The sequence below is a fragment of the Theropithecus gelada genome, chromosome 11 (genome assembly GCF_003255815.1).
Source record: "Theropithecus gelada isolate Dixy chromosome 11, Tgel_1.0, whole genome shotgun sequence".
Classification (NCBI taxonomy): domain Eukaryota; kingdom Metazoa; phylum Chordata; class Mammalia; order Primates; family Cercopithecidae; genus Theropithecus; species Theropithecus gelada.
In genome coordinates, this window is record NC_037679.1 from 87,076,585 (window position 1) to 87,148,673 (window position 72,089).

The 72,089-nt window shown below is 40.7% G+C and overlaps 1 long non-coding RNA gene across 1 annotated transcript; it reads left to right on the forward strand.

Annotated features, from left to right (window-relative positions):
- Window positions 1-3,841: 3,841 nt before the first annotated feature.
- LOC112635191 lies at window positions 3,842-41,535 on the forward strand. Its single transcript, XR_003121872.1, has 5 exons — window positions 3,842-4,114; window positions 23,508-23,567; window positions 34,438-34,520; window positions 38,804-38,938; window positions 39,952-41,535. It is a non-coding gene; the product is annotated as an uncharacterized LOC112635191 (long non-coding RNA).
- Window positions 41,536-72,089: the final 30,554 nt, after the last annotated feature.

The window sequence follows — 72,089 nt, forward strand, 5'->3', positions numbered from 1 at the left end:
AAGCATCTAATGACTTCAGATTTTTTTCTGAATCAGTTAGTGTTTTCATATTTGGTTGGTTGGTTTCGTCTTTTAAGTCACTAAACTTTCTGGGATTTCTTAAATTGTGGTAAAATATACATAACATAAAAATTTACTTTTTTTTTTTTTGAGACAGAGTCTCGCTTTGTCACCCAGGCTGGAGTGCAGTGGTGCGATCTCGGCTCACTGCATGCTCCACCTCCTGGGTTCACACCATTCTCCTGCCTCAGCCTCCTAAGTAGCTGGGACTACAGACACCTGCCACCATGCCTGGCTAATTTTTTATATTTTTATTAGAGATGGGGTTTCACCATGTTAGCCCGGATGGTCTTGATCTCCTGACCTCGTGATCCGCCTGCCTCAGCCTCCGAAAGTGCTGGGATTACAGAAGTGAGCCACCGTGCTTGGCCAAAAATGTACTCTTTTAATCATTGCTAAGTATACAGTGCATTCACACTGTTGTGTAATTGATCTCCAGAACTATTTTCATCTTGCAAAACCAAACGCTATTCCTATCTCCCCTTCCCCCAGCAAGCACCATTCTCCTTTTTGTCTCTATGGATTTGACCATTATATGTACCTCATATAAGAAGAATTATACAATATTTGTCTTTTGTGATTGGTGTATTTCACTTAGTATGATGTTTGAACCAGTTGTATTTTGTCATATTTAATATATGGAACCTTGGCCTGAGGAATAAAGCAAGTGTTTGATTTTGTTGATATAAAATAGATTCCTTTCCTAGAATTCTAAGTAGTTCTACCCATGCAAAAATATTCAAATGCTTTGTTTCTTACTTCCTCTGCAGTTTTCTACTACCCTGATTTTTAGTGCATCCAAGGGGCTGATGATAGCTAAGGATAATATGCCAGAGAACCTCTGCCCACTGGCAAGCCCCGGGAAACCTCTCCTTGTTGTGTTAAGTCTCCGAAATCAGGCACTCTTACCCATGCTGAGTGTTATCTAGACATAATTTCTCTCTAAATTCTATTACTGGCCTTTGGCTGCAGACAAATAAGTTAATTCACATCCATGTCAATAACTCAGTCACACTAAAATTGAATCAATGAATATAATTAGGACTCCAAGTATGCTGTAATTTGGCAATGATGGTACTCATAGTGAGGTGGTGAGATTAATCACTGGGTGTCGTAAATGAAATGTGCTGGTTCACAAAGAATCCAGCACAATTTCCCTGGCTAGGATGAAGGTTGGCAGTCACAGGTTTTCCTGGACAGTGTCGGGCCCATACACTCTGGGGGAGCCTGAGTGCGCTACCGTGAAAAGATGCAAGCATGAAGAATATTCTCCATCACCTGGAGATTCAGGGTCAAATGAGTCAGTGTTCTCTTTTGGCTGCCCAGGTTTTGGGGGGTGCTAAATGTCTTTACCAGCCCAGGAAACCTGTGGTCCCCCAACTATCCAGTACAATGGAGGAAAATTCGAAATGAAAATACCTCATGCAAACTCGAAAGCTCATCCATGAAAAACTAACAACTTGTTCTGCACATGAATCTTCTGAATTTGGTTTTCTGGTTTACAAACCCACAGCAGATCAGAAATAGCAAGTTACAAAATGAAACAGAGCAAAGTATACATGAAATGACAATGGGCAATGAGGAAACTCTGGAAAATAACACAAACACAGCAGATGTGGGACCTCCAAGAACATCTCTGTTTGGGTCATTAAATGTAGGAGCAAATAGCTCTACAGACTGCAGCAGGTCTTATGTTTATCTACAAATTTCACCACCACACACACCACACACTTACAAACATAAGCAGGTCTTATGTTTATCTACAAATTAAGAAACATGTTCATAATTACGATGTTCAGGTGCCCTGAAGAGACTGATAATCCTTGTAGTTTATGGAGTCAAGGGATGCAATAATATGTTTAAGCACAGTTCTATCTCCCACACATATTAACGGGCTCATACACGGTTCTTAATATGTATCAGGCATTATTATCTAGCATTTGACGGTGCTCATTTCAGACAAAGAAAATGAGGCTCAGAGAAATTAACTAACTTTCTTAAATCATGGGGTCATTAAGTAATGAAGCATGAATTCAAACCCCAGCAGCCAAGCCCCAACCCTGCTTTTAAGTACCACAACACATAGCTCACTTGTGACACTTCCAGATAGCCAGAAGCTTTCTTCTATTGGAAACACATCCTACTACCCTCTAGAATAAAATTATTGGAAATACGTCTTTAAAAGGAAACTGACTAATGTAACTCTTTGGAGCCTGGGGGAGCCTGTGCTATTCTCATTAAGCATGAGTATTAGTGAGTTGACTTCAAAGTTTATTAAATGAGCAAGTGTGGGAAACAAATTAGGAAAGAAACTATTCAGAGGAATAAAAATGACAGAAACAGAAGTTTTAAGGTTATAATGTCCTCATGTTACAAAGCATGTGTCTGTAGGCTGATATAGGTCCAAATATATTGAATTCCTATGGACTGATGGTTTTGCACACACATTAGATCTCTTTTGGAAAGAATAAACGCATACATTTGATAAAGAAGTTTGGTAGTAGTAAAAGAGATTGTGCCGTTGAGTGCAGGTGATTGTCACATTCTGTGGTATAAAGATAACCAGCTATGGAGTAGAGGGCTGGATTTGATTGCTGTCTCTACTATTTCTAAGCTCTTTGACTTTGTGCAAGTTAACTCCTTGTATCTTTCATTTTCTTATCTGCAAGACTGGGAAAATGGTAATATGTGCTTGCCAAGTTATGAGGGAGGATTAAATGAATTGGTCTTCATGTATTTCTTAAGACATGGTACTAGATCGGAGTTGGCAAGCTCTTTTCTGTAAAAGGTCAGACTTTGAAATATTTGCAACATTTCTGGCTACCAGGACAGAACTGCAGCCACTGAATTACAGAAGTCTTTTCTTTTCGTGGGAAAATAGCCATACAGCATACAGAAATTAATGAGCACAGTTGTGTTACAATGAATCTTCATTTACAAAAACAAGCTGTGGGTCAGACTTGACCTCAGGACTGTGGTTTGCTGACTGCTTCACAAGATAAATGAGGGTTAATATCATCAAAGGATTTTGATGAGAAGTCATTGGCATACTATATGAAAAGTATGTGGTACAGTATCTTGCCCGTGAACGGTGTTTAGCAAATGATAGTTATTATTGTAAGGCAGATACTTTATATGTAACCTAGAAAATTACATATGGCTTTCCAATCATCAGACCCTCTGTCCTAGCTTCTTAATTTTCATCAAGGAAGGTTAAGAGACAAGGTTAACTTAGCTAAGAAGTAACTATGTGCAAGAATAAATGTAAGCAAAATGACAGAATTTGGTTACAGTTCCAAGATTCCTAGTTCAAAACAGAATAGGAAGAAAGGCTAATTTTCTCCTGATGTGGCCTTCCCTGACCTCGCAATATGTCCCCAGAAGGCTGTAGACCCTTTCTCCTTTATAAAACATTAAATGTGACTACCTTATATTAGTAACAGGTGTATTAATGGAGGTGCCGATGGCAGTCAGGAACAGGCTGAATGACATGAATTCTTCCCTTCATAAATGGGCATCTTTCCATGAAAGCACAACATCATTTGTTGAATGTCAAGTAGACTAGAATTTCAGACCTGGAAACATTTGCCTTGAAGCATCAAAATAATTGAATACTGTAATGGCTCAGCACCTGGCTTAAAGTTATAATACCAAGATTTACATTATTCTTAGCCACAGGCATATTTTTCACCAGCTTTTAACAACCCACCTCCTTTTCCCCTTCCCTCCCACACAATAACTTGGATGACTTGTCTAGATCTTAGGCAAAAATTCACTTAGCACATCAGCTCCTGGAAACAAATGCACTTAACCAGAAAAATAGGGACATCAACCAGCAAAGATGCATCCTCATTTAATAGAGCTTGAAATTACTATAATCTGTAAAGTACAGTGAGAAGAAGAAGTTTCACCTGCCTGCACATCAGTCATTGATTCTCCATTTGACTTGGAGGGACTCTGAGGGACCGACCTGAGCCTGAGAAGAGGCAAGATTCCCCTTCAAGGACACACTGGGAACTCACGGACCTCTTTCTCCATGGTGCAGAGCACAGAGGTAATTACATAATTGTCTGTTCAATTACTTTATTCAAGAATCACAATCTCAAATTCCATAAGCCACCAGAGAAATGGCATCAATGAATGAAGCAGTTCATTTTAGGGACTTCAATTAACGGAAAGGGGTGTGTCCCAATAAAGACTCATACAGTCAACTGTTTCCATGCTGGCATACCCCACTGTTAATTGATTTCCCACATTTTCAAGGCAGCAGGAAATGTCATTTTTAATACTTTTTTTTTTGGCTTTACAGAATTACTGCAAAGATAGTACAAAGTTCCTGTAAATCCAATGGGGATACCCAGTGCCCCTATCATTGACATCTTACATTAGGATAGTATATTATTATTAATTATTATATATTAGTATAGTATTATACATTAGTATAGTGTTATACATATGCATAGTATGTGTGATATACATTATTCATTACTATTAGTGCTACTAATAATTATTATACATTAGTATGTATAACAATATATATTAATAATATATATTATACATATGTATAGTATTATACATTGGTATTAGTATTAGCAATAATTACTATATGTTAGTATGGTATATTATTAGTATGGTGTAGTTATTATTATTAACTGAAGCCCATATTTTAACCAAAAGTATAAATGGTAAATGTTCTGGTATTTAAATATTGATCACTGTGATAGGCAGAATAATTGATTCCCTCAAAGATGTCCCAAATACATAGGCAGAATAATTGTTCTCCAAACATTTCAAAGGCTTTCTAATCTTTGGAACCTATGAATAGGCTACCTTACATGGCAAAAGAGACTGTGAAGATGTGACTGAGATAAGGGTTAAGCTAATGGAGAGACTGGGAGCTTGTCCTGGACTATTCTGGCGGACCCATGGGAATCACACATGTCCTATTAGAAGGAGGCAGGAGGGTCAGAGTGAAAGGAGCTGTGATGAAGGCAGCAGAGATAGGACTGATGTGGCCATGAGCAAAGGGACACTGGAAGCTTCCGGAAAAGGAAAATGCTCACGAGATGGATTATACCTGAGAGCCTCAGAAGAAATTGAACCTTGAAGATACCTTCAAGGGATAATGATGTTGATGATTCTCTTGCTAGTCCAAAATTATCTTTGTTCAGATTTCAAATCATGAGGCACATGTCCCAGGGGCCCAACCTAGACAAAAGAAAAGCTTTGTAGATAAAGTCTTATTAAGAGAAATCAGAATAGGCCATTGAGGATTTTTCTTTAGACCCTTGAAATTGAACAGACTGACAATACACTCTGAAACGGTGCTCTCTCTGCTTGCATAATTTTCAAAAGCATAGTCACCCCATCTGTAATGACACTTCACCTGCAAACCCAGTAAGACCCATTTTAGATTTCTGAACTGGAGGATAATACATGAGTGCTGTTGTAAGACTATGCTAGTGGTAATTTGTTGCAGCAGCAAAAGGAGCTAATACAGGCATCAATTCAATGAGAAAGAAATACTCTGTTCCATCAAACAGAGACTCATCCACTAGGCCCCCATTGTGCAGAGGGTGCATGTCTGCTGTGTGACGCTAGTCTTAAAGGGGACCGAGACTGTGCCCCCTCTGTATCTCAGACCTTAAAATAGCACTTGACACAGAGAAAAGACTCATTATATATGGATTAAAGTAATGCTTTTTAGCCCTTGAAGAACTGCTATATCAATGGTTGTCTTTGATATGCTATGCATTCTTTATTCTTCTTTGGCAAGAAGTGTGAGAAATATCAACTCTATTTATCTCTGTCCACTTAGGGCTCCTGAAGTACTTATCCTTATTTCCAAGCAACTTTAAGTATGTCTTTGGTTTCTTATTATGGAACAAAATGAGATACATACTTAACGGTTTGCAGATTAAGTATCATTGCAGATGGGGTGACTATGCTTTTGAAAATTATGCAAGCAGAGAGATCACGGTTTCAGAGTGCATTGTCGGTCTTTCACTTTCAAGGGTCTAAAGAAAAAAAAACTCATTGGCCTGTTTTGATTTCTCTTAATAAGACTTTAATTGTGAAGCTTTTCTTTTGTTTGGGTTGGGCCCCTGGGATAAGCGCCTCATGACTTGAAATCTGAACGAAGATAATGTTGGACTAACAAGAGATTCATCAACATCATTATTCTTTAAAACTCTCCAAAGCCCAGTGTGTTTGCACCATTAGACTTCAGTTTTCCTCTGCAAAGAGAAATCAAAGGCGATATGAGAAGACCACACATACACACACACACACACACACACACACACACACACACACAAAGCACAGAAATGGGAATCTCAGGATCAATGCATTATTTTTTTTCCCAGAGAGGTTCTGATGGGAGAAAGGGCTTTTCTGCATCTCTTTCCCTACATCTTGCCCCTCCTGCCCACCCTTGTCCTTTCCCCCTGCACAAACACATTGTAGACCCAGCCATTGGACACCACTGCCTGTGTTTTCCCTGTTTCCTCTTTGACACCTCAACCCTGGCAAGGAAGGCATAGCCTATGCCATCCTGGGTAATTATAGTTTGAACACTTTTCCCCCCAAGTCTCATGTTGAAATGTGATCCCCAATGTTGGAGGTGGGGTCTGGAGGGAGGTGTTTGAATCATGGCGGCAGATCCCTCATGAATGGCTTGGCGCCATTCCTTTGGAGATGAGTGAGTTCACAGAAGAGCTGATTGTTGACAAAAGCCTGGTCTCCTCTCACTCTCTCACTGTCTCGCTCCTTCTCTCTCTTGCTCCCACCCTCCCCATGTGATGCACTGGCTCCCCTTAGCCTTCCACCACGATTGTAAGCTTCCTGAGGCCCTCACCAGAAGCAAATACGGGCACTACGCTTTGTGTACAGCCTGCAAAACTGTGAGGCAAATAAACATCTTTTCGTTATAAATTAGCCAGTCTCAGACATTCCTTTTTAGTAACGTAAAAATGGCTTAACACTCTAAGCCTGTTTTGAGCACATTCCATTGAGGTCTGCTCACAGGTGATTGTCTCCTCCACACACCCCTGTGATCTGTGCTGTTGCTGTTGGTGCATCCCTGTCATGATGTCGCTGCTGTGGACACAGCCTGCGCCCCCTCCCCAGAGTTATATTTCCATAGACCTTGCTCTTCCTATATATTCCAGAAGCAACTCAGTTGGGGTGTGGCCAAGAAGGGTGACAATCACAGAAATGATTTCTCTCTTCTGCCTCCTTCAGGAAAATCTGGGCTCCAAAATCTGCTTCTACTGATACCTGGCTGTGGTCAAGGTCTTTCCACCCCTCCAAGGCCTCCATTTTTTTATCTTCATAAGACAGAACGATCCAACCTGCCTATCAGTATTGTGAGTGTATCACGGCTCCCCTGAAGTCCTGCAAGTTCTTGACTGCAGGTTCCCAGGAAATGGCAGATGTGACTAGCAATGATTCATTCATTGTTTCATTAGTCAAGCCAGCTTCCCTGATGATCTACTGGGTGCAGGACTCTGGCATGGCAGGCTGTGCATTCTGCCCGTGCCCAGTTCACATTTCAGCCCTGTCTTTTGCTGCCTGGGTGAGCTGGGCTGAATTACAGATCCTTTGCACTTCAGTTTTCTCCCTTCTAAAATAAGTGCTACAGTGGCATTGCCCTCAGAATTGTTTTGCAAGGAAATCAAGGAGTGTCTTGCCTAATGTGTGCAAGACACATAATTGGCCCTAGAAAATTTTAGATAATAATAATGCCACTATTACATTTATCGAAGGGCTCAGACAGTGTGAGTCCCGAGCTGTGTGTTAACCACTGCAATTATTGCTAGTAATGATGTTATTTTAAACTTGTTTAATTATTCCTATATGTACACAGTAGTGCACCCTTATTTGGGGTTTAACTTACACTGGTTTTAATTACCAAAGTTCAAAAATAGTAAGGTGTTTTGAGATAGAGAGAAACCACATTCATAAAACTTGTGTTACAGTATATTGTTATAATTGTTCTACTTTACTATTAATTATTATTGTTAGTCTGTTATTGTGCTTAATTTATACTTTTATGATTTTAATTTTTTGTAGAGATAGGGTCCTACTATGTTGCCCAGGCTGGTCTTGAACTCCTGGCCTTAAGCAATCTTCTTGCCTCTGCCTCCCAAAGCACTGGAATCACAGACAAAAACCACCATAAACAACTTCCTAATTTATAAATTAAACTTTATCATAGTTATATATGTATAGGAAAAAACATACTATATGTAAGGTTTACACTATCTGCAGTTTCACACATACACTGAGGGTCTTGGACTGTCTCTTCTGCAGATAAGGGGGAATGACTGCATACACATATATGTGCTTCTATGTGACTATACACATTTAGATGCAGGAGTAGGTGCAGGTGAATACAGGTATGGGGTATACATAGACAGACATAGAGATGTGTTTTTCCTCTTCAAAGAGCAAGGACTTAGGAGAAAACAGAACTAACAAACTGGAACATAGATTTGAGGAACTTGCCCAGAACACAGAGAGACAAAGCCCTGAAAAATATTCTACAGAAGATAAGAGACATGAAGGATAAAATAGGCAGGTGTTCCATAAGACGAGAGAAGAATGAAGAGGAGCAGCATTTGAAGAGCTGAATCTAAGCATCATCTAAAGTTCATTTTTGTGAAATGCAACTTCAGATTCAAGAATTTACATCAAAACCCCAAGCAGAAGTTTTCTAAGCCTGTGTCTAGATAGCACTTGGTGAGTCAATTCAAGCAAACTTTAAAAATACAAAATAGTGGCCAGGCACAGTGGCTCACGCCTTAATCCCAGCACTTTGGGAGGCCGAGGCAGGCAGATCACGAGGTCAAGAGTTCAAGACCAGCCTGGCCAGCATGGTGAAACCCTGTCTCAATAAAAATACAAAAAAGTAGCCAGGCATGGTGGCATGTGCCAGCTACTTGGGAGGATGAGGCAGGAGAATTGCTTCAATCCAAGATGCTGAGGTTGCAGTGAACCGAGATCTCACCACTGCACTCCAGCCTGGGCGACAGAGCGAGACTATGTCATATATATGTGTGTGTGTGTGTGTGTGTGTGTGTGTGTGTGAAAATAATAAAAATTATGATAAATTTAATGATGATTAAATTTAAAAATATTAAAAATCAAATGACGCTAAAATTCCAAGTAATAATAATATATAATTCTAACAATTTGGCATTGGATATTTTGTTTATGGTGGTTAAGTACATATAATTTGAAATTACGTTACAGTGCCCTAATATTTAGATTTAAAAAAAATCAAGCATACTACAAAAGTCACTTAAAGATAAAATTATATATGTCCTTTTCAGGGACATGGATGGAATTGGAAGCCATTATCCTCAGCAAACTAACGCAGAAACAGAAAACCAAACACCGCATGTTCTCACTTAAAAGTGGGAGCTGAAAAGATGAGAACACATAGACACGTGAGGAATAACAACACATACCGGGTCTTGTTGGAGGGGGAGAGTAGCGGGAGGGAGAGCATCAGGAAGAATAGTGAGCGGATGCCGGGCGTAATACCTTGGTGATGGAATGATCTGGGCAGCAAACCACCACAACACACGTTTACCCATGTAACAAACCTGCACATCCTGCACATGTACCCCAGAACTTAAAATAAAAGTTGAAGAAAAAAATACAATGATATAGACAGAATACAAGAAAACTAATGGAAAAAGTATGTACAATACATGCCAACCAGGGAAAACCTGGTAAGGTTTTATTAAATGTCAGAGAAATAGTATTCTAGGCAAAAATGTTCTGGATACAAATAGAATACTAAATAATGACATAAGAAACAACCTACGAGTTTGTGAGAAATCTAAAATTGGAAGTAACTAAGAACACAATTTAAATGTAAGTTGCTGTATGTACTGTCAGAAATATAAGGTGAATTAAACAAATAATTTTAGGAGTAAGAAGGTTTATCATACCTTACTTGGAAGCTGATGTGCCAAACAGATATAAATGAGGAGGAAAAGCAATAGATGAGCAAATTTTAACTAAAGGACTTATTTAAATGAAAGAATATGCATTTCCTCTAAACACAAAATATCATTTCTAATGATATAAAAAATCTTTAAACAATTAATATAAAACAAAACACTTTTTTGAGCAGTTGATTTCATCCATATAGATTCTTTTTATTTATTTATTTATCTAATTTGTATTTTAAGTTCAGGGGTGCATGTGCAGGTTTATTATATAAGTAAACTTGTATCATGGGGGTTTGTTGTATAGACTATTTTATAATCACCCAGGTATTAAGCCTAGCAGCCATTAGCTGTTTTTCCCGACTCCCTCCCTCCTCCCATCCTTCACCCTTTAGTAGGCCAGAGCGTGTTGTTCCCCTCTATGAAGACGTTTTTTGTTGTTTTTTGTTTTTGAGACAGGGTCTCACTCTGTCACCCAGGCTGGAGTGCAGTGGCACAACATTGGCTCATTGCAGCCTCCACCTCCTGGGCTCAGGTGATCCTCCCACCTCAGCCTCCCAAGTGGCTGGGATTACAGGGCCATGTCATCACACCCAGCTAATTCTGTATTTTTTGTAGAGATGGGGTTTTGGTATATTGCCCAAACTGGTCTCGAACTCCTGGGCTCAAGTGACCCCCCTGCCTCAAACCTCCCAAAGTGCTGAAAACACATTTTTAAACCAGAAAAATATTAAAAGCAAACCAAATCTTCATAGATTTGGGATTTATGTAAAACAAGAAACTATAATACAAATGAGAAACATTTAGAGTTGAACCACAATGAAAACAAGGTCTACAGATCCTGGCACAGGCGCGGAAACGATATGTAGAAGACACATCACCATACATGTGTTCTGGAGTGAGAATTTTAGAAAATAGAACAAAAGAGTAACAGTGAGTAGAGTAAAGAAAGCAATTAGAAATAGAGAAATTAGTTCAAAGGAAATCACAGGAGACATTGAAAGAACCAGTAAAACCAACATGGAATCTCCAAAGAAACCAAGGAAACGGCAAACCATTTGAATGATCGATCGAAAGAAACAGTGTGTGTGTATGTGTGTGTGCGTGTGTGCATGTGCTGTGCGTGTGTGTTTAATAAAGGTAAAGACAAGAGAAGAGACAGCCATAGATAAATTATCGTCTTTGGAGAAGATCAGAGAGAGTTTTCCTCCTCATTCTCGAACTTCCTTCTCAGCTTCAGTAAGAATGGTGACTCTCTTGCAGGGCATGTGGGAAGGAATTAAACTTCAGTTTTGTTCAGCCTTTCTAAAAAACAAATAAGTAACCGCTGTATGAGAGACAAAGCTAATAAAATGTGTGGCATTATGAAACAATTGAGATCACATCTGATATGAGGAAAGGAATTAATTGTTAGAAAAATATGCAAACACTGGCCTTTGCAAACTTATCTCTACTGTAAGCACCTATAAAAACAAGGGTAATGGTGTCAGAACTTCTGAGCCAGCATTAATGAGTTTCCTATTTTTTGTTTTTGTTTTTGAGACAGAGTTTCGCTCTTGTTGCCCAGGCTGGAATGCAATGGCGTGATCTCAGCTCACTGCTACCTCTGCCTCACCGGTTCAAGCAATTCTTCTGCCTCAGCCTCCCAAGTAGCTGGGACTTAAGGCACCTGCCACCATGCCCAGCTAATATTTGTATTTTTAGTAGAGATGGGGTTTCACTATGTTGGCCAGGCTGGTTTCGAACTCCTTACCTCAGATGATCCACCCGCCTCAGCCTCCCAAAGTGCTGAGATTACAGGCGTGAGCCACCACACTCAGCCTATTAATGAGTTTCTGACAGAAAATTTGTCTTGCAACCAAATCAGGTTGCGTGTGGACTTCCCCTTCTTGGTGACCTTCCTACGCTCACGTGAACCTGCATGTGCTCTGGTGCCCACACTCTGCCCTTTATGTATTAGTAGGAGCACAGCTTTCATGGTAGAGATAAAGATTGAAGAAGAAGGGATTAGCAAGACTTGAATGAAAAGAATTTGGTAGTAAGAATAATTTGTAAAATATCCTATCTGATCATTTTTACAGTATCAAATTTGGTCCATTTGCTGTTATGTGCAGAGGCTATACAGAAGTTTGTTTTTCTGAACAAGAAGGATTTATAAAAAAGTAATTAACATTTATAATAATATTGTTATTATTTTAAGTGCCCATTAGGCCAGATGTCTAAAAAGTAGTTATAATTTATCTCCAATCTTTACAAAATCACAGCAAGGGAGATACTGTTATACCCATTTCACAGATGTAAAAGCTTGAGGCAGTCACTAGTTATAGCAGAGCCAGGATTCTCAGCCATGTCCCTCCAGAACTAAAGTCTAGCTCTTTAAGATTCATTGTTATCTTTCCAATTAGAGGGAAAAAATGTGTAGACTGACAGGTGACTTCTCAACCAAAATCATTGAAAGTATCTCAGCAAAAATATCCTTTAAGAATGATAGTGAAATAGACTTTTCAGACAAAGAGAAACTGTCTTTGTTACCAGAAGACCCACATTAAAGAAAATATCAAGGGTTGTTATTCAGGAAGAATGAAATAATCCCAAATCTTGGCCAAAACACACACACACGCACACGCACACATACACACACACAAACACACACATACACCCCAAAACAACAATAACAAAAAGCCAAGATGGAATTAAATCATCAAAAAGGATGAATATGCAGAATGAATAATGACCACATAAAACAATAACACAAATACAAATTATCACGTGAGAAATTTAATGCACACATAAACAGAATTAACATGCATGGCAAAATGGCATTTAATTCAAAAAGTGCGTAAATGAAGTTAAACAATTCTAAGATTTGTGCCTTTTCCTGGAAAAGAAGAAAAGCCACAATTAATGCAATCGTTAATATTTCAATTATCCATATTGTAATCTTTATGATAATCACTTAGAGTAATATTATTTATAATTTCCTAATTCATAGGGAAAATATGTAAATAAACATTTTCTAATTTGGAATAAGAAAAGACAAAACAGGCAAGACAAACAGAAAAACAAAAGCAGATTAAGCTGACAGCCCAAATATATTAAGAATTGCATTACGTATAAGGAGACTGAATCTAACAATTAAAACAGAAATAAGCATCTCTTTGGATTAAAATAAAATTATATTTATAGGAGATTCACTTAAAACAGAGACAGAGAAAGACTGAAAAAATTAGACCATGCAAGCCATACCGAAGAAAGATTTTGTGACCAGAAAAATATCTGACAAATTAGTCTTTAAGATAAAATGTACAACTGGAGATAAAGAGACTTCGTAAAAGTTTAAAGTCATTGAGAAAATAGAATGATTCTCAATGTGCTTGCACCTAAATAGTTTAGCCTCAAAAGGTGGTTATTTTGGGTGACATTGATTATATGCTTCTATATGTATTCTGCTTTATGTTTTTAAATCTATGTCTATTAGTCCGTTTTCACACTGCTGTAAAAATACTACCTGAGACTGGGTAATTTATGAAGGAAAGAGGCTTAATTGACTCACAGGTCCACATGGCTGGGGAGACCTCAGGAAACTTACACTCATGGCGGAAGGCGAAGGGGAAGCAAGGACTTTCTTCACATGGTGGCAGGAGAGAAACATGAGTGCAGGAAAACTGCCATTTATAAAACCACCAGATCTCATGAGAATTCACCCACTATCATGAGAACAGCATGGGGGAAACCATCCTCGTGATGCAATCGCTTTCTTCCCTTGACACATGGGGATTACAATTTGAGATGACATTTAGGTAAGAACCCAGAGCCACTGTATTTTTAATTGTTTACAATAAATATATGAGGAACTGCTATAGGATTAAATAAGAAACTACTCATATTTGTTCAACATGCGATTAACCCCTAGCAAGCACTCAGTAAATGGTAACTGGCATCGTCACACATATCACCATCATCATTAACTTTTTTGTAATTGAAACAGAACAATGGTCAAATAGGAAAAAGTAGGAACTGGAGTCGTACAGAGCCAATTGTTTTTACTATAATTTATTCATAAAAGCAAAGCATGAGAGTAATTTGTCTCACCCAGCATTTGTAAGCCATCCTCCCTGAGACATTTAGGGCTCATCAGATGCAAGCCATGGAAGATACAAAAGTATAACCACTATTTAGTGTTTCCATCACTCCTGTAGGCCCTGTCTTTGATCCATTTTGACTTAGTTGTGTTTCCAGAACTCCAAGTACCTGATCATATCTTGGGGTCACGTGAGGGAAACTTGGCCTTGAGGAAAGGGGCTTCACAGGCAGGCTGTTTATTGTTACTCTCCCAGGGAATTCAGTCGGGAGCCCAGAGCCTAGGTTTCCATGAGTAACTCCTGACATCTGCTGGCCAATGTGCTCCTGGCCTGTTCACTGCATGCTGAGAGCCAGAGAATGCTCACTCAGGACAGTATGTCTGTGTTGGATTTTTTTTTTTTTTTATATTTAGAGAACTTTATTATAGTGTTTATCTCAAAGAAAGAATAAACAATTCAACCATTAAAAGGCCAGGCATTCTCTAATTTTCATGAACTCTAAGTAGAAATGATAACGAAAATAAATGTCCAAACACGCAAATAACCATCAGGTTAAAGGAGGAATTAAAATCTCAATTACAAGCCATTTAGGAATTAACAAAAGTGACACTGCATATCAAATTATAGAAAGGCAACAAAACTGCAACCAGAGGCTGACTCTTATGACTAAAACACTGATGGATTTTTTTTTCTTGTGGTTACATTGGTAAATTCTTCGGTGGTAATTTCTGAGATTTTGGTGCACCTGTCACCTGTGCAGTGTACACTGCACCCAGTATGTAGTCTTGTATCCCTCACTCCACCTCCCAACATTCCCCGAGTCCCCAAAGTCCTTATGTCATTCTTATGCCTTTGCATCCTCATAGCTTAACTCCCACTTATAAGTGAGAACATGCAATGTTTGGTTTTCCATTCCTGAGTTACTTCACTTATGCATTTGAGAGAGCTCACAGTTCAATTCACCCTTCAGGCTTATGAGTCCAGAAGCTTTTGCACAGCCAAATTGAAAAAAAAATGACACTTATAAAGTGAGTGGAAGCCCTGATGGAAGATTTGCCTAAAGCGTAGGAGCCTGGATGTTGAAGTCTGTCTCATAAACCTATGCTCACCTCCTAGTGGTACATCTGTATCCCAGCTAAATAACACCTTTGTGCCTCAGTTTCCTTGTCTGTGAAATGGGGCTGAAAATATGACCTACATGATAAGATTATTATGGGATGGAAGTAGTTAAGGCATATATATATATAATATATATATATCTATATGGTAGAACAGTTCCTTGAAAAGAACAATTTCTTAATATGTGAATGTTGTTATTAAACCCTAAAATTGTGACTCATACAATCTAATAAAGCTATTAATCAACCTAATTTACTGCACATTTATTTTAAAAATCCCTAAATTATGGGGGCTATTTCCATTCTGCCAGCACTGCAGGAAGCTGCAGATAGCTCTGGAAAATAGTAAATGTGCTGTATATAACAACTTCTTTTATACCCTGCTTTTATTCTAAAATATGAGAAGGCCTGGGTGTAAGTATGGCTGAGAAGTCTTTTATTGTTACTATTAACGTGAAAATGAGCTTGTGTAATGCACTCTGATTGTGTCTAAATCATCCCAGCTCTTGGTCTGTTTCACATTGTCTCAGACAAAGAACACCGGGCCTTATATAGTAATCACACATTAATAGGCATTAGTTGTGGTACAAAGAGCTTTTTTAGTGGATTAATTGAAACTCGCACTGTGCAAGCTTGAGGACCTCCGCTAGTGACATTGAACATGCACTCTTACAATTAATGATAAAAACTAAATATTGTCATGGATCCCACTGCCAACATTTTGCTTAGGAAAGTCACCAGCCTGAGCCATTCTCACGTTAGAACTTGGAATCCCACAGATGGGCTGTACAGCATGAAGACTGAGGCATGGATCCTATACGCAAGCCAATGAGGTTTAGATGCTTGTTCTGCTAGCTACTAACTGTGTGACCTGGCGGGAGTCAGGGGTGCTCTCTGAGCATCAGTTTCTTCATCTGCAAAATGACAATTACAGAAAGAGTCCCTATCTCATTCAGTCACTGTGAGGACAAAGTGAACCAGCTTGTGTGTGAATGCACCCATCATAGAACCTGGCATGTAAAGAGTGCAAAGTAAGTGTTACTTGCTATTATTATTATTAGTTTATTAATTGGGTCCTCACAGGAAATACATGGTACACTCAAAATGGGATTGAATTGAATAAATTTAATAAAGATAGTAGTTAAATAGATTGGACAACATTAAATAAATGGGAGATGGCACTGCACCCAGGACCTAGCAACAGTGGGAAGCCATCACACGAACTCCATACCACTACCCCAACCCAAGGAACAAGAGGAGGGACAGTTGCCACATCATACAGGAGCTTTGGCATTAGGAAGGCCTTGACATCTGACGCCACGTAAGCTGTGGCCTCCGTAAAAGGAACACAGAAAACGCCAAGTCACGGAGAGCAGGGAGAGAGGGAAGGTGATAAATCTCTTGACTTCTCTCTTCTTTTGACCCTGAAAACCCAGCGTCTCCAGTCAGAAAACTCACCAGAAGCCAGAGAGCAGACGGAGCCAGGTGATGCAATATGAAGAGGTCAGCTACAGGTTAGAGGTCAGCCTACAGGTTAGAGGTCAGCCTACAGGTTAGAGTAGTGCAGGGTGCGCTAGGGTTAGGAATAGATCTGGAGGGGAGACTGGCAAATATCAGTCCCCAAGGAGAGTGGTCTTGGGGCCATCTATATTATGCATGCAATCAGTATGAATAAACTGAGCAAATATTACCAATATAGCTGCAAACCCCATTGCCAAGAAACACCAAGGGAACAAATATAACTGTGGAAGTGACTCAGTGCCTTCGAGTCTGGTTCTGGACTGCGAACAGGAAGAGTGATAATCCTAACAAAAACATCTGAATAAAAATAGTAACAGCAACTGGCATTTCTATAATACTTTGTAATTTTCAAGTTGCTTTCATGTATATAACCACATTTCAGCCTCATAATAACTCTATTGGAAGGCAGGTATTTATTTCCATTTTAAAATGAGAAAATTGAGGATGAAGTGTTTAGTTGGCTGAGATCAAAATCCCTTGTGTAATTCTTGCTTAAATTTCCTAGAGAAATGCATGAAAAATGTTGATATTACATGTTAGTGTTCAGGAATACAAGATGTGGAATTTACTTGGTTTACTCATGTGTTGTGAGGCTTGTAACGTGTCAAGCTCTGTTCTAGACACTGGGGATCCAGCAGTGACCAAAACAAAGTCCTGCCTATTTTTGAGCTGCAGTTACTTTGGAAGAGTCTGGAAGTCCTTCAAGAAGTTAAAAGAGTTATTTATGACCCAGAAGTCCCAATAGAAATGAAAACATATATCCACAAAAGACCTTGGACATAAATATTCATAGCAGAATTGTTCATGATTGCCAAGTGTAGAAATAGCCCAAATGCCTATCAGCTGAAAGATACATAAAGTCATATATCCACACTGAAATATTACTTAGCAATAAAAAGGAATGAAGTACTGATTTATACTACAGGAAAGAATCTTTAAATGATTACACTAAGTGAAAGAAGCTGGTCCCAAAAACTACTTATTATATGATTCCACTTATATGAAAGATCCAGATTACGCAAATCTAGAGAAAAATTAAGTAGATTAATGGTTATTTAGGGTAGGAGCAATGAGTGAATGAGAATATTGGGAGGGACAGTGATAGCAACAGGAGGCAGCCAAATGCCCAGACAGACAGAGGTGACCCCATCTCCAAGCCGAAGACAGTTGAAAACCTGAAAGCCAAGCTACAAGTTAAATCCTTGGACTGGATTGAGAACTTGTCTTCCTGTTTGGCACACTTTCCTCTGATTCATGCCTGCTCTTCACCTATTTGACATATAGCTACCCTTGTCTAGTTGGTTTTCTACACTATCATGCCAACCTTTGGATGGTGTCTTCACTTTATAACCTTTTTTGCATACTCACAAACCAATCAGCACACACTCCCCATCCTGTGCCTATAAAGTCCCCAGACTGAGTCAGTATTGGAGAATATGGCCTGACTTCAGGGAAGGAGATGGCCTGACTTCAGGGAAGATGACCTGCCCTCCCTGCCCCCTCTCCAGCTCCCCTCTCCATCTCCTCTCTCCACCAGGAGCTGTTTTCATCACTCAATAAATTCTCCACCTTCACCATCCTTAAATTGTCTGCATGACTTCATTCTTCTTGGATGTCAGACAAGAGTTCAGGACCCACTGAGTGTGGGTACCCAGAAAGGCTGTCACACTAGCCCTTTGCCTTTGCTGGCAGAAGGCAACCACCCCACGGATGAGGCAAGGGGCCAGTGAGCTGCTAACATGCTGTGGACAGTTGAACTAAAGGAGCTCTGTAACACCTCCTCTGGGGTTTCAGGATCATGGGCACCCTCACCTGGGCGCAGCCACATTTCCCTCAAGGCAATATGCCTGGACTGGCCCCAGGTCCCACTCAGAGCTTGCTCCTCTGTTGATGCCCAAAGCAGCCAGCCAGGTTCTGCAATCGCTCACTCACTTGTTCCCTTCTGCAGGGGGTTAAGCATGGCAGATTGAGTAGATGGGCATCCCTCCCACAAGTCTGGCAAAGGGGGCTGAGAAAAATCCTGCATCAACAGCTAAATGATGTGGGGTTTCATTTTAGGGTAACAAAAATGTTCTAAAATTGGTCGTGTGGTAAATGCATAATTCTGTGGATACTAAAAGCCAATTGCCTGTACACCTTAAACGAGTAAATAGCATGTTATATGAATTGTATCTTTTTTTTTTCTTTAGACAGAGTCTGGCTCTGTCACCCAGGCTGAAGGGTAGTGGCACGATCTCAGCTCACCGCAACCTCTGCCTCCTGGGTTCAAACGATGCTCCTGCCTCTCAGCCTCCCAAGTAACTGGGATTATAGGCGTGTACCACCACACCCAGCAAATTTTTGTATTTTTAGTATTGACTGAATTATATCTTAATAAGGCTTTTCTTTTCAATGCACTACCCCTTGAAGTCTGAGATTTTTATCTAGTGAGATGTTGAAACTTTTAGCCAAACTTCTCTTGGTAAACTTCATATACTGTACTTGACCCAAAATATAATTGTGAGATATTTTGGATGTTCGTCCCCACCCAGATCTCATGTTGAATTGTAATCCTCAGTGCTGGAGGTGGGGCCTGATAGGAGGTTTCTGGGTCATGGGTGTGAATCCCTCATGGCTTGGTGCTGTTTTCATGATAGTGAGTTCTCAGGAGATCTGTTCATTTAAAAGTGTATGGCACCTCTCCCTGCCAACTCTCTCTCTTGCTCCTGCTTTCCCCATGTGAAACCCTGCTCCCACTTCACCTTCTGCCATGATTGCAAGCGTCCGGAGGCCTCCACAGATGCTGACGCCAGAGCTATGCTTCCTATACAGCCTGCAGAAGGGTGAGACAATTAAACCTCTTTTCTTTATAAATTACCCAATCTTGGGTATTTCTTTATAGCAATGCAAGAATGGCCTAATACAAATTGGATTAGAATTTTTACATAAGCAATCACCTTGGATGTCCTGCTGAGCTGTATCTTTCTGGAGGCATTTATGAGAAAAACTGAACACACACACACACACACACACACACATATTCCTAGACCTGATTCTTCCTCCAACTTTACATCAATTTCAAATTAATAGAACTATGATTTGTTCAGATGACTAGGAACCTTTGCAGGAAAACAACTTCCTGAGCAATGCATGTTCCTTCTGATATTTTCATCAGCCTCATTTCCAAAGAAAAGGTGCCTGTTCTTTTCATGTGCTCTTCACTTTGTTTTATTTCATTCTTTGATTTTAAAAGTTAAAGCGTCTTCAACTTTTGTGCCGATTTCTTTGTAGATTGTATCACTCGCCTTGCTTAGAGATAAAACATACCTGTATCTCTGGCCTTGGGAAAATCTGAAAGCTCAGGGCTGCTCCCCAGAGCTAAGCTTTTATGGGCACATCTGCCTTTCACTGTCTTGGAAGATCATACTCAGGCCACCATGTCCCCCAGTCATAGGGGTTGCATCCTAATGCCTACAAATAGCCCTACTGGATCCTCTTCCTTTGGGGGGTTTGGGATAAGAAGATGGGCATTTGCTCTTCCTTGGGAGGGAATAGGGGTAACAGCACAATTGATTTTTCAAAGATAATCCACCTCCAGGAATCTTTCTTCCTCATCTCTCAAAACTTCTAAAGTCTTAAAGCAAATAAAATATTTCAATAATTGTGAAAAAAGTATTTTTTTAAAAAAAATCCATGCGTAGCAGATTCAGCATATTATTTCAAAATTTCTCATCTTTCTTGACACGTGGTTGGAACCCGAGTTTGGCATCATCGTGTGCATCTGTTTCTGCATGTTGGTCTGTCTGCGCATCTGGGAACAGGGAGTACAGACTGTGGGTGGGTTTCTGTGAGGGTCTGTGTGAGCATAGGGTCCATAGACTGTGGAGAGACTTAGGAAAGGCGGAAATGTTCCTTTTCAATTCCCCATCAAGAGGGAAACTGTCAAATCCAGGGCAGTTAATAAAATCCATCAAGTTGGAAGTTCTCCTTCAAAAGCCATGGAAATGTGAGTGAAGTATCTGTCTCATCCTCAGGGCAGTCCATCCTATATGATCTCATTATGCTGGACTCACAAGCCCTGTGTCCACTGCCAGAGAAAGAGGTCCTGAGGAGCAACAAAGGTGTTCTAGTTCTTCACATTCTATTTCCTTCAGCCTCTACTTGGCGCCTAGCCCAGGAATAAATGCACAGTGGATACAGAGAGTGGAATAATAGCTTTGCATGAATATATTCATCCAGAAAAAAAGAAAGATACCATAATCAATGAACTAAATGTTCATGCCATGGTGTTATTTTTAAAAACCAGCAAGTCACAGAAAGTAAATTCTCTTGAAAGTAGAAAATACTGAAGGAAGAAAATAAGGACAGAAATATGTGAAATAGAAATAAAATATACAATAGAAAAACATCATCAAATGTAAAAGATATTTCAGTGAGAAGACTAATGAAATTGATTTGAATCTAGGAAGACTGATGAAGGAAAGTAAGATAATGAATAAATTGCAAATATTGACAATGAAGATAGGGCATCATTAAAGCTCCTATGTACATTTAAAAGAATAAATTTATAATATAAACAATATTATTTTTAAAGAAAAAAATTCAGGTAACAAATTTCAAGAAAAATACTGAGAATATATAATGAATTTGATACAAGAAGGAGAAAATTGGAATATATCTGTGTTTAATAAATGAACTGCATGAATTTTTCTTAGAGCCTTATCTAAGCTAGCCCTAATTCCCTACTTATCTTCTATTATCCAGTTTTATTTTTATAGCAGTTATCACTACCTAAAATTATATCATCTTCTATATATCTACTGCCTGTGTCCTTTCACAAAAGTATAACTCTTTTTAGAGTCTTGAGACATTTTGGATATGCTTTATTGTTGATTTTAGGCAGTGGAGGAATCAGTTATATTTTTTATGGGCAGATAGTCTATTATATTTTTTAAATCTCCAGACTATGTGTTTATGTCATTATATTTATTATAAACATTTGTTTAAAAGTATTTTATTTTGATCCTATTGAAAAACTAAGTAATAGGGGATGAGAGTCCTCTCTGTCTTGATCAACTCCACAATCCTGGTATCTAAAGTAAGACTGACTCACATTAAGTACTCAAAAATATGTTTAAACAAACAAAGGCATACAGGAAGAAATAAATTTATTCATATTATAAATAATTTCACCATCTGAGAAATTTTTATGGCAGGAAATCTTGTTATCAATGTATAGTGGTGACCACAAATAGAGAAATGAGAAAATTTCCACCCAAAGAGGTGACTTTCAGAGATTCTTTCTTCTCCCTGTCTTCTACATTTCTTGAAGTTACCTTCCAAAATATTCTCTTGTAAATTTTCAAATATATTAGATTTTTTAATACTTCATTATTGGGTGAACCCACCCCAATATTTTAACATAGGCTTCTTTCTACTTTCCCTAAGTGTCGGCTGGTCTGAGAAATAAAGGGAAAGAGTACAAAAGAGAGAAATGTTAAAGCTGGGTGTCCGGGGGAGACGTCACATGTCGGCGGGTTCTGTGATGCCCCCTAAGCCATAAAATCAGCAAGTTTTTATTAGCAATTTTCAAAAGGGGAGGGAGTGTACGAATAGGGTGTGGGTCACAGAGATCACATGCTTCAAGGGCAACAAAAGATCACAAGGCAGAAGGTCAGGGCGAGATCACAAGGTCAGGGCGAAACTAGAATTACTAATGAAGTTCCATGTTCTGCTGTGCACACATTGTCATTGATAAACATCTTAACAGGGTTCAAGAGCAGAGAACCAGTCTGACTAGAATTCGCCAGGCAGGAATTTCCTAATCCTAGCAAGCCTGGGGGCGCTGCAGGAGGCCAGGGCGTGTTTCATCCCTTATCTGCAACTGCATAAGGCAGACACTCCCCAGAGTGGCCAGAGGCAACCCCTCGACGGGAATGCATTCTTTTCCCAGGGCTGTTAATTATTAATATTCCTTACTGGGGAAAGAATTCAGCGATACTTCTCTTACCCATTTTTGGTAATAAGAGAAATATGGCTCTGTCCTGCCCGCCCACAGGCAGCCAGACTTTAAGGTTATCTCCTTCGTTCCCTGAAAATCGCTGTTATCCTGTTCTTAAGGTGCCCAGATTTCATACTGTTCAAACACACAAGCTCTACAAACAATCTGTGCAGTTAACGCAATCATCACAGGGTCCTGAGGTGATGTTCATCCTTGGCTTACGAAGATGACAGGATTAAGAGATTAAAGACAGACATAGGAAATTATAAGAGTATTGATTGGGGAAGTGATAAATGTCCATAAAATCTTCACAATTTATGTTCTTCTGTCACGGCTTCAGCAGGTCCTTCCGTTCGGGGTCCCTGACTTCCTGCAACATTTCATGACATTAAGCCCCTTTCTCACCAGACTACTTGTGTCTCTAAGTCTGTCTCCTCTGTCAGGAATTCCTGGGGGTCCCAGTGAAAAGGGTCCTCACCAGCATCCCCCTGGCCTGTGAACCCATAGGATCAACAGTCAGAAGGTGACAGATGGAAGATGTGACTTCCTGAGCTCTCCTGTAGGGCTGCACTTCATAAAGTCATAGGGGAAGGCTGCTAACTTTGAAAAGTTTTAGCATCTATTCTGGACTGTGGTTCTCAGAATTCAGGACCAAAGTTGGGCACTGTGTGTCAAGATATCTGCATAGAAAAGCCATCCTGGCATTCAATGAGGAAAGAAGAGAAATTAGCAAAAATATGCAGTCAGGTCTTAGTATTAAGAATTGCATTTTCTCCCTGCAAAGGCTACCTGAGAATTTCCAGAGACTACAGAGGTCATCAAGTTGACGCATCAATGTTTACATGTAAGTCATTCAAGACGTATCTCACTAGTTTGTGAATACTATACCCCTACCCTTTTGTCTCTATTGTGCTTTAGAAATATTTTCAATAAACCAGTTTATGAAGGAGGGACCATAGGAGGAAAAGGCCAACCCTTCAGCACTGCATTCCATTTTTGGCCATACTCCCAGAAATTATAATTATAACCCAAAACAACAATCCACTCATTAACAATTTGGAAATAACATGCAGTTCAGGATGAAGTTTCTAAATTGCCTTCAGCCAGAGGACTCTCCAAACCACTTCATTGTCACGATCAACATGGAAAATCAACTTTCAGAGCAGTGTGAAGAACGTGCATATTCTTCTTCTAAATATTGTGAATATTTAAATATTGTATTGAATATCCTAATATTTAAATATTGTATTGAATATCCTAATAGCATATTTTGAAGGTTTGTTTTTCTGGAATACATTTAAGTATAGAGAGTTTCATGATTTAGTCATAAACACTAAAAGAAAACAATTATAGCACTTGTCAAATAAATACATAGAACAATTATGCTAGTGGTTCGCCAATCCCACACTGAGAAGCCTTTTTTTTTTTTTTTTTTTTTGAGACAGAGTTGCTCTTGTTGCCCAGGCTGGAGTGCAATGGGGCAATCTCAGCTCACTGCAACTTCCGCCTCCCAGGTTCAAGCCATTCTCCTGCCTCAGCCTCCCGAGTAGCTGGGATTACAGGCATACACCACCACGCCCGGTTAATTTTATATTTTTAGTAAAGATGGGGTTTCTCCATGTTGGTCAGGCTGGTCTTAAACTCCCAACCTCAGGCGATCCACCCACTTCGGCCTCCCAAGAAGCCTTTTAATTAGGAGAAGAAGCAGCCAAACGTTGGTCTCCTGCCCTCCTTTAACTCCCCATCTCATGAATTAGATTTTGTTTCATGAGGGCACCAAAGAACTCTCATCTCAGTCCTTTCTTCATCAAGGGCTAACCTTGTTTTAGGGACTTAGTAGAGGCGTGCTAAGATTACAGACTCTGAAGTCAAAGTGCTCTAATTTCAAATATCAGCTCTTGTACTACTTAAGATCTTTCTAAATTCAGCCGATCACGGTGGCTCATGCCTGTAATCCCAGGACTTTAGGAAGCTGAGGCGGGCAAACCACTTGAGGCTGGGAGTTTGAGACCAGCCTGGCCAACATGGTGAAACCCTGTCTTTACTGAAAATACAAAAATTAGCTGGGCATGGTGGTGCACATGTGTAATCCCAGCTACTTGGGTGGCTGAGGCACTAGAATTGCTTGAACCTGGGAGGTGGAGGTTGCAGTAAGATGAGATTGTGCCACTGCACTCCAGCATGGGCAAGAGAGTGAGACTCTGTCTCAAAATAAATAAATAAATCCATACAATTCATGTTACCTCCTAACTATTCCATTTCCTCATCTGTAAAAGAGGCATTGAACATATTGTACAGTGTAATTAGATTACAATAAAATGATGTGGGCAAATCAGTTGGCACTAAATAAAAGCTCAGTATATTCAAAAACTTACTATTTTTGTTTGTCTCTGCAATTCATGAAATTAGGAACAAGTAAGTTTTGGGCTGCGATTTGGCTGTATACTGTCTTATTGGGAAACACCTGAAACATTTTTAAAGTACTTTATTGTTGGTTTTAGAAAGTGAGGAAATTAGATTTTTTTTATGGGCAGATATTCCACAATATTTTTAAATCTCTAAACTATGTGCTTATGATATTGTATTTATTACAAATATTTATTTTTAAATATTTTGTCTTGATTATTTTGAAAAATTAAGTAATAAATGAAGAAGCTCGCTAGATTTGCTGGGGATGGGAACTGAGCATGGGGGGTTACTGAGAAGAGCTGCAATTTACTACACACGACTGACACTGTCCACTGGTCAACAGCCACACAAAGGCTCCTCTACACATGCCACCATGCCCTCCTTACCGCTGGCTCAGAAAGCCTGCTTCTACGAATCTGCTACTATTTATTATATTATTGTTTTATTGCTTGAAGAACAGAAAATACAACCAATATTTGGAAAGCCCTAACTGAAATAGATAACTAGGGAAGCATGACTTTCCCTTGTGTGTCCAGAAGCACCAGGTATAAAGTACACAGGACACAATCAGGGGTTAAATGAGAAAGAGACATGTTAGATTTGGTGGTTTGACATGGAGTACTGAGCTGTCACGAAGATAACGGTGCATTAGATGCAGCATCATTGTGTTCTGAGAAAGTGATCAGATGGATCAGGCCTGTGAGAGGAGAAATCTCTGGGCAGATCCTGTTTAATCTGGAATTATTCATTGTCCAACCAGAAATTCCAGGTCCTGCTAACAATATGCTGCCTTCATGGATATCCAGAAGCCAAGTGGAAAGGAACTCATTTGCATTTAAATTAAATTTGTATAAATATTTTAGTAAAAATAGAGACAACCGCAGTCTTGCCTAGAGTTGTTCCTCTTTGGCAGGAGAGGGAATAGAAATTGTCTATGTTATTGTGAGCTCTCTCCAGGCTCCCAGAGAAGGGCAAGGGGACCCAACCTCTGAAGTAATGCATTTTCCACTGAACTACATTGTGAGATAGAATGAGTTCAGACTTTCCTTTCCTCTACTTTTTCAAACCAGAATGAAAGATAACCCTATATATTTTCTAGAAATTTCTCAAAATTCTAGAAATGACCTCAGTTAGAACAGAGCGAAATGTGGATCTAATTAAATTCAAGAGATGAGGAGGTAGAGGCAGACTACAACAAGAATCAGCAATTCAGTTTGCAGTTGAAGCCACCGACTAAGTGCCTGTTCCTGGAACACCAAGCTCATTTCCACTATCTGCTCACAAAAGGACAGGAGTGTTCTAACGCAGCAGAAAGAAAGCTTAACTTCAGGTTAGGGAGTGAGAATTTCGACAGGAGGGCAGAGGAAGTCTAGGGTGGGGTCTTGGTCAGGGAGACCCTCTCTGGAATGGCTGTAACAGGGTCTAACCAGGACAGACAGTAAATCTGGTGATTGACAGCTTCCAGATGAGCGGGACCTAAAGGATTTCCAGCCCAGAGGTGTGAGCTTAGGGCTGCCGAGGGTGCAGATGCAGGGCCAGGGCAGCCTCACTCACATCTGCAGCAGTCCATTCCCATGAATTCTATGTAAATGGAGCCCCCCGGAGTTGTGCTAGGTGTGGGCGAGGTCCCTGTTGGAAACTGAACATGGCATAGTCTGGCAATTTTGTCTGAGACGGTGGCAGTTAAATATCTTCTTCAACCTTCCTTCCAGCTCCGTACAATCAATACTTCTCAATTTCCTAAATTCTAAGTACTCAACTTTCCCCATAAACTGGATCTTCAATCACTACATCTTGACTTAAAAGATTCCCTTTAACAGGGAAAACGTGTGTTCACTGTTATTGATGGAAAAAGTCAAATTCTATAATATATTTTAAAAGGTTCATTCTGAGGCAAATATGAGTGACCACAGCTGGCTCAAGGCATAGTATCAAGAGTTCCTGAGAATATGTGCCCAAGGTGATTGGGTTATAGCTTGGTTTTATACTATACATTTTAGGGAGACATAAGACATCGGTCACTACATGTACGGTTTACATCGGTTTGGTCCAGAAAGGCAGGACCACTCAAAGTGGGGACCTGAGGGTCATAGGTGGATTCAAAGATTTTCTGATTGGCAACTGGTTGAAACAGTTATTATCTAAAGACCTGGAATTATTACAAAGGAGTGTCTGACTTAAGATAAGGGGTTCTGGAGACCAAGGTTCTTATTATGTGGATGAAGACTCATAGTTGGTTATGCTTTAAGGCAATAGATGGCAAATGTCTCCTATCCAGACCTTTAAAATGTTCCGGACCCTCTGGAAAAGACCTAGTAAAGAAAGAGAATTTGCTACAGAATGCAAGTATCCCTCACAAGAGACAACTGTGCAGGACCATTCTAAATCATGGCAAAGAAATACATTTTGGTGTAAAATACTTTGATTTCCCTCAGAGCCTGCTATCTGTCATGTGATATATGAAGGTCCGGTTAGAATTTGGTAACTTACTGTTACAGAGAGTCTGCTCTATCAGTCTTGAGATCTCTGTTTTAATGTTAATGCTGGTCAATTGTACCTGAACTTCAAAGGGAGGAAGGTATAATGAGGTATGTCCAACCCACCGCCCCCCACTCATGGCCTGAACTAATTTGTTTTTTTTGTTTTGTTTTTTTTTTTTGAGACAGACTCTCACTCTGTTGCCCAGGCTGGAGTGCAGTGGCCCAAGCTCAGCTCACTGCAAGCTCCGCCTCCCGGGTTTACGCCATTCTTCTGTCTCAGCCTCGCAAGTAACTGGGACTACAGGTGGCCTGAAGTAGTTTTGCAGGTTTCTTTGGAATCCCCTTGGCCAAGAGGGAGCCCTTCCAGTTGGTTGGGTGCTTAGAATTTTATTTTCAGTTTTCACCCCTCATGTTTGTTCATATTGAGGTCTATTTCTCAAATATGTCGATGCTCCTGAAAGTCAAATGATAGGAATATGGCAAATAGCTATGCATTTGATGAGGTGGTGTTTCAGATGGCATGAATTTTTCGAAGTTTCCATGTAGAGGAAATGGCTAGCAATGTGAATCTCCATGTTTCCATTTTGAAATGAAGATATGTGCCTGTCATATACTGGAAAATCAATAAAATTCTGTTGAATAAATGTTGTGGAAAGAGGTTTATAAACATTCAGAGGAAAGCTGAATTTTCCTGAAATGATCCCTATTTCAGTTCCAAGGGCTTTATGTATTAAAAAATATCAAATATTCTTCTATTTTTTTTCCGTTACAGCGCTCACAAATGCACGTGTGTTCTGAGAATCAAAGGGTCAGCCTTGGACACATCTGGCATATCAAGTAAAGGATTTCTCTGTAATTTTTGAAGAGATCTGGTATAACGTGTGCTCAAATGTTCTGAAGTGTTCATGAATCACTTAACTTGTGACTGACTCTAGAATTGTTTGTTATGTTTTCCATGAAAAGTGTTGTTTACACACACAGAATCTACCGCCTGCTCAAGCCTGCTTAGCTAAGCCATAATGTTTTCCAGGGATTCACTTCTCACCATTACAGCCTTGGACGGGGCAGGTCTGCTTGACCCTGGAGTATTCTAGTTCCCTTGCAATCGCTGTTCAGGAATGTATAGACCTATGACCTTACTAAGATGAACAAGATATAAGGAGAATTTTACTAGGGGAATTCTAGTAAAAAGCTTTGCTCTTCTAAAAAAAGAGATGTAGGAAGCTAACTGCTGCCTTCTTTATGAGGAGCCTCCTACCTCATTTGATGGCACTTGGAATTTCAGGTGCTACCTTACCACTAGTCTAAGCGAGACACCATTCTGAGGATGGCTGTGCAGAAAGATGAATGGAACCTTGGACAAGCTGACATTGCTGAACTGTTGACTTTGCCAACTTAGCAACCCCACTCCCTGCTGCTGGATCTTTGGGCTTTCTAAGAGAGAGAATAAGATCCTTCATTGCAGAAGTCTGATGAGCCAGGATTTTCTGTAGCTACAGCTGAAAACATTGACAAGATACAACTTATTTGTAAATGGCCATGTTTTACAGAAAACTAATTGTATTAGAAAAATTCATTTTCTCCTCAGAAGATCATGAACTTCTTGAGGGCAGAGATTGTATTTTGTGATTCACTGATGCTCAGAACCAGGCGCAGTGAGTCCTTGTGATGTTGTTTTGTTTAGTTTTGTTTTCATTAAATTTTGGGATAACTCGTGGTATTCTTAAGGCCGCCTCTTCAAGTATGCTATAGCAATTTTCTCTGCTTTGCACTCTGAAGACCATACAGGTGAATAAGATTTGAATATATCCCCAAATAACTTTAAATATAGTAGAAGAGGCAGATGTACACACAAGGTATAATCCATGGAAAAATAGGAAATAGGAAGACCATTATGATATTTTCTATCAAGCAGAATTGAGTTTTTCGGCAAATAACCGTGAAATGAATCATAATGGCTTAAACATTAGAGATTGCTTTTCCTCACGTGACAGAATTTCTAGAGGTTACTGGAGTTAGTACAGGAGTTTAGAGGAATCAAGAGAATGTTTTGGAATCCTTTGGCTTTTTCCTTATCATTGAAAAGTGACCGCTGTATCTCATGCCATCACATCCTAATCAACACAAAAATATCTAGAAGAGATGATGCCAGCCATATCTCTCCTATTATCCATAAAAGTTTGGCAAGAAATGCCTCACAGTGATTTATACATAGACTTGTAGTTTAACTTAGGTCAAACAATCACTCTCATCTTTAAAGATGACCTGAGAAAAGGAGAATAAGTCTGTCAGTCACCTTCAGTTAGCCTTACCACTGCCCGAACAAAGAACGGGCAATTTTAAGCTTGAGAAGTAAAAGAGACTGAGAAAATAGACAGCTATTAGAGAACGCCACCTACCTGATGTATGACATTGAGCTGGAGCCTGGAAATAGTTGAGGCTAGAGAGGGAGGTAGAACAAGATTATGAGGCTGTGACTGGGCTGAGTAGCTTTGTCTATTCTCCAAGAGCAAAGGGGAAGAACATGGTCCCATGATGGTACACCCTGGGCACACTCAAAGACTGTGAGAAGGAAAGAGGAATTAATTTCATTTAAACATGATCACTTGACAAGACGTCCACACTATGATATCTACAGTAGGTTTTATATGTTTTGTCTTGGAACTTGTCTTAGACATTTAGGTATTGAAAACACTAAGATGAAGAAGACAGAGAATTGCTTCATGCTTTTATTTCCCCCCACACCCTCCAAAAGGAAGTTGTTTAATAAAGTTGCTCTCCTCTGGAGGAATAAATTGTAAACGGGATTTAAGTTTTCATTAGTAGCGTATTATTGGGTAGCTATGTAGAGGTAAAGAACTTCAAGTTTAACCAGGACATTATCTGAATTTCCCAAAATATCAATTTTAAACATAACTCACTGTTACTAATGTTTGAAAATGCAACTTCACAAATTAATTGGGACATAATTCATAGACCACACAACCGTGCATTTAAAGGGTACAATTAAATGGTTTTATTAGGTTCACAGCTACCAGCAAAATCTGATTTTAGAACATTTTCACCCCGCAAAAAGAAGCACTGTGCCCATTGCCAGCCACTCCCATGACCCTCCATCTCCACCCTCCAGGTGCTAAGTAACGACTAATTTACATTTTGTCTCTATAGTTTTGCCTGTTCTTGACATTTCATACAAATAGAATCACATAACATATGATGATCTCTTGGGACAGGATCCTCTCATTTACCATGATGTTGTTAAGGTTCATCCTTGCTGTAGGATGCATCAGTAATTCATTTTTTTTAATGGATGAATGTTATGCTGTTGTTTAGATAGACCATAGTTTGTTTATGCATTCACGTGGAGAGACATTTGGGTGGTTTTCATTCCATGATTGTTATGACTATATTGCTCTGAAAATTCTTGTACAAGCTTTTGTGTGCACACATTTTCATCTTTCTTAAGTGCATACCTAGGTGTGGAATTGCTGGGTCATTTAGTAACTATGTTTAGCTTTTTGAAGAACATCCAACTCTTTTCCAAAGTGGTTGCACTATTTTATATTCTCACCAGGAATTATGAAGCTTTCCATTTCTCCACATCCTCGTCAACATTAGTTATTACTTGTCTTTTAATTGTAGCCACCCTAGTGGTTGTGAAGTATAACCTTACTGTGGTTTTGATTTGCATTTCCCTAATGGCTAACGATGTTGAGCATCTCTTCCTTTGCTAATTGTCCATCTGTGTACTTTTTAAAGAGAGAAATATCTTTTCAAATACTTTGTTGGAGAATGACATTCACTGGGGCAGGAGGCAGGGGTGAATGAGGCTAGAGATGGAAAGAGCTACACCCACATCTGAGCAGTTTTGTCCATTTCAGGTATTCTCACTGGTGACTTACACTCTAGAAATTATTGAGGACCCCAAAGGTGTTTTGTTTCTATACCTCAGGTGCATCTATATTTAATACATTATTATAACAATATTATATGATTATTATACTAATATATAACATTATTAATACAATATTAAACATTGAGATATTCAAAGTATTTGTTATTTCATTTAAAACTAACAAAAACAAACCTATTAAAAGTGAATATACATAAAATATTTTTATGAAAATTACATTTTTCAAAAGAAAATTACTCTGAGGATACCAGCATCATACTATGTTTTTGCAATTATGCATAATGTTTTCTTTAATAGAAGACAGCAGGATTCTCATCTCTGCTTCTGCATTCCATCTGAGACAAGATGTTTGAATTGAAGCAAATGAGAAACATTAAAAAAAATGAAGTAAATAAAGAAGCTATGGCTTCACCCCAGTACATTGTTGGCAGGAGAAACAGCGGCAAATGCAGGAAACTAAAGGAAAATCAGTGTTGCTAGAGAGAGATACAGAACTGGAGCCTGGAATGAGTTGAGGCTGGAGAGGGAGGTAGGACAAGACTTTGAGGCTGTAGCTGGGCTGAATGGCTTTGTCTATTCTCCAAGAGCAAAGGGAAGAACGTGGCCCCATGACAGTGCGTTTTGGGCAAATGAGACTTCTGAACTGGGGACCTTGAAACAGGAGGGCCCACATTACCAGCCATGTAGGAAGCCTGGAATGAGGTGAAGCTGGAGAGGGAGGTAGGACAAGACTTTGAGGCTGTAGCTGGGCTGAATGGCTTTGTCTATTCTCCAAGAGCAAAGGGAAGAACGTGGCCCCATGACAGCGCGTTTGGGCAAATGAGACTTCTGAACTGGGGACCTTGAAACAGGAGGGCCCACATTACCAGCCATGTAGGAAGCATCTGTTCAGTGGCAGAATGCAAAGAGGATGGTAGGGGGGCACTGCCTCCCCGTGTAACCGTAATAGGTCCCTACCCAACACATGCAGCAAGTCAACCCCTGGAGGCATGGGGTTGCAGCAGAGAAAGGGCTTTAATCATAAGGCCACCAAAGGAGGACATGGGAGGAAACCTCAAATCCGTCTCCGCCAGGAATTTGGGGCTAGGGTTTGAAGAGATTTGGAGTGGGCTGAAGGGTAGAAATTGTTGATTGGTTGAAGAATGCAGGGCAAAGCCATGGGCCGGGAAGAGGAAGAAGCTGTATTCTCATGCTGATCTCATTCCTCTGTGGGGGGTCTACACACTAGTTGCTAGAATTTGGGGTCTGAAAAACATCCTAAGCAATCCATAAACAAAAGCCCCATGAGCTGATTGTCAGAGGTACTGTCGACAGGAGCAATGGGAATGCAAGTCAATCCTTCAACGGTCTCATGACCCTGTGTCCAAAATCCTGTCTGTAGGAGCAACAGGAAAGCACCAGGTGAGGAACTGGTGCTACTGGGCTTCTAGCAACAAGGAAGGGGCCAGAGTACAGCCTGAGGCATCCTTACCTGTAACTCTATTTCTGTCCAAAACCTTGTATGCAATTCTTATCAATCCTGGGGGGATGGCTTCACCCAGGGCCTGACATGGGAAAGGCTGCTGAGGTCAATAGTGACAGCAGCGGCAGCCCTGGCAGTGGAGGAAGTCACCATGGGTGACTGAGAGGTGTCTCTTTCCAAGTTCTGTGCTGAGTGCACACTGCAGTTTGGTTTTTTTGCGGGAAGGAGATTCTGAAATTGAGTTTAGCATGCAAGACATTTATTTGGGAGTGTCCTCGATATAAACATCTATGGAAGAAGGGGGAGAAAGCTGGCAGAGCAGGATGTTGTGCTGGGAGGTGGTCCCGGAGGCCTCAGCCCATTCTGTTTGTGCTCAGGAGCCCACATGGCCTGTCAGAGCTGTGCTGCATCGGGTCAGGCATTTACTCCTCAGCAATGGTAACCACCCAAGAGGCCCACCTTGCCCACTGCCTAAACACAGTGGATTCATCAAGACAGGGGAATTGCAATAGAGAAAGAGTAATTCACACAGGTCCAGCTGTACGGAAGACCTGAGTTTTATTATTACGCAAATGAGTATCCCTGAGCATTTAGGGAGCAGAGTTTTTAAGGACAACTTGGTGGTTTGGAGGAAGCCAGTGAGCCAGGAGTGCTGACTGGTCAGGGATGAAATCACAGGGAGTCGGAGCTGTCTTCTTGCACTGAGTCAGTTCCTTGGTGGGGGTCACAAGATCAGATGAGTCAGTTTATCAATCTGGGTGGTGCCGGCTGATCCATCAGGTGCAGGGTCTGCAAAATGTCTCAAGCACTGACATTAGGGGCAGCTTAGGGAGGGTCCAAATCTTGTAGCCTCCAGTTGCATGACTCCTAAACCATAATTTCTAATCTTGTGGCTAATGTTAGTCCTACAAAGGCAATGTAGTCCCCAGGCAAGAAGGAGGTCTGCTTTGGGAAAGGGCTGTTTCCATCTTTGTTTAAACTATAAACTTTGTTTAAACTATATAAAACTATGTCCTTGTTTAAACTATATAAAACTATATCCTTGTTTAAACTATAAACCAAGTTTCTCCCAAAGTTAGTTCAGCTTAAGTCTAGGAATGAACAAGGGCAGCTTGGAGGTTAGAAGCAAGATGGAGTCGGTTAAGTTAGATCTTTCACTGTCTCAGTCATAATTTTGCAAAGGCGGTTTCACAATTATTACTATTATTGACTGTGAGCCACCCCTAAAAGGGCATGACCTTGGTGGGAAAGATTTTCTTCACTGGCAACAATGAAGGCGAGATTTGAGGGCCGTCTTCCGGTCATTTGTGACCTAAAGCTGAGCTGCACGTGTGGGATCAGGCGGTCTCGGGTCCACATGCCCCTGTCACCATGGTGTTTTAAATACTTCATCTCATTTGCTCTTCATATCAACCGTATGAAGCAGTGACTTTATTTTCCTCTTTGACAGGTGAAGAAACAGACTCAGAATAGTCCTTGAGCTTGCCACTGGGAAGTGAAAATCAATTGCTTGAATAAAATGTAAGGACTCAGGTAAGAGGCATGGGTACAGACCAAGACAGCCCTAATGTCCCTCTTGGTTTAACTCTTCTTGCTGCCTCCAGGTCCCTGGTTTCCCTATTCTTAGAGCATTTACTTTAGAAGACTTGCCACTGGGGCTCTTTCTCTGCCCCTTGGAGATGCAAATCTGTTCCAAATCCTCCTGCCAGAGTTAAAAACCTGGCCCGTCTTTCTCAAGGACCTGGGAGCCATTCCTTTGAAATATAGTCATCCAGGAACATGGGCTGCCCTCTCTCCCTGTCTCTGTGGGAAAGAAGGAGCCTAACTTCAGCGGGAATCTTGCTCCAAGTGTTAAAACTCCCTCTTGTCGTAAAGATACGAGAAAGTTCACTTTTTCTTTGGGGAAAGTCGATTCACCAAGAAGGATGGCCTACAATTCCCTGACCCCAGGTCTTCACACACACACACACAGACACACACACACACTTTCTTCAGAGGAGCTGTGCTCAAACTGAGTTCTGGTCTCTTTACCGTATTGCAGTAGCTTTGAACGAAGCCTTCCATAACTCTGCCCAGTGCAATTCAGTTTTGACGGTTCCGTTCAAAATCATGGGCTGGAAGATACGCTGGAATCAGGTTTAGAAACTCTAATGCATAGGTGAATGAGATAGGCAAGGAGAATTTGGCCATATACAAGATGGAATGGGGAAGATGCTGGAAGGTGGAGACCCCACTAGGGGAGTGAATAGCGTCTCCCCAAAATTACTTCTGACACCCAACTTCTGGCACCTATGAGCCTTATTTTGGAACTAGGATTTTTGCAGGTGTAATTGAGCTAAAGATCTTGAGATCATACCATCCTTGATTTAGGGTGGGCCCTAAATCTAAATATTGGTGTCCTTATAAAATAAAGCAGGGGAAGATTTGAGACACAGGGAAGGAGGCCTGTGAAGACAGAGGTGGAGACGAGAGTGCAGCTGCCACCAGCCGAGGCAGGAAGACCTGGAGGCAGCACAGGCAAGGGAGGATCCTCCCCTAGAGCCTTCAGGGAGAGTGTGACTCTGCCGGTCAAACTTTCGGCTTCCTGTACTGTGAGAGAATCAACCTGTATTGTTTCAGGCTGTTAAGTTTGTTGCGTCTGCCTCAGGAAATGAAGGCACCCATCTAAAAGCTCCATGGTCGTTACTCTGAAGAAATGTGTTAGTAGATCCCTTAGATTTGCCAAAAAGTGCCAGAAGTCTGTCATTTGTTGTCAGATCCTTTTATTTTTAATTTTATTTTTTAATTCTTAATTTTTACTTTTTATATTTTATTATTTATTTATTTATTTTGAGACAGAGTCTCACTCCGTCAACCAGGCTGGAGTGCAGTGGCAGGATCTCAGCTCACTGCAGTCTCTGCCTCCCAGGCTCAAGTGATGCTCCCACCTCAACCTCCTGAGTGGCTGAGACCACAGGCACTCCCCGCCACAACAGGCTAATTTTTTGTATTTTTGGTAGAGAGGGGATTTCACTATGTTGCCCAGGCTGTTTTTGAACTCCTGAGCTCCACAATCTACTTACCTCAGCCTTCCAAAGTGCTGGGTTACAGGCTTGGGCCATCACACCTGGCCTTAGTTCCTTTCATTTTTTATTTATTTATTTATTTATTTTTGAGTCGGAGTCTCGCTCTGTCACCCAGGCTGGAGCGCAGTGGCCGGATCTCAGCTCACTGCAAGCTCCGCCTCCCGGGTTCACGCCATTCTCCTGCCTCAGCCTCCCGAGTAGCTGGGACTACAGGCGCCGCCACATCGCCCGGCTAGTTTTTTGTATTTTTTTTGGTAGAGACGGGGTTTCACCGTGTTAGCCAGGATGGTCTCGATCTCCTGACCTCGTGATCCGCCCGTCTCGGCCTCCCAAAGTGCTGGGATTACAGGCTTGAGCCACCGCGCCCGGCCGATCCTTTTATTTTTAAATGTCAACAAACAACTGATGTTTTTTCCTCAGTTCTTTGCAGGCTGGCATGTAAGGGGGAAAGCAGGTAAGAAATAAGCCTCCGGGGGCAGGCACAGGCTCCAAGTACCACATTAAGAACCTAGATTTGATTTCGAATTTGAGCTGCATTGAATTGTTTCAGGTGAGTAGTGAGTTCTGCCTAATGGGGTGACAGTTGTTGGTCCTGAATATGTTTACTGTCCTCCTAATTCAAGGTCAGAGGGAGCTTTTTTTTTTTTTTTTTGAGACGGAGTCTCGCTCTGTTGCCCAGGCTGGAGTGCAGTGATGCAATCTCGGCTCACTGCAAGTCTGGCCTCCTGGGTTCACGCCATTCTCCTGCCTAAGCCTGCTGAGTAGCTGGGACTACAGGCACTGGCCAACAAGCCCGGCTAATTTTTTTTTGTATTTTTATTAGAGACGGGATTTCACTGTGTTAGCCGGGATGGTCTCAATCTCCTGACCTTGTGATCCACCTATCTCAGCCTCCCAGAATGCTGGAATTACAGGTGTGAGCCACCATGTCCGGCGGGACCATCTTTTGCTACTTAAGACGTGGACCTGTGTCTCAGCCTAGAAGTGTGAAAGAATGAACCTGGATAGTTGAGTAGAAGGCACATCACACAAAACACTGAAACTGCCTTTGCAAAAGTTAGAGCAGTGAGAGAAGTCTTGTATGGCTGACTCCATCTTGCCTCAAGCCTCCCAGGCCAGCTATCTTCACTCATTCCGGAGCACAGGCCAAGCTAACCATGGGAGGAATTTATAGTTTAACTGAGAGCAAGGATGATTAATAGTGCCTTCCTAAAACTAATTCCTCCTTGCTCAGGGACCAAGAACTGATGAAAGGTCTGAAGATGAGGATCATGGGAGGAGTCTGAATTCTGCTAAAATGTAGGCATCGTTTCTATCATCCTTACTACTCAGGAGTCATGTGGTCAGAGGTTACAAGATTTGAGCCGCCCCCAATTGCTCCTATGGATAACTTCACTACTATAGAGCCTAAGATTGGTCTCTCAAGATGTTTTTCAGACCTTTGCATTCTGGCAATCAACTGACCTCACCTGGACTCGTGAGTCATGACTGAACCCGTCCTGTGGCCCCACCTGGAGATAAACTCAGCACACAAGGATCATTTTCCACACTTCTATGATTTCATATCCAACCAATCAATGGCACCCATTTTCTAGCCTCCTGCTCACCAAAGCACCTTTGAAAAATCCTAACCTCTAAGCCTTCGGCAAGACTGATTTGAGTAATAACTCTGTTCCCTGCATGGCTGGCCTAGTGTCAATTAAACTCTTTCTTTACTGCAATACCGTGGTCTCAGCGAATTGGTTTTGTCTGTGCAATGGGCAGAAAGAACCTGTCTGGTGAGCATCTCCACACATTCAGGAATTGTCTATCTAAGACAATGGAGTTATCTTCACCCTCAACAAATGTCTCAACTCTGTGACATTTTAAGCAAACCTTAACTTTGACTTATGAATTCAAGAAGGAAAAAAAAAGTAAGAAACTGTGATTGTAATAGTTCCTCTGGAGGTCCTCCCCACTGGAGACAGGCTTCCTTGCTGTTGTGTGGTCACTGTTCCCATTAACCTAATGAAATCTACACTTGCAAATGAAGTCCTGGGGTCTGGACTAAATGTTCACAGTCTGGCCACATGCTAATATTTCATGTGCTAGCCCATATCTTTAAATAGACTCATGGAAATGTGTTAAATGATATAACAGAATAAAAATCAAGCTTAACTTAAAGATGAGTCTTTTTTTTTCTATATGAGGAAATAAAGCAATTGAACATTTCTTTGCACTTTATGTTAAATTAAATCCTAACATGTATAGAGAAAAGAAAAAATGCACTCTGATGATGAAAGAACTGAGTCAAATTCACAGCCAGTGTCTTTTTTTTTTTTGAGACAGAGTCTTGCTCTGTTGCCCAGGCCGGAGTGCAGTGGTGGTGTGATCTCAGCTCACTGCAACCTCTGCCTCCTGGGTTCAAGCGATTCTCCTGCCTCAGCCTCCCGAGTAGCAAGTGCCACCACGCCTGGCTATTTTTTCTATTTTTAGTAGAGACAGGGTTTCACTGTGTTAGCCAGGATGGTCTCGATCTCCAGCCAGTGTTGTTTTAGTGAATGAAAACAGTGAATCAAAACCCACAAAAAACCATTTTTAGCAATCAGTTGGCTTTTATTGTATTTGAAGATAATCTCAGCCATTTGCTTTGCATTGGACTTCATTTTGTTTTTATCTGTTTTGCTAACAAATCAGACATTCAGTTTTGCGCACCTCAGGGGCAGGCAGCACACCTGTTTTACAAACCAGTATCTACCCATTGCTTTCCAGAATACCAGTCACGGGTGCTCCAATCCACGCAGTGTTGAGGCAGTGAGGTTTGTGTTCCAGGGACTTCAGAATTCCTGAATGTACTGGTGTTGATAAAAGGGGATGAGATGAAGTAGAACGATCGTAAACTTAGAGGTTGGTAACATGTGTCCTAGCCCCTTGTCTGCGGTAAATCTCAGGAAAACATTATGCCCTTCTTGGGTTTTGTTATCTCATCTGTAAATGAAACTGTTAGACAACGTCAGTACAGAGGACACGTGCTTTGGCTGGAATGTGAGATAATTTTAGGTGTCATCAATCTTAATGTTAAATAATATGGCCGGGTGCAGTGGTTCACTCCTGTAATCCCAGCACTTTGGTAGGCTGAGGTGGATGGATCAGGAGGTCAAGAGATCCAGACCTTCCTGGCTAACATGGTGAAACCTCATCTCTACTAAAAATACAAAAATTAGAGCACGCCTGTAATCCCGGCTACTCGGGAGGCTGAGACAGGAGAATTGCTTGAACCCAGGAGGCGGAGCTTGCAGTGAGCCGAGGTCGTGCCATTGCACTCCAGCCTGGTGATAGAGTGAGACTCCGTCTCAAAAAAAAAAAAAAAAAAAAAAAAAAAGTTAATAATTTCCCATTGGCATCTTCTTTTTTCCTTCTGGTGATACAAAAGGATCATCTTTTTTTTGTAATAGCATTTTTTTTACACTCTTTGAGCTCCTTTTTAAAAGAGCAAATCCATGTTCAGAATTTTGGAGGTATGATTATGTAGGTAGAGCTCTATGAAATTGCTCATCTTTATTATATTTATTTTTGTGGCAAGATGTAGTCATTTTTTTCACTTAGAGTTCAAGAAAAGGTTCATTTTTAAATAGATGAATTTAAACGCAACAGTGTGTCAATTTATAGATAAATACTGAGAAACAGAATAGGTAGAACTTAGGAGTGGCAACATTTGCTGATAGTGCATAAGTCAGAGATATTCATGGGATCCTGCAGGCTGGTGTGTCAGGACCTTTGTCATCTTAAAATTGGACCTCTCTGTCTACTGTGTATTCACCTTTCTTTCAAAAAGTGCTGTAGTTTTCTTGGAAGTGGAAAAATAAATATACCTAAACACGCACACAAACAAAAACTGCATGGATCAATTTCTCTTGCAGGTAGACATCACCATGTGACTCAACAGCAGCCAATAAGATGGAAATAAAGGCTATGAAGTTATCGGATGGCATCTACAAGGAATACTTAGATGAGGAGGTGACTCTGGTGGCAATTGTTCTTTTGTCTTTCTCACCTTCCTTCTTGCCCTGTCTGGAATGCTGAAGTGATGGCTGGTATACAGATGACTTCTTGTGATGTTGAGATAAACATGAGAATAAAAGTCAGCGATTACAGATGGCAGAGAAGAGAGAGAAAGATAGGATGTAGGTGGATACTGATGGAACTAAGTTTCTATTACACAAGTTCTACCACTAACCTCTGGACTTTATTATATTTGAGGGAGAAATAAACTCCTATTTTAGAAGAGATCTATGTTACCTGCAACTGAACGGAATGCCTAGTTGGCACATCCTATGTGCTCCAAACCTTCCTTAATTTCTATGTGTAAGGCATACTTAGCCTTTACCCATTATTCTGTTCACATCCATTCACTCAAACGGCCTCCCAACTCTTTAGTAAAGAGTTTACTATAGTCTACTCTATTACCAAGGCAGATTCTGGAGCAAGCCCCACAAATCATAGATTGAATATCCACTCATCACAAGAGAGAGATTTGAAGATACTTCGGTCCAAACACATTTTAAATTTCCAGCATCTTTGGTGGACGTTCGTGGTGGTTGATAGGGTTTAAATGACTTGTGATTCAAGCTCCATATTACAATGTAATAGTGCAAAAGTTCGTGGTTTTTTTTTTTTAATTTATTTTACTTTAAGTTCTGGTATACATGTGTAGAACATGCAAGTTTGTTACATAGGTATACATGTGCCATGGTGGTTTGCTGCACCTATCAAACCGTCACCTAGGTTTTAAGCCCCACATGTATTAGGTATTTGACCTAATGCTCTCCCTCATCTTGCCCCCAAACCCCTGACAGGGCCCAGTGTGTGATGTTCCCCTCCCTGTGTCCATGTGTTCTCATTGTTCAACTCCCACTTATGAGTGAGAACATGTGGTGTTTCATTTTCTGTTCCTGTGTTCGTTTGCTGAGAACGATGGCTTCCAGCTTCATTCATGTCCCTGCAAAGGACCATGAACTCACTATTTTTTATGGCTGCATAGTATTCCATGAGTCTGGATTTGGTTATAGATAGAGCTGGATGTGCCTTAGCTATATCTAATGGGTTTTGACATGTTATATCAATTTATTACTGCTTTTGTAAATGAATATATTAAGAAGAAAAATTACAAATGAACCTGTCTTTACAAACTTTTAGGATAAGCAAGTTCATTATTAAAAAATGGATGTTTGCAACATACAGAGTAATTCCTTTCAGGAAATTAAAAATGATTAAAAATTATAATCATTTTGATCCCATTCAGATATTATATATTTAACTGTGAGATAATTCTCAGAGATAAATGTCAACTTTTTAAAAATGTTAAATAAATTAAATCAAAATGTCCACTCTAAAATAAAAAATTAGCTCCAATTATTTCTTCTTTTTAAATTTTTCCTTATAGTTGTAAAAATAAAGTGAATGTTTTGGCTCGTTTCCTCATTAAAGTTTGACTTTTCCAGTCACCAGTGTTTTGTTCTTTCTTACAAATGTTTATGTGCCTGGAATGAGAACATTACCCTGTAGGGCATTTGGTGGTGGAAATCCTTCCAATGAGGGAGCAAGCAGGATGCCAGCTTAGAATGATTATAGAGGCAACAAACTCAAATGTTAATAGGTGTTGAGGAAAGGAGTGTGAGTGGGTTTGGAGGGTTGATCATAAGGCAATAGGGAGTGGTGAGGACTGTGGCAAACAGGGGAGCTTCTGCTCTGCCTAATGTAGGGCACCTGGGACACAACTTCAGAGGCTTCTTTTTTTGTGACATCTTTCAATACATAGGGAAGAGTGAAAAAAAATCTTGTTTTTTAAACTCTGTCATAACAGCGACATAAAATACACTTCTGTGACCTATATCCAATCTGTGTGTCTGTATGGGACTCGGTGACCTCAGTCCCTTAGGACTAGTGAATTATCAGAGATGTCAGGAAAGAACAGGCTGGGTACAAGTGGAAGTTGACTTCTGGTCTCAGAAGAATAAAAAAGACAAAGAGATGAGATCCCATCTTTCAATGCACCTTCTGTGTTTGAAGTGAGTCTAATAGCTGGAATAGAGAATGAGTTAAAGCTAATAAAAGTTAGAATGTTATTAATCCAATTTTAATTGTAACCAGAAAATAATGCCATTCTTAGTTATCACCAACCTTCCAATATAAGAATATTTCTCCTAATTTTCTTCCTCTCTGCCCTTCACTAAACATAAATCCAGAACCATGAAAGTCAATTCCTTCTCCCTGGCACTGCTACTCATGACCCATATTAAGTATTCAAGTCTTCTAAATTATTTTACTCTCTATACAAAGAAAATAGCATTAGTATTTATAAGTGAAGACAACTCCAAATATAAATGACAGAACTCTAACTCAACTTAACCATAAAGATGTGTCTTTTTTCGCCTAACAAGAAGTCAAGTAGGAATGCCTTTGGGGGAAGTTGATCCAAGAGCTAAATATTGTACCCAAGGCCCCAAGTTCTTTCCATCTCCCCAATCCTTTATTCTTGGTGATGAGTTTGTCCTCACAAGGGCTGCAGATGGCTGTAGCAATCCTAAGTGTCTCATTCAGATATAATAGCAGGCACAAGAAATGACTGTTTCATCCTGTGTCTCTTTCTTAGGAATCTGGATCTTTCTCTCCTGGGTACCCACAAACAGAACTTCCCTGTCATTGGCCAAAATTGGGTCACATAACCCTTTCCACCCTCACTGGAAATGAGGATAGAATTAGCCCATCCCTCAAGTTGGAGTGAATTCAGATTCTCCTGGGGTAAATGCTGTATGTAGAAAGAGTAGATGTCTTAACCAAATCATAATGCAGGACAACAGTTGGTGGGTAGGTAACCAAAGTGTGCATAGGATTATTATCGCAATTTTGGGTTCTATCTTCTAGTCTCCTGTTTTCCAGTTTTTATAAGCCAACCAGATTGACTATGCCAGCTCATTCTTGTTTCTTGATTTCACTTAAAACAAGACAACCTAGAGATTCTACTTGAAGCCAAACAATAGCAACATTAAAGAAAAGTACCGAAAAATAAGCCTTGCAAAAATCCAAAACGCTGACAACACCAAATGCTGCTGAGGAGGTGGAGAAACAGGAAGTCTCATTCATTGTTGATGGGATGCAAAATAGTACATTCACCTTGGAAGACAGTCTTGCAGTCTCAAAAAACTAAACACACGCTTACCATACAATCTAGCATTCACGATCCTTAGAATTTACCCAAAGAAATTGAAAACCTGTGTCCACACAAAAACTTACTCATGAATGCTTATAGCAGCTTTATTCATAATTAACAAAATTTGGGATGTCTTTCAATAAGTAATGCATAAGTAAACAGATATATCTGAACCACAGGATATTATTCAGCTTTACAAAGACATGAGCTATCAAGCCCTGAAAAGCTACCAAAGAACTTTAAATGCGTATTACCAAAAGAAGCCAATCACAAAAGGCTACAATCCATTTGATTCCAACTATGTAACTTTCTAGAAAAGGCAAATTAAAAAGATAAGAGGTTTCCAGGGACTGGGAAAATGTAGAGGTAAGTGTATGGAGCACAGAAGACTTTCAGAGCAGAGAAACTACTCTGTGTGGTAATATAATGGCGGGTACAAGTCATTATATACTTGTCAAAACCCCTAGAATGTACAACACCAATGGTTACTGAGGTAAGCTGTGGACTTTGGGTGATAAGGATGTATCAGTGCTGGTTTATCAATTGTAGCAAATGTACCACAATCGTAACAAACAATTATAGGGACGTTGATAGTCCAGGAGGCGGTATCCGTGCATGGGTTGGGGCAGGAGGTATGCAGGAGCTTTCTGTCCATTCCCTCATTGGGCTCTGAATTTAAAATGGCCCTAAAAATAAAGTATTTTTAAATTTTTTTTCACTCTGACTTTTATTTTAACTTTTATTTTAAGTTCAGTGGTCCATGTGCAAATTTATCATATAGGTAAACCTGTGTCACAGGAGTTGGTTATACAGATTATTTCATTTGGTACGCCTGTTTCACCTAGGTATTAAGCCTAGCACCCATTAGTTATTCTTCCTGGTCCTCTCCCTCCTTCCACCCTCCACCCTCTGGTAGGACCCTGTGGCCGTTGTTTCCCTCTGTGTGTCCATGTGTTCTCATTATTTAGCTCCCATTTATAAATGAGAACATATTGTATTTGATTTTCAGTTTCTGTGTTAGTTTGCTAAGGATAATGGCCTCCAGATCCATCTGTGTTCCTGCAAAGGACACAATCCTGCTCCTTTTTATGACTGCATAGTACTACATGGTATATATGTACATTTCTTCATCTAGTCTACCATCGATGGGCATCTCGGTTGATTCCATGTCTTCGCTGTTGTGAGCAGTGCTGCAATGAACATTAGCATGTGTGTGTCTTTAAGATTAGAATAATTTATATTCTTTTGGGTATATACTCAGGAATGGGACTGCCAGCTAGAATGGTGGTTCTGTTTTTAGGTCTTTGAGGAGTTGCCACACTGTTTTCCACAATGGTTGAAGTAATTTACACTCCCACCAACAGTGTTTAAGTGTTCTTCTGTCTCTGCAATCTCACCAGCACCTGTTACTTAAAAGTCATGTTCTTCAGCCATCACATTTTTAAAGGCAAAAGCTGAGGTCCAGCTTAACAGGAGTGAATGGGTCAGAGGATACTCCAATCTCATTCTAAGTGCCCTGAGTACGTGGATGTCCACTGCAAACTGGAAGAAAACTGCTGGGAGGTTTTCTTCCTTCCACTGGGAGGAAGAGATTTTGATAATGCCCTTCCACCTACGCCTGTTACTTGTATTTCTGATCCAGATAAAAGCATGACATTAAAAATGGATTTGTGGGGAATTTGTGTTTTGAATCATCAACTGATTTTTTCCTTGGTATTTCTTCTTAGTCTTCACTCTTTTTCACATTTGTGAGGTCAATTTAGCTAGCATTCTTGGCATTGGAGAAGAGATGATATGCCAAAGAAAAACCTCCTGGGTATTAAAATTCTGAATTCTAAAGTAACTCAGAACATATAATTTAAAAATTGATAAAGCTGAGGAAGGTTTTCTGCCTTCAAGACCAGGCAAGATACAGAAAAAAAAAAGAGGACCTGAAGGAAAGGTTGGTTACCTAGTAACATTTGTCTCAGTCTTGACTTTGGAAGTCACTGCGGGTAGGATTTCTGAATTGATGGAGGATAACATTCAGGTATCTAATAGCAAGGATACTTATAAAAAGTAATATAAGTAACTAAAATAAAAAAAAGAAATGTATCTTTTCTCTATACTTGAGCTTGTAGATTGACATTTATTTGTACCTCTACAGGACCAAAGAAATTTAAGTTCAGTCTTCTTATATCCCTGCCAAAGAAGAAAAAAAGACTGTAAATGTTGAAGTCCTTAAAAGTCTGGACATGATCAGATGCCTCTAAATTGGTTATCACAGAGACAAGACAATAGGCAACCTTTTCCACTATTTCCTTTAATTAGATTACATTAACCTTCCCATTTCACCATCGCCTGCTGATTCGCATATACTAGAAGCCTACAGTGGTAAAAGCAATGTCATGATAATAAAGCAAAAGGAAAATCTTGCCAATACCTCGATGTGCGACCCTAAGCCAATTACTGTCCTCTCTGATCCTCAGTCCTGTTACCCACAAAAGGAGAGTGTGGGCTGATATAGATCAACTTTTAGTTTCTTTTGGGTTAATTGTGCAATTTTATGGTTTCAAGTGAATCATTTGGAATGTGTTCTGAGCTTGAATTTATATTTATTTTTGCAACTCCATAGTAATTTTCTATAATTTCTCACAATTAATTTTATTTGACATGTGGAGAAACTTTGGTATATCCTAAACTTTAGATATTATGTTGCTATGGATCAATCCCTGGATTGAAATTCATTTTTTTAAACCTAAAACTTGAATATGGAAGATAAAGTAGTCTCTGAAAAAAATAGAGCCCTCAGCTCTTTGGGAGGCTGAGGTAGGAGAATGACTTGAACCCAGGTGTTTGAGACCAGCCTGAGCAACAAGGCAAGACCCTGTCTCTATTTTTAAAAAATGCAAAAATTAGCTGGGTGTTGTAGTGGTGTGCAACTGTAGTCCCAGCTACTCGGGAGGCTGAGGTGGGAGGATCACTTGAGCCCAGAAAGTCAAAGCTGTAGTCACCCCTGATCACGCCACTGCACTCTAGCCTGGGTGACAGAGTGAGACCCTGTCTCAAAAAAAAAGAAAAAAACAAAACAAAAAACAGAAGAATCATCTGAATATTCACTGGATTTCTCCTGGAAGTGTTGAAGAACCATTTTGGACGAGAGAAGACTACAAGAAACAAAGGCTGTGAAATACAGCAAGAGTGGATGAGAGCTGGGTCATTTTTCAGGGGTTTTTCTAAAGGTTGGAGCCCCTTCATGTTCTTGGTGACGGCAGTCTTGACCCTTTCCTGCTGCAGGTGCTGAGTCTGCACTTAAAATGGCCTTTTCCTTCCAAACAGAACTAACAGAACAGCAGGGAGTGTCCAGACAGGGACAAGGAGCACCTGGGTTCTGTGTGTACCTATATGAGTACAAGTAAAACAAACCACCCAGCAAAATAGACAGGTTTAAGAGGCAAAAAGACTGAAAAAACCTCTTTTCATATCAAAAGGAAATAAATAATCTTTTTTTGTATCTTAATTAACACTGTACTTTTTAATGCAGCATCTGTTTAATAGACTTTTTTAGCCTTCCCAAGAGACAAACAGGATTAAAACCATAGTCTGGCACAAGGGATGTGGGTTAGAGTTTGCTCCCTGAGGAATGATCTAGACAGCTTCAGAGTTTAGTCATCAGCCTACTTCGGTGCTCAGTAAATCACAGTGCCTAGGATAAATGTTGCCCGCTACCTATTTTTGTTAATTCAGTTTTCCTTGGAACACAGACATACTCGTTTCCATATCATCTATGACTCTGCGATGAAGTAGCAAAGCTTAGTGTTTGCATCAGAGACCACATGGCTTGCAAACCTACAATATTTACTATTAGATCCTTTACCAAAGATGTAGGCTGACCCCTAGCTCACTCGTTTATGAGCATTGATGCACAGCAAATGAATGTCACATTTTTATTCCTAAATAAATTCCTACAAGGTGAGTGGATAAGTAGCAATTTTGGCTGAATAGCATCATGATGGGCAAGTGTATTTCTACTAAAACCAGTGGGCCTAGAAGTCCCACACATCTTTGTCCCTGGGAGGAAGTACTGTGTGGATAGAGCCATACCGCACAGATGCCAGCCTGGCAGGATTTTCTTAGAGTATTAGGTAGTTGTAAAAAAAAAATAACTTGTTCATTGCTGCTCTTTGGCAATATGTTTCTTTCAATTTGCCCACATAGCAAGAACTTCTCAAGGGACAGCCGTATGATGATGTGCTTAGAAGCATCTCACCCACCTATGCAGAGTTGAAGGGTGTCCCCCAAGAATGCACATTCTTCCTGGAACCTGAGGATGTGACTTTATTTGGAAATAGGGTCATTAGGTCATTACAGATATGATTAGTTAAAACGTGTTATATTGCAATAAGGTGAGCCCTTGGTCTCATATGTCTGGTGTCCTCTTGAGAACAGGAAGACACAGAGACAGACATGCACAGGAGGAAAATGATGTGAATGGAGACACATGGGGACAAGGCCGAGTGATGACAGAGGCAGAGATTTGAGTGATACATCCACTAGGCAAGGAATGCCAAGCACTATCAACAGCACCAGAAGCTAAGAGAAGGGCATGAAACAGATTCCGCCTTAGATCATGCAGAGGGTACACAGCCCTGTTGATACCTTGATTTCAGACTTCTGGTCTCCAGAACTATAAGAGAATGACCTTATGTTGTTTTAGGCCACCCTGTTGGTTGCACTTTGCTGAGATGACCCTAGGACACTAATATGAACTCTGTACAACAGCTTACATCTCTGATGGGCATCAGTGCCTGTAATAATTTTCTATTGCTACTATACCAAATTATCCCAAACGTAGCAGTTAAAAATATTGCACACTTACTATCTCACAGTAGGTTAGAAGTCCAACATAGGTCTCACTGGGCTAAAATCAAGGAGCTGGCAGGGATGCAGTTTAACTTGTGGATTCTAAGACAGAATTCAATTCCTTGCCTTTTCTAGCATCTGGAGGTCACCCACATTCATTGGCCTCTGGCCCTCCTCCTCCATCTTCAAAGCCAGTAAATGTAAATTAACATAAGTACTGCTTTTTTTTTTTTTTGGCTGGTCAAGTGAAGCAGCGGAAGTGGAGAAGGAACATGAGGCCCCCTTATGTGGCCGTCTCTCAAATCAGCCTTCTGCACTCAAAGTGCCCTCCATGCACAGCTGAAATGTCCTTCAGTTTAAAAACTCATCACTTTGGGTGGCCGAGGTGGGCAGATCACGAGGTCAGGAGTTCAAGACCAGCCTGGCCAACATAGTAAAACCCCGTCTCTACTAAAAATACAAAAAATTAGCCGGGCATGGTGGTGGGCATCTGTAATTCCAGCTACTCGGGAGGCTGAGGCAGGATAATTGCTTGAACCCACTAGATGGAGGTTGCAGTGAGTGGAGATCGAGATCTTGCCATTGCACTCCAGCCTGGGTGACAGAGCAAGACTCCGTCAAGAAAAGACAAACAAACAGCAACAACAAAAAACTCATGTGATTAGACTGCACTCCCCTCAATAAGCAGGATCATTTCCCTATCTGAAGGTTCTGAACCTTAATCACATCTGCAGAGTTCCTTTTGACAGGTAAGACAATATATTCATTTTCTGCAGAGTTAGATCCAGGTAAGTTTGAGGGACTATTATTCTGCCTACCACATCCTCTCCATAGATTGTCCTATCCCTCGTGGTGTCTGACTTCCTCCAAGAACTCCAAAGGAAAGGGATTAAACTTTTTATTTCTTCACTCCTGGATGCTCCTTGGTCCTCATGCAAATCTGCCCACTGTGTCCCCGGAAGAATTCCAACTACATATTTCAGGGAAACCAAATAAATGTCTCCTTCCACTTCTACTAAAATATGCGTATGAGAGCTGCAAGGAACTTTTCTTAAAAGCCTTTGACATCTCCCCTTTCCGCCTTCTTTCTCCTACCTTTCTCATCTAGCTAACCTGAAGCAGGTGTGATGGTTACTTCCAGCCACTGTCGTGGACCAAGGGAAGGCAGAGCTCTGCCTAGTGTTAGGGAGGGAGAATGTCTGAAGGAGTCTGATCCTGATGTCCTTTAGGCTGTCATACCGGACCTGTGTGGCATCCATCAGGACTTTTATTATATTAGAACCAAATACAGTTTTATCTTATTTAAACCACTCTTTGTTTTAAATCTGTCTATTAATAGGAAGCCAAACTAATCCTATCTGATACAAGAAAGAGAATAGAATTCCAAGAAAGCCATCTTCATTGGCCAATAATTTTCACTTAGCAAGATAGGTCACAGTAATTCATCTTTCCTGGAGTATTCCAAATAAAGCATAAATTTAGGAATAAAACTACTGTGAATGAGGATTCAAATTAGTAATGGAGTGACATTTTGTGTCCATTTTTGTCAAATATATGTCCTAAGGCATTGTTTCATTAGCTAGCTATCTAAATGAGTGAGAATATCTGTACTTACATCTGATTTATCGTGGTCCTATGGGCAGCTGTTACTTTTGGAGAATCTGCTTAGAAGACAAATAAAAAAATTAAAACTAAAGTCTGTTCACACTTAAGAGTCTAAGGTTCCTGGCATTTGTCAGTGCTGTCCTTGGCTTTGCTGCTGGGAAGTGGATAGGAGAGAAGCCACATGCAAGGGCCAGGACAACCGTAGACTAGGATGGGCCAGGAGAGTGGAGCTGGAATGAGGACAAGCAGGAGGTCACTGGGTTTTCAAGACCCAAGTCTGGGAGGTGGTAACATTACCCTATGTTTGAGACTAATTGAGGCAGAGACAGGATCACTCAGGGGTGGGGGAGATGATAGTTAAAGGAGCAAAGGGTGAGAGGAAATGATCAAACTCTTGCTCCAATGTGTGACAGTTAAGTTTAGTCCACACAACCACCTCTAAGGATTAGGTGGGGTCAACCCATTCCACAGATGGGGAATCAGAGGCTGAGAGCTGAATGCATTTGTCAGTCACACAGGTAGTGAGTTGTGAGGCCAAAGGATGAATTGAGGTCGTTTTAACAGCAGAGATTGGGTTCTCTTCACGATATTGGTAACGAGGGACCAGGTTTGACTGAGGATATCATCTGCCTCCTTCTAGTGTTGGAGTTGGATCTTGGGGCAGCTGTCCTCAAACTGCTCTGCACAGGATACCTGTCCTGGCAGTGGACTGTGTTCATGTGACCACCAGTCATGCTCCAACTCATTACCAAGCTCAGGTTCAAGAGTGTCCCTGAAAACCCATTTTCCTGAACAGGTCTGTCATTTCAAAAGTTGGAAAGTTATACACACACACACACACACATGCACACACACACACACACACTTTCTTTATCTACTCATCTGTGGATTCAGGATCCAGGTTGTTCCCACGTCTTGCCAACTGTGAATAAGGTTGCAATAACATGGGGATGCTAGCATCTCTTTGAGGTTCCAATTCAGTTCGTGGGAAGAATCCGTCCCAGACTCTGATACACAGCATTGTGCCTATAGATAACGATGCTGTATTTTACACCTAAAATCTACTAAGAGGGTAGATCTCATTTTAAGTGTTCTTGCCACAATAAAAGAGGAAATAGTGTTTTTAAAAAATCTATATCTAAACAGTCACATTAATCTATTTCTGGTTGTCCAGAAGCAGCTCCTTTCTGTCTTATGTTCAACCCACGTGTCTGAGAAGGCCAAGGCACCTGTACTTCAGGTCATCCAGGTTGTTAAACTTGGTCAAGCATTTTCTTTACTTTATTTGAAAATACGGGGTGCCATTCTGTCACTTAGGCTGGAGTGCAGCAGCGGGATCATAGCTCACTGCAGCCTCAAGCCCCTGGGCTTAGGCAATTCCGCCTCAGCCCCTAAATAGCTAGAATTCCAGGTACAGCTGCAACACTCAGCTAATTTTCTTTATTTGCTTATTTTTTGTAGAAACAGCATCTCCCTATGTGGCCCAGGCTGGTCTCAAACTCTTGGCCTCAAGCAATCCTCTTGCCTCAGCCTCCCAAAACATTGGCATTACGAGCGAGAGCCACCGCACCTGACCCATCAAGTGTTTTCTGTGGAATGTGAGGGTAAGACAAAAAAAACTTCTGTACACAACTTGCATATATTAAACATGACCAATTACCAGGCCTTCCGCTAAGAATTTTCACATGTCTTCTTATTTAATCTTCTCACCCTACCAGGTAGTTATTACTATAATTTCATTGATGGGAAAATAGGTGTTAAAGATGTTTAATGACTGACCAAGGCCACATGGTGGGGACTGGTTGGGAAAAGGGTTTTTGTGACACACACGTCTATGTTTTTAATGCTCTAATATGAAGACAGAGGCATCTGTTCAATGAGGGAAGAAATCCCAGGCATTATGGAAAAATGACAGTGACATTTTTCAGAGAGATAAGTCTATAAAATTTTGTTCAGTGATACCATAAAGGAGTTTTGGGAAAACTGAAAATTACAAGCCTTGCTCCATTTCCTTAAATTCAATGTTGGCTAGAAAGTAGCACAGAAGCCAACAGCAAGATGTTTCAGGTAATTGTTTTGTTTAGGGTCCCGTGGACTCAAGGGCTTGGTGGGGAAAATACTTCCCAACGTGGTATAGAGATAAGGAGTATGCTAGTGAATATTTATATACCAGCTATCATGACATTTAAGTTGAATCTTGACCTGATGTATATATCATACATATGCATCATAAAATTGAGATTAATGTATATCATTTATGGAGAAGGGCAAAGAGGTTTCCTGGATATGAAAAGATTTGTTTTAACAGCTACAGGATCACTGCCTTATAATATTGAGACCATAAGTATTTGTGAAGATGCCTCCTATTAAAAAATACATCTGATCCCTTATGAAATAATGCGTGCTCCACGAGAAACTAGCTTAACCTTCAACACTGTGATCATTAACTGGCAGCCTGTGACCTCCCCGAGTTTGTTCTGCAACTCCAATATTGCAGAAGTTATCTGACTTCACTTACAAGGCAGGAAGCCACACACCTCACTGTCGTGACTTTCCCCCTGTAGCTCATAGGTAAGTCCCTTGCAAACCCAGCCCACGCATTTCCAAAAAGCAATACAAGTGTGTGTTTTCTCCATGATTCTCTTTACACAGAGAAGACAATACCATCCTGCATCTTGCAGTTCCCGTCGTCACTTTCCATTCACCAGGGACTGCTAGTTGCAGGGATGCAATAATACTTGGGAGAAAACTTCAAATGTGAACCACAGAAAAGAGTGCGCAAGAGTGCAACCTGTTTGTTGAGCTTTTTGCATAAAATGTTGTACTGGGAATATAAAGTCAGAGAAAGTCTACAGAAAGAATTTACTGCAAGTGATTTTTTAACCAGAGGGAAATTGAATGTTATGTTATGGCTCCCTCACTCCATTTAAGTGTATATGGTGCACATTGTAAGATGCCACAGATAAACCACCTGCCTCCACAAGGACTTTTATTCATTGTAAACAATATTTGTTTCATAACTCACAGTGCCCTCTACCCAGGGGCTTCCCAGTACTTCCTCCCACCAGGTTCATGAGGAGAAGCTGGTGAAGATGGCTGTTTTGGTACATTGCATGAGGCCAAATGACTGAAGATTCAACAAAAGACCTCACAATAGTTCTTCAGAAGCCATTTTCTTTCACCCAAGCTATTGCTGGGATGGTGAGGGTTTCATTATTTTTCTCAATATAAATCAGAAGGTTTAAAGAGCTCTTAAAAAGAACTATGTGCACTTTCTGTGCTGAAGTTCTTTCTGCATTTATACCACCTTGACCTCCAGTTCTCATTCTTGGGAAAACAAGGATGTTGTCCAGAAACAGTAATTGATACTATGTACAAGGAGTTTACAGAACTATGCTATGAGCAGGTGGCACATTATTCTATTCTCAAAGATTCAATTCACTGGACGAACCCTGGTGCAAAACTCATTTTAATGAAACGCCTTTTGAAAATGATAACTGGAACAAAAACATGATCAGCATCTCCATTCAATAACTGTCTATGACCGCACTAAATCATAATTGTATTTGAAAAGCTAAAATTTAAAAAATGCTTTGTGTGAAGAAGAAAAATAAAAGTTACTGGGATGTAGATGGGCAAAGACAGCCGAATTAAAAATGCTCATCTTTCACTAATCAATACATTTTTGCATAAGAAGTTTATCTTACTGGTTTGGACAAACATAACTCAAGTATTTTACGTAATCATGGCAACGATTGGGCTATGACAGTTTAATATTATTTTGCAAAGCCATAATTTTGCTGGGGCTCAGATGAGTGCAATTTGCATGGTTGTTTTCTTAACTTCTTAATCATAGACCATCTCTGAGACCAGTATCCACATACCAGCGTTTCACATGCAGCTGTACAGTGTTATTGGCTTCCACCTAAGAATCCTCCTTCCTCCAATTTCCAGTAAATGCTCCAAGAACAAGACCAAAGAGTCCCAGCAATGGACAATAGATACAGAGTCTACCTGTAAATGTGTTTCCTTCACCTTTACGCTCATCTCACCTGAGCAGAATCATGTAAGAGAATCACATGGTATGAAGATTCTCTTATGAGGATTTCTGAGGACTGGAGACCACAATTGCATGTTTTGGGAGCTAGGCTTTTTAATTATTCTTGATTTCCATAACGAATGTGATTTCAGAGACACAAATCAAAAGAGAAATGAAGTAACCTACACGAGGTTGACAGATGCTCCAAGGAAACCAGAGAAGAAGCTCTGCTTCAACTAAAAGTCACTGGTCCAGGAGTCCCCTGCATTTATCAGACTCTAAAAACCATTGTTTTCCCATTATACCCTACTGCCTCTTTTTTTACCAGTAGGAAGTAGAATCCTTTCCTTAAAGATGTGAAAAGTATGTAGGGAAAAAAAAAGTACGAGTTTTAAGAGTTGCTTTACTGAGAATTAAGACAGAGAAAATAGTTTGTAAGTGAATACATAATAGTATGAGGTACTGTGTTTGGTTGAAAATAACATCAATCTCTACATCAGTGGCATAAATATGTGGAGGAGTTCGGTCTTCTCGTCAAATGAGGCAGTTTCTGGTTGTTGGTGTGGCTCAATGTCGCCATCAAGAGGCCAGTATTCAACTCTCTTTAGCCTCAATCAATATCAGCATGTGATGTTTTGTCCTCATGGTCATAAAATGGCTCCTCTGTCTCCAGGCATCACAGCTACATCCCAAGAAAGAAAAAGGGTGGTATATGAAAAAAAAAAAGAAAACTTCACTCAAAAGGGTTTTGGGTTTTGTTGTTGTTGTTGTTGTTGTTGTTGTTTTGCAGCAGACAGAGAGGACAGATATCTCTTCTAAGTATTTCCATTTTGCTGTCACTGGGGATCATTGGTTCAAAGTGAATCACATGGTGACTCAGAGTTACAAGGAAACCTGTAAAGTATTTTGTTGTTGCTTATGCTGTTTTTGGTTTTGGCTTTTCAGTCTCTATAATAGAAGAAAAGTGGAAAGAAAAAATGAATAATGATTCTGGTGTGCTCAATCCAAATTGTCTTCCCTGTCTTGAATCATGAAATTAGAGATGCTTCTAGGATCTTGAGATAGTGAATTAAAATTCTTAATTTTTGTACAGACTGAATTTGATTTCAAGTAAGTTTAGACACTATCTCAAATACTGATTTTAATAAATGAGTGTTTTTAAAAATGTTTCTTTATCTACTCTACTTCCTACTGTCATTTTATACTTATTTATTTCACAAATACATTGCATGATCCAGGAAGGAAAGAGTGTTGTATTACACAACTTTTCATCCACTAAAAAAATGTATCATTACCATAGTGGCTGTCCTGGAGCAGATATTTAATAAGTGTTTGAGTGTCTGATTGAAAAAATAAAAATAAAAACACATGGGGTTTATACTGAATGCATATATTCACTAAAATCAGCATATGATAATTAGAAGACAGGGTTGAATAAATGTTGGCAAATATGAGTCAGCTTCCCAAAGGTAATAAAGTAAGGTAAGAAAGAAAGATGCATAAGAAGAACTGCTAGTCTCAGTGAGCATTGGCCATTTCAGCACCATTTAAAAATAAATGAAGAAGTTCTGCTTCTGGCCAACATGGACTAAGAGGGATCCACTGTTAAAAAATATGAAACAAGAGCTGGAAAGACACTGGGCACCAGGTATAAACAGTGATCCCAGAGATATGGAAACAAGCATATGAGCCCTGTGATTGCCCCAGCTTGCTGCCCTTAGAGTGTCCCCAGTTTGCAGCATGTGAGGGGAAACTGAGGTAGAACCTGGAAAAGTCTCTGAGCTGAAGAGACAGAGCTGGTGGCTGAGGAAGCATGAGGAATCTGGAGCTGACGGGGAAGGGTACGAAGCGAGGAGAAGACCCTGAAGATCTGGAAAGGGCCTCCAGGAATGTTGAGTGGATTGCCGATCTGCACGTGTGTGGAGAACCTTCCTGTATCTGAAGAAAGAACCATTCAAAAGGATGACGGGGAGCAGTGCCTGGTGTTCACTCAAGGGTGAAAACAGTACCTGTTCCCAACACTCAGACCAGAAAACTTGATAATCCATGGGGCATTGAGTACAGTGTTAAAGAAGGTCTTGTTTCAATAGTAGGAAAGAATTAGCTCTAGACTGAGTGTATTAGTCCGTTTTCATGCTGCTGATAAAGATATACCCAAGACTGGGCAATTTAATGGGCATTTATGGTTCCACATGACTGGGGCAGCCTCACAATCCTGGCGGAAGGCAGGAGGAGCAAGTCACATCCTACGTGGATGGCAGCAGACAAAGAGAGAGATTGGGCAGGGAAACTCCCCCTTATAATACCGTCAGATCTCATGAGACTTATTTGCTATCATGAGAACAGCATGGGAAAGATCTGCCCCCATGATTCAATTATCTGCCATCAGGTTCCTCACACAACACATGAGAATTCAAGATGAGATGTGGGTAGGGACACAGCCAAATCGTATCATTCTGCCCCTGGTCCCTCCCAAATCTTGTCCTCACATTTCAAAACCAATCATGACTTCCCAACAGTGCTCCAAAGTCTTAACTCATTTCAGCATTAACTCAGAAGTCCACAGTCCAAAGTTTCATCTGAGATAAGGTAAGTTCCTTCTGTCTATAAGCCTGTAAAATCACAAGCAAATTACTTACTTCTTAGATACAGTGGGGGTACAATCATTGAATAAATACAGCCATTGAAAATGGCCAAAACAAAGGGGCTAGAGCCCCATGCAAGTCTGAAATCCAGTGGGGCAGTCAAATATTAAAGCTCCAAAATGACTTCCTTTGACTCCATATCTCACATCCAGGTCATGCTGATGCAAGAAGTAGGTTCCTGTAGTCAGGAAGCTCTGCCCCTGTGGCTTTGCAGGGTGCAGCTTCCTTCCTGGCTGCTTTCATGGGCTGGCATTGAGTGTCTGTGGCTTTTCTAGGCAAATGGTGCAGGTGCAAACTGTGGGTGAATCTACCATTCTGGGGTCTTGAGGATGGTGGCCCTCTTCTCACAATTCCATTAGGCAATGTCCCAGTAGAGACTCTGTGTGAGGACTCTGACCCCACATTTCCCCTATGCACTGCCCTAGCAGAGGTTCTCCATGAGTGCCCCACCCCTGCAGCAAACTTCTTTCTGTACATCCGGGCATTTCCATACATCCTCTGAAATCTAGGCAGAGGTTCCCAAACCCCAATTCTTGACTTCTGTGTACTTGCAGGCTCAACTCCATGTAGAAGCTGCCACGGCCTGGGGCCTGCACCCTCTGAAGCCACAGCTCAAGTTCCACATTGGCCCCTTCCAGTCACTGCTAGAGTGGCTGGGATGCAGGACACCAAGTCCCTATGCTGCACATAGCATGAGGACCTGGGCCCATGAAACCATTTTCTCCTAGGCCTCTGGGCCTGTGATGGGAGGGGCTACTGTGAAAACCTCTGACATGCCCTGGAGACATTTTTGCCATTGTCTTGGGGATTATCATTTGGCTCCTCGTTACTTATACAAATTTCTGTAGTGGACTTGAATTTATCCTCAGAAAATGGGGAGTTTTTCTTTTCTATCACATTGTCAGGCTGCAAATATTCCAAATTTTATGCTGTTTCCCTTATAAAACTGAATGCCTTTAACAGCACCCAAGTCACCTCTTGAATGCTTTGCTGCTTAGAAATTTCTTCTGCCAGATACCCTAAATCATCTCTCTCAAGTTCAAAGTTCCATAAATCTCTAGGGTGAGGGCAAAATTCCACCAGTCTCTTGGCTAAAACATAACAAGAGTCACCTTTGCTCCAGTTCCCAACAAGTTCCTCATCTTCATCTGAGACCACCTCAGCCTGGACTTTATTGTCCATATCACTATCAAGCTTTAGGTTAAAGCCATTCTCTAGGGAGTTTCATATTTTCCCACATTTTTCTGTCTTCTTCTGAGCCTTCCAAATTGTTCCAACCTCTCTTGTTACCCAGTTCCAAAGTCATTTCCACATTTTCAGGTATCTTTTCAGCAGTGCCCCACTCCTGGTACCAATTTACTGTATTAGTCCATTTTCACACTGCTGATAAAGACATACCTGAGACTGGGCAATTTACAAAAGAAAGAGGTTTAACTAGACTTACAGTTTCATGTGGCTGCGGAAGCCTCACAATCATGGCAGAAGACAAAGAGGAACAAGTCATGTCTTACATAGAAGGCAGCAGGCAAAGAGGGAGATTGGGTAGGGAAACTCCCCCTTATAATACCATCAGATCTCATGAGACTTATTCACTATCATGAGAACAGCATGGGAAAGACCTGCCCCCATGATTCATATGCCTCCCACCGGGTCCCTCCCACAACACGTGGGAATTCAAGATGAGATTTGAGCAGGAACACAGCCAAACCATATCACTGAGTATTGCTTTGGTCCCACCTAAAAAACCATAAAGGCAAGACCCAAAGGAATCAAGTTTTTTCTAAAAAACTTAATTGAATCCCAGAACAATATTCAAAATGTGCCAGAATGTAAAAACGGCACTCAAGCAAAGCAAAATGTTTAACAGCTGGCATTCAAACAAAGACTACCAGGCATGAAATAAAGACAGAAACTCACCATTCATCATGAGGAAAATAATCAGTCAACACAGGCTTCAACTGACCCAGAGTTAGGATTAGCAAAGAAGAGCATTGAAACATATATTATAAACCTATATGTCCAAAAAGTTAAATAGAGACATGAAATATGTTTAAAAAGACAAATTGGACTTTCCAAGATGGAAACTCCAAGTGCCTGAGATACTGAGATAAAATACACACACATACATATACACGCAGACACATATACACACATACACAAACACACACATATACACACACACTCACACACACATATGCTGGAAGGGGTTAATGGTGATTAGACATTACAAAAGAAAAGATCACTGAATTTTAATGCACAACAATATAAAATACCCAAAATGGAACGTTGAGAGAAAAAGAATCCCTCCCCCTACTCGCCCAAAATGGAAAGAGCGTTAGTGAGCTGTGGAACAACTTAAAGCAATTTAGTATAAGAAGAGAGACGAAAAGTAAGTATTTGAAGAAATAATGGCCAAATGCTCTTCCAACTTAATGAAAACTAAAAACCCACCAATCCAGGAAGCACAATCAACTCCTACATTCCACCTGATCCTATTTCATCTTTATCCAGCACAGTGGGAAGCGTTGTAGACAATCAATCAACTGGTAAGTGAAATTACATTGTTGCACATGAAAATATACAGCAATGTGGGTTTACAGAGGTTCATTTTAGATAAACTACCTTTTATTATTTTTAAAATTTACTCTTATTTATATAAGTTGTCCATGCTTTAACACCAAATATCACAACAAACAGCTACTCGGGTGAGAAAATGTTTATGTTGATAAGAAAATTCACCACGGAATAACTGGTTGCAAACCCCCTGAAGAGCTTATGGCTTTCTTTGGTGTGTGGAAATGCATACATGATGTGGACCCCAGCAGAAGACAACAACCAGCTCTGACTTCATTAACATAGCTAAGGTATATGATCTTAGTCACATCGCCAATCTTATTTTAATGTATGATTCAGGGTGGCTACTTGAATATTTAATTTCAGGCAAAATGTAAAGGCAACAGAGTTAGGTCTTAAAAGTACGGGCTTTGTAGGCAGACTAGCTTAGTTCTAATTCCAGCTCTGACATTAGCTGTTTAGTCTTGGGTGATTTATTCAAACTCTCTGTACCTCAGCTTCCTTCTGTAAACTGGGATTACAAATGTTAACTATTATAAGGAAGAGATGTAAATATTGTAAAACGCATTAATAACATGTATTAAAAGTTGATTATTTTTAAAAAGCCCATTTCATCTGTGTCTGCCATTATATGCCTATTTCAATATTAAATCAATTCCTTTGTATTATCACATCACAGGGTTTTTTTTTTTTCCTCCTTTACACCTGACGTTTCAAAGGCAGGAAGTTGTCTGTACTTCTCCTTTCTCATTGAGACTGTTGGTAGTAAAGGTTCTTGACTGGGTGATAAGCACATACACCTTAGCCCTTTTAAAAATAAGACATTTATTTTAAATGGGGCAACATGCCTAAATTTCTCTTTGACAACATCCTCACCTTGACTCAAATGCCACCCTGTCAGTAAGGATGTTAACCATGTGATAAGTCTCTATGCTTGTGATGTTTTATCTATTTCTATCCTTAGCCACTCAAAAAAAAAATTTCTTTTTTATTGAGGCATAATGTATATGCAATAAAATCTATCTTTTTAGCGTGCATTTCTGAGTTTTGACAGATGCACATAGTTATGTAATTACCGCTACAGTCAAAACACAGAATCATCTCATTACCCAAAGAAATACTGCACACTTCTTTGTCTGCTGCATCTGGGGGAGTCATTCACTCTCCTGAGCCCCAGGTCTTACACAGGGGTCAAATCTCCTCTCCTATAATTATGCCCCCTCCAGAAGGCCATGGAAATGAAAACATATGATGCGGAGCCTGCTTTTACTTATTATAATGAATTTCAGATATATCTATGTTTTTATATGTTATTCATCATTCATTCCTTTGATGTGTGGTAAACACCAGAAAATGCGTTCAGCTTAACTAGCCATTATTGAAATGCTGATTAAAACTGCAATGAGATAGCACATTAAAACAACCCGCATTACCAACAATGGACGAAGAAACAGAGCAGCTAGAACACTTACACAATGCCTGTGGGAACAGCAATTGAAAGAGCCACTTTGGAAAAATGTCCAAAAATTTCTTACAGGGTTAAACATGCACTTACCATGTGACCAAGCAATTCCACTTTTTAGTATTTATTCAAATGCAATAAAAACTTATGTTCACACAAAAACCTGTACATTAATGGTTGTGTGGATATTTCTTTATAACCATCCCAAACTGGAAGCAAACCAAATACTCTTCAACTGATAAATGATAAAAAAAAAAAAAAAAAAAAAAAAAAAAAGTTCATTCATTTATTCAATGGCAACTACTCAGGAACAAAAATGATGTACTAGATACTTCATTTGTGTTTTTGTTTATTGTTTGCCTCTGCCACACACAGTAGAATGCAACTTACAAGGTGGCAGGTATTGATTTATGCATTCACTATTGTGGGCTATTTTATCTAGTATAGTACCTGGCATCATGTGTTTGGCACTGAATGATAATGTGTTTTAAAACATGAATTCATTATAGACTCCACAAAAGGCTAAGGAAACAGGGGCAGAGACCCACAGCTGGAAAATGCCCAAATTACACCCAAGCTGTTGCAAGGCAGACACTCCTATTGCCATCATTAGCACTGGTGCGGTGGTTCCTACTGCCACCAGAGAGCACAGCACACTCACCCAAGTACACCTGCTGCTGCTGCAGCCCCTGAAAGTCAGGGGTCCCTCATCCCCACTCCTGCCAAATGGATTCCAATCAGCACACCCCACTTCATATCACCATCTTCCCTATCAATGACTTCCACAGGTTGTCTTAAGAGTAAAATCTGGAATCTTTTTCTGACAATACCTTGAAGAACAAAAATGTCCATGAAGTAGGAAATTTTCCAAACTTAACAACTATGTTGACATATATTGGATGTTAAACATAGAATTATCATACAACCCATCAGTTTCACTCCTAGGTATACACCCCAAAAATGAAAACAGATGTTCAGGAAAAAGTGAACTTGCATGTGCATAGCAGCATGTTTCACAATTTTTAAAAAAAGGAAAAAGCACAAATATCCATCAATTGGTGAGTGGGTATAGAAAAGTGGCATATCCATAAAATGGAATATTATTTAGTCGCAAAAAGGAATGAAGCATGCTACATTTCACAATGGGGATGAACCTTGAGAACACTGCTCAGTGAAAGAAGCCATCACAAAAGGCCATCTATTGTATGATATTGTTTATAGGAAAAGCTGAGATTAGGCAAATACATCGAAAGTAAATTAGTGATTTTCAGGACATAAGAGGAAATAGTGAATTCTAAAGGAGCAAGAGGTTTCCCTTGGGGATGATAAAACTATTCTACAACTAGATAGAGGTGATGATTGCATAACACTGTAAATGTTCTTCATGCCACTGAATTGTATGCTTTAAATGACTAATTTTATGTTATGTAAATTTCACTCAATAAAAAATGCAAAAAAAAAAAAATTGTGTGGCCACAAAGTCTAACAAATATCTCCTACATAGGATAAACCCTGCTGAATAAATTGGCCCATCAGCCTGATGATTTTATACTTATGTTTTAAAATAGCACTTTGTGTAAATATCAGTCCCCTTAGGGGTGAGACCATTTCTGAAAAGACTCCTGGTGGTAAAAAAAAGTCCTGGTCCTTTTAGAAAATGCATATTTCCTGATGGTTTAATAATTTCTTTCCCTCCAACATCGCGGCCAGGCTCCCATCCTCCATCCTGATGTAGGATCATTGGCTTTCCCTGCAGGGCAATATCCTGTGGCTCTTATTCCACTTGTAACTTGATAGTGTTCTTCTCCTCTGACTCTGTTTCCACTCCATTTTAGCAGGTACTAAAAGTACACATTGTAGATATCTTTTTGTTGTTGTAAATTCAACCAAGCTTTCATTTTATTTGCAAGCAAATTCTGCATCAACTGGGCAAAGTCGACACTAGCACAAGTAACTTAAAATCCTTTTAAGAGTGGCCCACTCCAATGCCTGATGAAGTGAGCAAGGTGAATGATATGGTTATGCTTTGTGTCCCCACCCAAATCTCGTCTTGAATTGTAGCTCCCATAATCCCCACGTGTCATGGGAGGGACCCAGTGGGAGGGAATTGAATCATGGGGGTGGGTTTTCCCATGCAGTTCTGCTGATAATGACTAAGTCTCAGGAGATCTGATTGTTTTATAAATGGGAGTTCCCCTGCACAAGCTCTTTCTTGCCTGCAACCATTTAAGATGGGACTTTGCTCCTCCTTGATCTTCTGCCGTGACTGTGAGGCCTCCCCAGCTATGTGGGAGTGTGAGTCCATTCAACCTCTTTCCTTTATGATTACCCAGTTTGGGGCATATCTTTATTAGCAACATGAGAACAGACTAATACAGTGAAGAATCAGGGAAACTATTTAGGCCTGTGGAGAACTGGGAGCCCCTGTAGGGGAGGAAGTTGAGACTCTGCTCCCACTGATCTTGCCCTGTGAGAACGTGGGCCAAGGGGCAGGGGTGAGGACTGAAATAGAGATGTTCATGCGGAAGTCATAAGAAGTTGCACAAATATATACCGACATGTGTCCACCATTAGAGCACCACACAGAATTTCTATGGTGTAACCAATTAAATATAAATTTAAACACTGAGCACCATAAGAAAAAACCCACTGTAGAACAAATTCAATCTGAAAACTATCCATTAGCTGACTCTGGAATACACGGTAATATTTTATCAGAGAATCCTAATTCTTTTCTTTTCTCTTTTCTTTTCTCCTCTCTTTTTTCTTTTCTTTTCCCTTCTCTCTTCATCTTTCATTTGCTATTCTTTTTTAGTAGATTTTATGTTTAGAGCAGTTTTAAGTTTACTGCAAAATTGAGAAGAAGGTACCGAGATTTCCCACATACCCTCCACCCTGACACATACATCAGCCTCCCCCATATCAACATCAGCCACCAGAGTGGTCCATTTGTTACAATGGATGAACCCACATTGACACATCATTATCACCCACAGTTGCAGTACATGTTAGAGTTCACTCTTGGTTTAAGTTCTCTGGGTTTGCTCAAATGCATACTGACATGCAACCGCCACTGTAGTATATCACACAGAGTAGTTTCACTGTCCCACGCAGTTTGTTTTTGAGCTTACTGTGTCATTAGACTAAACAAAGCTCTTTTCTTCCCCCTACTCAGTGTCGTTATGTTTCTGGCACTTTCTAGTTACTTTTAGAGTTACGGAGTTCTGTGTTCATTTAAATCTGTTTCACTCTTTCACAGATAAATCTGTAAAATCCTATTTTGCCATCTTAGTTGCAAACAGGTCACGTTTAGTTTAAATGGATTAGTTTAAAATGCTGCTCATAAAATAACCTATTTTTCATATTTTGTTTTAATAGTACAAGAACTGATGTGATTTTAAAGGTTGTAATGAAGTGTACACAACTTACAGAGTAAAACTTGAGGAGATATTCTTCCCATAGGAAGTCTTTACTGAAATGCTATTGAATCAAGTAAGTCTAAATATGCATCTGCTTCACTACTGAACTCACTCAGTAGTGTTCACTATCATTTTCATGCAGAAGTTGGAATTTTGTTATATAATATCTGATATTACAAATAGGTTTGCAAGCCATAGTTTTGAAATGTTTTTTATTTCTTAAAAAGTCCTGTTTTTCAGATTTTTGGATAAAATCCCCCAGTTCTTCAGAGTTGAAACTTACTGAGAACAAGCAGAGAACATTTCAAACAGCGAATATATTCCAGCTGTGAAATACTGTGAAAATAGGGGGTCTGGTAAACTGCATTTGACATTAACTTTTCAGTTTCTCATTTACTGTTAGAAACCTCAATTTCTTCTACTTGAATGAAAAACGTAGAATTCTTTTTTTTTAATTTTCTTTTTATTTCCATAGATTTTTGGGGAATGGGTGGTATGTGGTTACATGAGTAAGTTCTTTAGTGGTGATTTGTAAGATTTTGGTGCACCCATCACCCAAGCAGTATACACTGTACCCAATTTGTAGTCTTCTATCCTTCACCCCCTCCCACCCTTTCTCCCAAGTCCCCAAAGTCCATTGTGTCAATCTTACGCCTTTGCATCGATATAGCTTAGCTCCCACTTATGAGTAAGAACATACGATGTTTGATTTTCCATTCCTGAGTTACTTCACATAGAATAATGGTCTCCAATTCCATTCAGGTTGCTGTGAATGCCATTATTCTGTTCCTTTTTACAGCTGAATAGTGTTCTGTGGTGTATATGCATCACAATTTCTTTATGGGCATTTGGGCTGGTTCCATAGTTTTGCAATTGCTAATTGTGCTGCTATAAACATGCATATGCAGTATCTTTTTCGTATAATGACTTCCTTCCCTGTGGGTAGATGCCCAGTAGTGGGACTGCTAGATCAAATGGTAATTCTACTTTTAGTTCTTTAAGTGGTATAGAATTACGGTTTTGATTTGCATTTCCCTAGTCATTAGTGATGTTGAGCATTTTTTCATATATTCATTGGCCATTTGTATATCTTCTTTTGAGAATTGTCTATTCATTTCCTTAGCCCATTTTTTGTTGAGATTTTTTTCTTTTCTTGATAATTTGTTTGATTTCCTTGTAGATTCTGGATATTAGTCCTTTGTGAGATGCATAGATTGTGAAGATTTTCTCCCACTCTGTGGGTTGTCTGTTTACTCTGCTGATGGTTTCTTTTGCTGTGCAGAAACTTTTTAGCTTAATTAAGTCCCACCTATTTATCATTGTTTTTGTTGCATTTGCTTTGGGGTTCTTGGTCATGAAGTTTTTGCCAAACCAATGTCTAGCAGGGTTTTTCCAAGGAGGTGGCAGACCTCAACAAGGAAAACTACAAAACACAGCTGAAACAAATCACAGACAATGCAATCAAATGGAAACACATGCCATGCTCATGGATGGGTAGACTCAATATTGTGAAAATGACCATACTGTCTAAAGCAATCTACAAATTCAATGCAAATCCCATCAAAATACCACCATCATTCTTCACAGAACTAGAAAATGAATCCTAAAATTCCTATGGAACCAAAACAGAGCCCAAATAGCCAAATCAAGACTAAGCAAAAAGAGCAAATCTGGAGGCATCACATTACCTGACTTCGAACTATACTATAAGGCCATCACCAAAACAGCATGGTACTGGTATAAAAGCAGGCACATAGACTAATGGAATGGAATAGAGAACCCATAAATAAAGCTAAATACTTGCATCCAATTGACCTTCAACAAAGCAAAGGAAACCATAAAGTGGGAAAAGGACACCCTATTCCACAAATGGTGCTGGGATAATTGGCTAGCCACATGTAGGAGAATGAAACTGGATCCTCATCTCTCATCTTACACAAAAATTAACTAAAGATGGATCAAGGACTTAAATCTAAGACCCGAAACTATAAAAATTCTAGAAGATAACATCAGAATTCTTAAATGGGTATCATAATTCCCAACTCTTTTTTCCCCCTCTTCTGAGGTGACTGATGAAGTTCTACTGAATGTTTCTACAGAAAGCTGTTGGGTGGACAGGCTGCAGAGATACTGACTCAGTTACCCGGAATCATCCTAGACCTATTATTTACTTCATTCTCACATTCCATCCAGAGACAAAGCACATCCACTTTACCTAACAACAACCGCACAAGCTGAAAACTTCAGTGGACTCGATGCTAAGGTCCTCACCAAAGTTAATGATTCTCCCTACTGTGTACTCTTCTTGGCTACTCAGGTTCCTTTCTGTGAAACACTTTTGCTTTCCTCTTCTCAGGTCATTGCCCATGGCTCAACATTAGCATATTCTTCTCATCCTCACCTCTCCAGCCCCATCCCTCTTGGAGCTCCCTGAAGCCCCTCCACCCCTAATTCCAGTGGGCCTGGCTCTCTTCTCTCTCTCTCTCTTTGCAAACTGCCCCATTGACATGGGTGGCTGCAGTCTCACCCTCTTCCCTTCTCACTATGCTTCCTGTCTCTTCAAGTCTCTTCCTCCTCTCCAAGTCTCTCCTCCTCTTTCCCTGTCCCATCTCCCTCTCGATGGCTACATTCATTCCCACAGCCACCCTCCCTGCCATCCTGGCTCATAGTAGTGTAGGCTGCTCTCTCTTTTCTCAGACTCTTTCCTCCAGAGCATCAACCCATCACCAGGACACTGAGAGGAAACAAGGTAAAGGAAAGGGAGACACAAGGAGGAGGATAAGGGTCAGTCTGGGGGCAGAAGAGCAACATCCACTCTGGAGCTGGCCAGGTGAGTGAGACACTCCCCATTCCCCACCTGCGTTCCTGCTAACAACTCCTGAGGGAGGCAGTGAAGAGTCAGACCTCTGTAATCACCATCTCCTTTCACTTTTTTCACTTTTCACTTTCTGCTCCTGGTGGCCAGATTCCATGCCTGTCTTGTTTATCATTGTATCCCCAACACTCAGCACAAAGCCTGGGGCACAGCAGGCCATCTACAAATACCAGCTTAGTAGATGAGTGAATGGAGATGCCACGCTCTTGCTTACAGACAGGGAAACAGGGATCTTGACATTGCAAGTGAGAGGTGAGGCCAGTTGGACTTCCTGGGTAGAGTGGGGACTCGGGGAACTTTCCTGTCTTACAAGAGGTTTGTAAAACACACCAATCAGTGCTCTGTAAAACACATCAGTCAGCAGGATTCTAAAAGCAGCCAATTGTGAGGAAGATTGAAAAAAGGGCACTCTGACAGGACAGAAACAGAACATGGGAGGGGGCAATAGGGGAATAAAAGCTGGCCACCCCAGCCAGCAGTGGCAACCCACTCAGGTCCACTTCCACTCTGTGGAAGCTTTGTCCTTTCACTCTTCACAATAAACCTTGCTACCACTCACTCCTTGGGTCCATGCCATCTTTAAGAGCTGTAACACTCACCATGAAGGTCTGCGGTTTCATTCTTGAAGTCGGCAAGACCACGAACCCACCAGCAGGAACCATCTCTGGACACATCTTGGGTGCTCATCTGGGATCTCGCCACATGGTGAGTACCATCAGACCGCTTTTGCTTGCTCTTCTGTTCTGTTTTTCCTTAGAATTCAGGGGCTAAACACCGGGCACCTGACAGCAAGTTGAAAGTGACTAGCATGGCTGCTGAACTAAAGACTCAGGTGTCAGGCTTTCTGGGAGAGGGCTCTCCAACAACCCCCGACTCTTCAAAGTCAGAAGCGTTGGTTTGCCTGGAACCAACTTCAGTTTTCCTGCACTTCTGGGTTGAGCCAAGTCTTGACAGAGAGGAAAGACATTCAGCTCTGGTGTCCCGACAGAAAGTTGGTTGACCCTGCAGCCATGAGCAGAGCGCTCAAAACTTACGTCACCCAAGTGAGACTCATCCATCTATCCTATCTATCCTGACCCTTGCCTCCTGGGTCCTAATGCCTGTCAAACAAATTTCCTCCTGTCCCTCTTCTCTGAGGCTAGTCCTGCTTCTAAAAACCACTCCCTGTCCCTGGTGCTCTTCTAGTTTTGCTTATAAGGATGATTTCTAATATAAGTTTCGAGACTCTGTTTCCTTCTTTAGGCACTAGGGTCCACCAATCAGAAAGACATAATTTTTGCCCGAAGCCTATAAAGGAGGGACTATCTGGAATTTAGGATCCCTCCTTAGACTAATAGGCATAACAAAGGCTATTCCCGCAGCTAGGATATGAGGAGCCTCAGAAATTATAGACTCCAAAATTTGGGGGATATCTTTCCTATTCATATGATGAGAAATGAGGACAAAAGGATCAGTCTTCCAACTCTAGAGATCCCGTCCCTCCTTCAAGGTATGGCCCTCCACTCCATTTTGAGGCTTATCGTATTTATAGGACAAGGGTAAGACCCCAACACCAACAGGAGAAAACACTTAGGATTCCAATTAACAGGTTTTAGAGAATGTGCCAGTAAGGGCCACTAAATCTGACCTTTCTTGGTCTTCTTGTGGTCTAAGAGGAAAGGCAAGGGTGCAGGTTTTTGAGAATGCATCAGTAAGGGCCACTCAATCCGACCTTCCTCAGTCCTCTCTGTGGTCTAGGAGGAAAACTAGTGTTTCCGCTGCTGCTTCGGTGAGTGCAACTATTGTGAACAGCAGGGGCCAGGGACCATTGTGGGTTCTAGGTGGGGGGAGTGGAGAAGAAAGAAAAAAAAACAGACCAAAACCATGGGCGTTTTTTTCTTTCAGATGAGGAACACTCAGGCATCAACAAACTCACCCTTGAAATGGCATCCTAAGCCACTGGGACCAATTTGACCCACAAACCCTAAAAAAGAAGCAGCTTGTTTTTTTCTGCACTATGGTCTGGCCCCAATATTCTCTCTCTGATGGGGAAAAATGACCACCTGAGGAAAGTGTAAATTACAATACTATCCTGCAACTTGACCTTTTCTGTAAGAGGGAAGGCAAATGGAGTGAAATACCTTATTCCCAAGCTTTCTTTTCATTGAAGGATAATCCACAACTATGCAAAGCTTGTCATCTACATTCCATAGAAGGACCTCTCAGTTTACCCTATATCCTAGCCTCCCTACAGCTCCCCTTCCTATTAATGATAAGGCTCCTCCTCCTCTAATCTCCCCCACCCAGAAGGAAACAAGCAAAGAAATCTCCAAGGGATCACAAACCCTCCCCAGGTCATCAGTTATGCTCCCTTTGAGCTGCAGGGGGAGGGGAATTTGGCCCAATCCCAGTACATGTCCCCTTCTCCCTCTCTGATTTAAAGCAGATCAAGGTAGACCTGGGGAAGTTTTCAGATGATCCTGATAGGTACATAGATGTCCTACAGGGTCTAGGGCAAACCTTCGGCCTCACTTGGAGAGATGTCATGCTATTGTTAGATCAAACCCTGGTCTTATTAATGAAAAGAATGCGGCTTCAGCTGCAGCCCGAGAATTTGGAGATACCTGGTATCTTAGTTAAGTAAATAATAGAATGACAGCTGAAGAAAGGGACAAATTCCCTACCGGTCAGCAAGCCATCCCCAGTATGGATCCCCACTGGGACCTAGACTCAGATCATGGGGACTGGAGTTGCAAACATCTGTTGACCTGTGTTCTAGAAGGACTAAGGAGAATTAGGAAAAAGTCCATGAATTATTCAATGACGTCCACCATAACTCAGGAAAAGGGAGAAAAAATACTTCTGCCTTCCTCAAGCAGCTATGGGAGGCCTTAAGAAAATATACTTCCCTGTCACCCAGCTCTCTTGAGGGTCAATTGATCCTCAAAGATAAGTTTATTACCCAATCAGCCACAGATAACAGGAGAAAGCTCCAAAAGCTAGCCCTGGGCCCTGAACAAAATTCGGAGGCATTATTAAACCTGGCAACCTCGGTGTTCTATAATAGGGACCAAGAGGAACAGGCCAAAAAGGAAAAGTGAGATAAGAGAAAGGCCACAGCCCTAGTCATGGCCCTTATACGAACAAACCTTGGTGGTTCAGAGAGGAGAGAAAACAGAGCAGGCCAATCACCTAGTAGGGCTTGTTATCAGTGTGGTTTGCAAGGATGCTTTAAAAAGCATTGTCCAATGAGAAACAAGCCTCCCCCTCACCCATGTCCACCATGCCAAGACAATCACTAGAAGGCACACTGCCCCAGAGGACAAAAATTCTCTGGGCCAGAAGCCCCCAACCGGATGATCCAACAACCGGACTGAGGGTGCAGGGGGCAAGTGCCAGCTCATGTCATTACCCTCACTGAGCTCCAGGTAAGTTTAACCATTGAGGGCCAGGAAATTGACTTCCTCCTGGACACTGGCGCGGCTTTCTCAGTGTTAATCTCCTGCCCCAGACAGCTGTCCTCAAGGTTGGTTATCATCCAAGGAATCCTGGGACAGCCTGTAACCAGGAATTTATCCTGGTGGGATAACCAGGAATTTCTCCCACCTCCTCAGTTGTAATTGGGAGACTTTGCTCTTTTCACATGCCTTTGTTCTTATGCCTGAAAGTCCCACACCATTATTAGTGAGGGACATATTAGCCAAAGCTGGAGCCATTATCCACATAAATTTGGGGAACAAGTTACCCATCTGTTGTCCCCTACTTGAGGAGGGAATCAACCCTGAAGTCTGGGCATTGGAAGGACAAATTGGAAGAGAAAAAATGCCCGCCCAGTCCAAATTAGGCTAAGAGACCCCACCACTTTTCCTTATCAGAGGCAATATCCCTTAAGGCCTGAAGCTCATAAAGGATTACAGGATATTTTTAGACATTAAAAGTTCAAGGCTTAGTAAGAAAATGGAGCAGTCCCTGCAATACTCCAATTCTAGGAGTACAAAAACCAAATGGTCAGTGGAGACTCATGCAAGATTTTAGACTCATCAATGAGGCAGTAATTCCTCTATATCCAACTGTACTCAACCCCTATACCCTACTCTCTCAAATACCAGAGGAAGCAGAATGGTTCACTGTTCTGGACCTCAAGGATGCCTTCTTATGCATTCCCCTGCACTCTGACTCCCAGTTTCTCTTTGCCTTTGAGGATCCCAGAGACCACATGTCCCAATTTATGTGGACGGTCTTGCCTCAAGGGTTTAGGGATGACCCTCATCTGTTTGGTCAGGCACTGGCCCAAGATCTAGGCCACTTCTGAAGTCCAGGTGCTCTGGTCCTTCAGTACGTGGATGATTTACTTTTGGCTACCAGTTCGGAAGCCTCATGCCAGCAGGCTACTCTAGATCTCTTGAACTTTCTAGCTAATCAAGGGTACAAGGTGTCTAAATCGAAGGCCCAGCTCTGCCTACAACAAGTCAAATATCTAGGCCTAATCTTAGCCAGAGGAACCAGGGCCCTCAGCAAAGAACGAATACAGCCTATACTGGCTTATCCTTGCCCTAAGACATTAAAACAGTTGTGGGGGTTCCTTGGGATCACCGACTTTTGCCGACTATGGATCCCCAGATATAGCGAGAGGGCCAGGCCACTCTATATTCTAATCAAGGAGATTCAGAGGGCAAATATTCATCTAGTAGAATGGGAACCAGAGGCAGAAACAACATTCAAACCTTAAAGCAGGCCCTAGTACAAGCTCCAGCCTTAAGCCTTCCCACAGGACAAAACTTCTATTTATACATCACAGAGAAAGCAGCAATAGCTCTTGGAGTTCTTACTCAGACTTGTGGGACAACCCTCTAACCACTGGCATACCTAAGTAAGGAAATTGATGTAGTAGCAAAACGCTGGCCTCACTGTTTACAGGTAATTGCAGCGGTGTCCATCTTAGTATCAGAGGCTATCAAAATAATACAAGGAAAGGATCTCACCATCTGGACTACTCATGATGTAAATGGCATACTAGATGCCAAAGGAAGTTTATATCTATCAGACAACCGCCTGCTTAGATACCAGGCGTTACTCTGTGAGGGACCAGTGCTTCAAATACACACGTGTGCGGCCCTCAACCCTGCTGCTTTTCTCCCAGAGGATGGGGAACCAATTGAGCATGACTGCCAACAAATTCTAGGCCAGACTTATGCCATCCGAGAGGACCTCTTAGAAGTCCCCTTAGCTAATCCTGACCTTACTCTATAAACCAATGGAAGTTCGTTTGTGGAGAGTGGGATACAAAGGGCAGATTATGCCATAGTTAGTGGTATAGCGGTACTTGAAAGTAAGCCTCTTCCCCCAGGGACAAGCACCCAGTTAGCAGAACTAGTGGTGCTTACCTGAGTCTTAGAACTGGAAAAGGA